General features: G+C 38.1%; 4 protein-coding genes and 1 pseudogene across 9 annotated transcripts in view; 2 read left to right on the top strand and 3 right to left on the bottom strand.

Moving 5' to 3' along the window:
- Positions 1–9,976: 9,976 nt before the first annotated feature.
- On the bottom strand, positions 9,977–11,304 carry LOC114826822 (malonyl-CoA:anthocyanidin 5-O-glucoside-6''-O-malonyltransferase-like; annotated as a pseudogene).
- A 1,357-nt stretch (positions 11,305–12,661) lies between these two features.
- Positions 12,662–14,845, bottom strand: LOC114826914 (probable mitochondrial saccharopine dehydrogenase-like oxidoreductase At5g39410). Its single transcript, XM_029107841.2, has 2 exons — positions 14,091–14,845; positions 12,662–13,509 (listed from the first exon to the last, which is right to left on the bottom strand). Exons 1-2 carry the CDS (start codon positions 14,769–14,771, stop codon positions 12,817–12,819), a joined length of 1,374 nt encoding a protein of 457 aa, XP_028963674.1. The 5' UTR covers positions 14,772–14,845; the 3' UTR covers positions 12,662–12,816.
- A 1,055-nt stretch (positions 14,846–15,900) lies between these two features.
- LOC114826820 (pentatricopeptide repeat-containing protein At3g03580-like) lies at positions 15,901–18,264 on the bottom strand. Its single transcript, XM_029107583.1, has one exon. The coding sequence runs from the start codon at positions 18,262–18,264 to the stop codon at positions 15,901–15,903; it is 2,364 nt and encodes a 787-aa protein (XP_028963416.1).
- An 11,204-nt stretch (positions 18,265–29,468) lies between these two features.
- On the top strand, positions 29,469–31,024 carry LOC114826913 (uncharacterized). The gene is made up of 2 exons (XM_029107840.2): positions 29,469–30,461; positions 30,635–31,024. Exons 1-2 carry the CDS (start codon positions 30,008–30,010, stop codon positions 30,673–30,675), a joined length of 495 nt encoding a protein of 164 aa, XP_028963673.1. The 5' UTR covers positions 29,469–30,007; the 3' UTR covers positions 30,676–31,024.
- A 33,661-nt stretch (positions 31,025–64,685) lies between these two features.
- The window catches only part of LOC108174609 (uncharacterized), a 3,508-nt gene continuing 3,325 nt past the window's right edge, over positions 64,686–64,868 (top strand). For all 6 annotated transcript variants that reach the window (XR_011584099.1, XM_070827418.1, XM_070827417.1 and 3 more), the window contains exon 1: positions 64,686–64,868. This exon is cut by the window's right edge and continues 142 nt beyond it. Coding sequence is in view for 5 of the 6 variants with exons in the window: in XM_070827418.1 (XP_070683519.1) it covers positions 64,716–64,868 (153 nt within the window). In the remaining variant the exon portion in view is untranslated.

Genomic DNA, 64,868 nt, shown 5'->3' with positions numbered 1-64,868 from the left:
AATTTAGTAAATTGATAAAAGAATAAAAAAGCTCACTATATATATATATATCCCAAATTAAAAGTTCGAGAGGCATTGCAAATTTCTCCTAGATTAGTAGGTTGTAGTTACAAGCATGCATGCAAAGAGCAATGCAAGCTGTGCTCACGTCCAGAGTTCAAGTGGCATCCTTTCGTACAACGTAGGTTCTGCGGTTCTCCATTTCGCAAGGAGTTGAAGTGCTTCGATTTCATATGGGCAAGAAAGCTTTTTTATTTTATCTTATAATAGTAGGGTACGTAAATATTTGACAAAAGAAGGTAAATAACAAGGCAAGCCCTAGTTAGGGTTACGTTGTACCCTACGGAAAGGGATCATCTCCAGATCCCTTCCTCCTAATCCACACGTATGGGGATCCGGGCAGCGGCTGCCAACCTCCATTCCCACCCATATCCATTCTCAAGGTCGATGGTTGAAATTAGAACATCAGCAAATTTAACATTTTGGTTCCGATGGGTTTTCCCACCGGATAGAGTGCCACTCAACCGAACTGAACCAAATCCTGCAGTGGTGATCGGTCAAATTGACGGTTTGGCGGTGGAACAAGACCAAACCGACCCGTGCTGAACCCTGTACCAACTGTAAAGTTATCCTTTTACCCTAATACGAACGGTTTTCTGGTGTCTCTCCTTAGCTGTTGTTTTATCCTTTATGTTTTGTGCTCAAGAGATAGCATCAGATTCTTGCCCCGCCGGAAACTTTGTACTGTTTCGCTTTCATACACTCTTCGTTATGGGTCTTTAGACCTACACCTCTATTTTTTCTCCATGACGAATTTTTGTCGCATAACTCCGCCTATGTCTTACATGGCCGGTCCCAAGCCCGGATAAAGGAGGAGGGGGAGGGCGTCAGGTAGTCGACAGCCGGCACTCCATGATCACGTCGAATCCTTATGAAAATGAATCCAGAACAAAATCGCGCTAAAGCTAGGGCGTCACCCGTAAGTGGCGCGCTGTGTGGCCTGAGCACAGTGATAAGTGAGCAAGGGTCGCTGTATCTCCATCGGCACCCGGATGCAGTGTTAAATGAGCAAGGGGGCCATAGAAACTTCTTTTCGAACGACTCCACTCAAAATTGTTTGGGAGCATATGCTCCTATCAACTTTACCCGGGACACACAAAAGAAGTACTTTGATCCTATTAGACGGGGGAGGGTGAAGAAGCTAGGACAGAAGGGTAGAGTTCAAGAGAGCAAAATGCGTTTAGGAACGTGGAATATAGGAACCTTAACGGGAAAATCTATGGAAGTAGTGGAAGTTATGGTGAGGAGAAGGATAAATATTATGTGCCTACAAGAAACTAAGTGGGTTGGTAGTAAGGCAAAGGATCTAGAAAACTCAGGGTTTAAACTTTGGTATTCGGGCACAAATAGAACGAGAAACGGTGTTGGCATCATCGTGGACAAGACCTTGGTACAAGATGTTGTAGATGTCAAGAGGGTAGGAGATAGAATCATGGCAATCAAGATTGTAATAGGACAAGAACTTATCAATGTGATTAGTGCGTACGCACCTCAAGTAGGGTTGGATACGAGTTCGAAGGAGAAATTTTGGGAAGATCTTGGAGACTTGGTGCAAGGAATTGCTCAGACGGAGAAGTTATTTATAGGAGGAGATTTAAATGGACACGTGGGCAGGGAGACAGGCAACTATGGAGGTTTTCATGGTGGCCATGGTTTTGGGGAGAGAAACGAGGATGGGGAAGCTATCTTGGATTTTGCAATGGCATATGATCTCTTCTTAGCCAACACCTTCTTTAAGAAGAGAGAAGAACATGTGATCACCTACAAGAGTGGGTCGTCAAAAACACAAATAGATTTTCTTCTAATGAGGAAAGGGGATCGTATAACTTGTAAGGATTGCAAAGTTATACCAGGAGAGAGCGTGGCTAATCAACATCGCTTGTTGGTGATGGATGTACATATCAAAAGAGTAAGACAAAAGAACAAGACTTGGAAGTGCCCAAGGACTAGATGGTGGAATCTAAAAGAAGAAAAACAAGCCATTTTCAAAGAGAAGGTAATCACCCAATGTGTGTGGGATAGAGAGGGGGAAGCTAGCCAAATGTGGGATTCCATGGCTAGTTGTATCCGAAAAGTAGCAAAAGAGGTATTAGGAGAGTCCAAGGGCTTTGCCCCACACCAAAAGGAATCTTGGTGGTGGAATGAGGAGGTACAAACAAAGGTGAAGGCTAAGAAGGAATGTTGTAAAGCCTTATACAAGGAGAGGACTGATGAAAATGGTGAAAGGTATAGAAAAGCGAAGCAAGAGGCGAAGAAAGCTGTCAGAGAAGCTAAGTTAGCGGCTTACGACGATATGTATAAACGACTAGATACCAAAGAAGGAGAGTTGGATATCTATAAACTATCTAGAGCAAGGGAAAAGAAGACAAGGGACCTAAACCAAGTGAGGTGCATCAAGGATGAGGATGGAAATGTTCTTGCTACAGAGAACGCGGTTAAAGACAGATGGAGAGGTTATTTTCATAATCTTTTCAATGAAGGACATGAAATGAGTGCTTCTTTAGGGGAGTTGAGTAACTCAGAAGAGTGTAGAAACTACTCTTTTTATCGTCGAATCCGGAAGGAAGAAGTGGTTGTAGCTTTGAAGAAGATGAAGCATAAAAAAGCAATAGGCCCAGACGATATACCAATCGAAGTGTGGAAACTTTTGGGAAAGACAGGTATAACATGGCTCACTGACCTTTTCAATAGGATTTTGAAAACGAAGAAGATGCCAAATGAGTGGCGAATGAGCACTTTGGTGCCTATCTACAAGAATAAGGGCGACGTACAAAATTGCATGAACTATAGGGGTATTAAGCTAATGAGTCATACAATAAAGCTCTGGGAGAGAGTCATTGAGCATAGATTGAGGCAAGAGACACGGGTTTCGGACAACCAATTCGGGTTCATGCCAGGGCGCTCAACCATGGAGGCAATCTATCTCTTACGAAGATTGATGGAAAGATATAGAGATGGGAAAAAGGATTTACACATGGTCTTTATAGATTTGGAAAAAGCGTATGATAGGGTCCCAAGAGACATTCTTTGGAGGATTTTAGAGAAGAAAGGAGTACGAGTAGCATATATCCAAGCTATAAAGGATATGTATGAAGGAGCAAAGACTGCCGTAAGAACTCATGAAGGACAAACCGAAAGCTTTCCCATAACTGTAGGATTACATCAAGGCTCATCCTTAAGTCCTTACCTTTTTGCGTTGGTAATGGATGAGTTAACACGACATATTCAAGATGATATTCCTTGGTGTATGCTTTTCGTAGACGATATAGTGTTGATAGATGAAACTCAGGAAGGGGTAAATGCAAAGCTTAACCTTTGGAGAGAAGTGTTGGAATCTAAAGGTCTTCGCCTAAGCCGATCAAAGACAGAATATATGGAGTGCAAGTTCAGTGCAAATGGAGGCCAAAACGAGTTAGGGGTGAGGATCGGAGATCAAGAAATACCAAAGAGCGACCGTTTTCGTTACCTAGGATCTATCTTGCAAAAGAACGGAGAATTAGATGGAGATCTCAACCATAGAATACAAGCTGGATGGATGAAGTGGAAGAGTGCATCCGGCGTGTTGTGTGACCGCCGTATGCCACTGAAGCTCAAGGTAAAATTTTATAGGACGGCAATAAGGCCGGCGATGCTGTATGGCACAGAATGTTGGGCGGTGAAACATCAACACGTACACAAAATGGGTGTAGCGGAGATGAGGATGCTTCGTTGGATGTGTGGGCACACGAGAAAGGATAAGATTAGGAATGAGGATATCCGGGGTAAAGTAGGAGTAGCCGAAATTGAAGGAAAGATGAGAGAAAATCGGTTACGGTGGTTTGGACATGTGCAAAGAAGGCCTACTGACGTTCCGATTAGAAGATGCGACTATGGGACAGAGGTTCAGGGCCGAAGGGGTAGAGGAAGACCTAGGAAAACTTTGGAAGAGACTCTAAGAAAAGACTTAGAGTACTTAGATCTAACGAAGGACATGACACAGGATCGAGCACAATGGCGTTCTAAGATTCATATAGCCGATCCCACTCAGTGACTTGGATTTTCCAAGTCTCCAACCGAGAAGTTTTCCTCACTCGGGAAATTAAGGGAACACTACCCCAACCTACATGCTCCACTCAGAAAGCTTCAACATACAAGCTTTAACAAAAGAAAATTCAAAGAACTTAGCGAAGAAGGCTTTGGTGTATTTAACACAATACGTTGAAATGAATGAAAGCTTATTTATTGATATCCCCGATAAGCTACAAATATGTACATATACATGAGTCAAAATAAGCACACAAGAGGGAGCCTTCACAAAGGTTGCTTAGGAGAAGTCTCAGCAGTCGGTAGAGCCCCAGAAAGAGAAGGCACCGGAGGGGGATCATTTGGAGCCTCAGTACTGGACAGAACCCTAGAAGGAGGAGGCATCAGAGGTTGATCATTTGGAGCTTCATTACGCGGTACATCCCCAGAAGACGAAGGCAATAAATGCCTTTGGAACAAACCCACAAATCTCTGATGATCAAGTAAAACCTGACCATCAGTTTCCTTCATCTGGTCAAGCTTCCTCTTCATGTTTGTAGCATAGTCATGTGCGAGCCGGTGCAACTGTTTATTCTCATGCTTGAGCCCTCTAATCTCCTGTTTGAGACTCATCACTTCAGCCGCCAATGATTCAACTTGGCGGGTTCGAGCAAATAGGCGTTGGGCCATATTAGACACAGAACCTGCACACTGAACACTGAGAGCCAGCGAATCCTTAACAGCTAACTCATCAGACCGTTTGGAAAGTAGTCTGTTATCTTTGGGAGTGAGAAGGTTCCTGGCCACCACCGCAGCGGTCATATCATTCTTCATCACGGAATCCCCAACGGTAAGAGGACCAGTAGGGGAGACGAAGGATGGGCGCCATATGTTGTCTGGAGAAGGCGGGGCTGCCTCTTCAACAAGGTTCAAGTCAAAACGACGGTCGGAGGGGCCAGACATTTTCAAAGGTGTTGAAGAGAGAAGAGGTCGGACAAATCAAGATCTTAGAAGTGCAAGAATGAAGCTTCTACTGGTGGAGATTCAAGTGTGCTTTGGAACTTAATGCCAGCCCCTATAAAAATCTGCACTCGACGAATCTTCAGAAATCGAAGAGGCGCCTGCTCAGAAATCGAAGAGGCGTTTGCTTTCTCAAAAGCTGGGCTGCTTAGAGATCACGAGGGTTGATCTCAGAAATCGAAGAGGCGTTTGCTTTCTCAAAAGTTGGGCTGCTCAAAGACCACGAAGGCCGATCTCAAAAATCGAAGAGGCGCTCGCTTTCTCAAAAGCTGGGCTTCCCAGAGACCACGAGGGCCGATCTCAGAAATCGAAGAGGCACCTACTTTTCCAGCCTTTTCCAGCCTTGTCAGCACCTGTCACACGCACACTCAGTTTTGCGGAAATTATGGGCATTCTGTCAAAGACTTCTGGGGAAGTAGAAAACACATGAATCTTACTGTTCAATCACCCACTTCTCACACCCAACAATAGCTCATGGGTACCACAGATAACTTTGCCAAAGTTCTCTGCCAAAGTTGAGCACGTGAAGCTTGCAGCTCCCACTACATCGCTCTGACCAAGAAGGGTAAAAGAATAGCAAAGAAACAGCACTAACAAAGTTTAGACCCATAAATTTTGAAGGTCTAGCTACCATATTATTACCCACAAGGGTAAAGGAACAGTACCACTGCTGGATAATTGGAAAGTCCCTGTGTGTCAACCTCTGTGCTTCGTGGCAAGGTAGACTAGCAAACATGCCCAACCTTTACTCACATTCGAGAAAACACTCCCAATAAGATTGGGAACAGTACCATTGCTGGATAATTGGAAAGTCCCTGTGTGTCAACCTCTGTGCTTCGTGGCAAGGTAGACTAGCAAACATGCCCAACCTTTACTCACATTCGAGAAAACACTCCCAACAAGATTGCTTGCTCCAAAATCGAAGAGGCACCGCCCTCCGAATCTCGAGAGCCAGACTCCCAACATGATTACGTTCTCAAAAATCGAAGAGACACTGCTCCCCGAATCTCGAGAGCCAGACCCCCAGCATGATTGCTTTCTCAAAAATCGATGAGGCATCGTTCTCCGAATCAATCGAAGAGGCGCTCGCTTTCTCAAAAGCTGGGCTGCTCATAGACCACGAGGGCCGATCTCAGAAATCGAAGAGGCACCTACTTTTCTAGCCTTGTCAGCACCTGTCACACGCACACTCAGCTTTGCAGAAATTATGGGCATTCTGTCGAAGACTTCTGGTGAAGTAGAAAGCACATGAATCTTACTGTTCAATCACCCACTTCCCACACGCAACAATAGCTCATGGGTACCACAAATAACTTTGCCAAAGTTCTCTGCCAAAGTTGAGCACGTGAAGCTTGCAGCTCCCACTACATCGCTCTGACCAAGAAAGGTAAAAGAATAGCAAAGAAACAGCACTAACAAAAGTTTAGACACATAAATTTTGAAGGTCTAGCTACCATATTATTACCCACAACTGTAAAGGAACAGTACCACTGCTGGATAATTGGAAAGTCCCTGTGTGTCAACCTCTGTGCTTCGTGGCAAGGTAGACTAGCAAACATGCCCAACCTTTACTCATATTCGAGAAAACACTCCCAATAAGATTGCTTGCTCCAAAATCGAAGAGGCACCGTCCTCCGAATCTCGAGAGCCAGACTCCCAACATGACTACTTTCTCAAAATCGAAGAGAGGGTAAAGGAACAGTACCATTGCTGGATAATTGGAAAGTCCCTGTGTGTCAACCTTTGTGCTTCGTGGCAAGGTAGACTAGCAAACATGCCCAACCTTTACTCACATTCGAGACAACACTCCCAACAAGATTGCTTGCTCCAAAATCGAAGAGGCACCGCCCTCCGAATCTCGAGAGCCAGACTCCCAACATGATTACTTCCTCAAAAATCGAAGAGACACTGCTCTCCGAATCTCGAGAGTCATACCCCCAGCATGATTGCTTTCTCAAAAATCGAAGAGGCATCGTTCTCCGAATCTCGAGAGCCAGATACCACAGACCACTTTTTCAAAGTGCTCTGACAGAGTTAAAACATGTGAAACTGGCAGCTCCCACTACCGTGCTATGACCAAGCAGGGTAAAGGAATAGCATTACTACTTGTTGTTAGGGAGACTCCTATATATGTCGACCTCCATCTCCAACGGACAGGCAGACCTGCAAAAATGCTCAACCCTTCATCATATCTGAGAGGGCACTCCCAACGAAGCCTTTCGAAATATTCAGCTTTCTTTCCCCCCGATAATACCTCTGCAAACAAGCTATACTAGAGCAAGAATATCTCATATCATCAGGGTTAAAAGCAAGAGTATCCCATATCATGCTTTTTCCCTGTCTTTTCTTTTGGCCTTGTTTTTACCTGCAAGACAAGGAGAAAGAGAGCAATCAGTCAGCACTTGGAATCAAGCTTCCAGCCAGGAACTGACTGCCTGGAACCCCTTACCTGATTACTTACCTGGCATTGCTCTCGAGTACTCATCTTCAACATCTTATGTTTCCAGGGAAGATTCCGCATCTGCTTGAGGAACAGATAGGGCAAGTGCGAAGGATACAAGGAAGCATGTGGAGACAAGCGTAACAGCACACGTGCCGATACATTCATTACTCTGTCAAAAGCAAAAGTATCCCATATCAGCAGGGTGGAACGTACTCTAGATTTGATGGACTTGTTTTGACCCTCAAATTCTTCAGTCGGCCTTATACTCTGGAGGAAACCAGAAAACCCTCCAGCTCAGTTCAAGAATAAGCCTGTGGAAAGTTACTTCTTCAAAAGCAAAAGTATCTCATATCATCTTTTCTCATTTTTCTTCTCTTTATCCTTCATGCTGCTGCAAGATGGGGAGAAGGTGAACAATCAGTCGGAGCTCTGATTGCTTACCTTGTCTGTCACCTCTTTCAGCAGACCCCCTAGCTCGGCGACTTGGGGGACTCCTACTACATGGTTTGTATTGCGCTTGACCAAGTCTGAAACTACAAGTAAGCTTCAAGTGAAATTGATACATTACCTTGTGCATCTCCACCAGTTAAAGATACCACCCCTGGATGGAGGAAGAGTACTTCCAGAGAAGATGCCACATCTACCTATGAGACAGATAAGGCAAGTCAAGACGACACCACACTCCGATACTTAGAAGTTTCGTGATTACGAGATCATTCTCCCACAATATTTCCTAATGTCATTTGTACTAAATCATTCACTTGTACTCACTAAATGAGAGCTTGAACCTATGTACTTGTGTAAACCCTTCACAATTAATGAGAACTCTTCTATTCCGTGGACGTAGCCAATCTGGGTGAACCACGTACATCTTGTGTTTGCTTTCCTATCTCTATCCATTTATATACTTATCCACACTAATGACCGGAGCAATCTAGCGAAGATCACAAAAAGCGATCGTTTTCGCTACCTAGGATCTATCTTGCAAGAGAACGGATAATTAGATGGAGATCTCAACCATAGAATACGAGCTGGATGGAAAGAGTGCATCCGGCGTGTTGTGTGACCGTCGTAGGCCACTGAAGCTCAAGGGAAAATTTTATAGGACGGCAATAAGGCTAGCGATGTTGTATGGCACAGAATGTTGGGTGGTGAAGCATCAACACGTACACAAAATGGGTGTAGCGGAGATGAGGATGCTTCGTGGGATGTGTGGGCACACGAGAAAGGATAAGATTGGGAATGAGGATATCCGAGGTAAAGTAGGAGTAGCCGAAATTGTAGGAAATATGAGAGAAAATCGGCTCCGGTGATTTTGAACATGTGCAAAGAAGGCCGACTGACGCTCCGGTTCGAAGATGTGACTACGGGACAGAGGTTCAGGGCCGAAGGGGTAGAGGAAGACCTAGGACAACTTTGGAAGAGACTCTAAGAAAAGACTTAGAGTACTTGGATCTAACGGAGGACATGACACAAAACCAAGCGCAATGGCGTTCTAGGATTCATATAGCCGACCCCACTTAGTGGGAAAAGGCTTTGTTGTTGTTGTTGTTGTTGTTGTTGTTGTTGTTGACGAATTTTTGTCGCATCAGTTTCAAATTTACAAAATGTGGATTCATATAAAAACTAGAAGCAGTAACTCATTCATCCCAAGAGTGCTATTGTTTAGTTATCTATTGGGTGGTTTCGCTTTCATTTATTAGGTGCTCGGATTGGGAACAAACATATAATCATATATTTTCCCTTGCTGGTTACTTTCAGAGTTGAAGGCATCAACTCTAAAGAATTTATCACTGGCTAGATGTGTAATGTGTTCTAAGGCTACCACCTGGTTTCGACGGATTCAATCAGCTAACAACTCTGTGTGTAAAATTGCAAACGAAATTCTTCTAGCACGTCTGCTTTCAGACCTTTGATTATTGAGAGTCCATCACATCGACTGAATGATTTGAAACTGGTAAACTGCAAGTATCCGCAAACGGTTTGTATTTCTCTAGTAAATCTTGCTTCCTTAGAACTGTTTCTGGTAGTTGGGGACATCAAACCTCCACAGCCTATCCCCTGGACTTATTTCTAATCCAATTTGCACCATTTCCCGGGCTTGAAGACTCTTCAGCCGCAGATTGTGACTTTAAGGTGCAGGAGATGATGCACTGTACACTATTGCAAGATGTGAATTGCCATGATGGATAATGTCTTCTCTCTAACCTCCGATCGTTTGTCCAAGGAAAATAAAAAATAATAATTAGTCTCTCTCCTCACGCACTTATGCGCATGCAAGGTAATTTTACGTATTACACATGACTTACAAATTTTTAACAATGCACACACATTTTAATAATGCACACTAGGTGCATTATTAAAGATCTATGAGTCACAAATATAGCACATCACATGTGTGTAAACGCGTGCGGAGAGGCTAATATAACAATTTAAATTACACATTTCAAATTCATTGATCAAACAACTCATAGAATTATTCAACATGTGCATTGTGAAAAACCTCGTACTGATCCTACAAATTCAATCAACGTTTATATTTACACAGCTTCCTGCTCCAAAAAAATCACAAGATTAAGCACGAAGAAGCATACAATTTTTCAGCTGACCAGATGAAATGAGACTTGAAACTTTAAAGGGTTTCAAGACCTTTAGCAAATAGAGAAGCAAAAGCCTCCATATGACGTTTTTTTCAAAACCAATCCAACGTCAACAGCGCCACTACCATTCTTGCCATCTGCAAAAGTGACTGTTCCAATTCTATTTATCCGAACCACTTCGGTGCTCTTGGCCTTCCCCATCCAAAATCAGTATCATACATGTCATACCGATGCGATCCAGCGGTTGTCAATAGTCTCCGGTGACCAGCACCACTACTAGTCTGTTCATCAGAAGGGTACAAACTGTTAACCAATTTCTCCGCGCCATTCATCCAAATACCGTCTTACAACCCTTTAATGTTTTCGGTGATCGCATTTACCGCTACAACCCATCCGTCTTCTCCCAGAAGTCCTTTTCTTTCTGCAGGTGCTAGACAGCCCGTTACGCAGTTTCCAAAATAGTTTGCAGGTAAAGGAGGAGTTAAGCGCGACCGGCAGTCCACGCTAAATGACATAGATATTATGCCCCCTTTTACTTCTTCCTGCTCTGCTTTTGGTAAGCAAACCCAGGCGCACGTTAGAGAAAACGTTGACAAATGAACAGATCGATCATGTCCCTCTTCTTGTTTCCCGGTGGTCTCTTCCATTCTAGTCATGACCCATTTCCGTAAAGCTTGTATCTTTGCGCTCGTGAATTCGAAGTTGCCTCGAGTTGAATCTGATATCACTAGCGATTTATAGCGAGCTGCAACCATCATACTTCGATTATTTTGACGTCTGTCCATGTTCAGAAACTGGTTCGAGTAAATATCTTCCAGTTGGAGACAGAAGGGGTCTTTGACACCCCTTCGGTCGTAAAACGATTTGAGCTGGTCAGGGAAAAAAATGTCATCGGATTGATGAACGTGTTTGCACATGTGGGTCCAAGATTTCAAAAACATAAAGAGAGTCTTGCCGTCAACAACTGCATGGTGCATGGATATTCCAACGGAAAAGCCCCCGCTGTTGGGAAAGATGGTGATTTGAAACGCCATCACGGCGGCTTTTCATGAGCTTTCGCCAGTTGGGGCACAAGAGGGTAGTATTCTTTGGCATCAATTTTAAAATCATTGCTTGAGAGATGTGGAAATTGGCATCAGATTCGGCTAATGCGAAGGAAACGGTGTCGCCTTTGACATAATTGAGGGTGGGTTTGGGGGAGTTTTCGGGCCAAGTGATGTTTCCGGCTAGGGTAGAAAATGTTGGAGGGCGATAGAGAGGGAGGTTTTGAGTTTTGGAATAATTATTGAATGAAAAAAAAGTAGGGTGTCTGCAGGGGAAGAGCAAGGTAATATGTCATAGAAGAAAAGACGATGGAAGGGTGGATACCTTAGCCATACGAGGTCAAAGAAGGCTAGAGGAAGAGACAAGTACTCTTGAGCTGGCAGTGCGTGATTGACCTGAGATATTGCTTCTGACACAATGGGATCTGCCTCGTAAGTAAGTTTCTCTCCTTGAGCTCAGATGGCTGACGCCGTTGACGAGCCAGGTTGTGGAGCTACCCTGCAAACTTGGAACGACTTTCACTGCCATTGGATTATGGTTTTGGAGTTTGGAAATGAAATGAACAGCTTTTTAAGGAAGTGTTTAATTATATATAGTCTAGCTTGACATTTCACCCACTCCGTCCATCTTCTACCCTTCGCTTGCCGCTTCGTCCCGCCCATCTCAGCGATCACTTTGGTGAACGCATGTGAAAGTATAGGGAGTGAGAGTCTGGCAGCACTAAATGAGGGCAAAGTATTGACAGTAATTTCCATCTGACAACTAGCGCCCTGTTTCTTTGAGACAAGCCAACAGGTGCAATGACTTGATGATCAAGCAACTGGGTCAGTGCTCTATGTCAGCTTTGGAAGCAGGACTGCCATGTCAAGGGAGCAAATTAGAGAGTTGGTGATGGCTTCGTGAGGAGGGGTTGCAGGTTTCTGTGGGCTGTGAAGGATAAGAAAGTTGATGTGGAACATGACGAGAAACTGACGGTGCTTGGAGAGGGATTACTGGAGAGGGTGAAGAAAAGTGGACTGGCAGTGAAGAACTGGGGAAGGAGGAGATCTTGAGCCATCTGGCCATCGGTGTTACTGTGGCTGGAACTCCCTGTCTAAGGCTCTCTGGAACGGTGTGCCCGTGTTAGTATGGCAGTAACATGGAGATCAGAAAATCAATGCAGATTTGATGGAGAGAATTGGACTCGGAATGTGGGATAAGAGTTGGGGTTGGGGTGATAGGGAGATGGTGGTGAAAACAGAGGACATTGCACATACGGTTAGTGAGATGATGGGTAACGAGTTGTTGAAGCTGCAAGCGCACGGCACATTAGAGAAGAGGCTAGAAGGGCGGTTGGAGATGGCGGTAGTTCTACGAAGAGTCTCACTGCTCTCATCGACACATGGAAGAAGTTTCAGGTACTACCATGTTAAACCTTCATTTCTGAGATCAGATCAGAAGAAAAGATGCATCAGTTGAGACAAATCAGATGCATCAGTTGAGACAAATCAGATGCCGATCAAGCCATAATCTCACAATATTTATAACTACTGTTAAAAGGTACATCAAAACATAATGAAAAAGCAAATACAACTTTGGTTTGTCGCATGTTACTGTTTAAAGGGTACTTCCAACTAGAGATTTATTTTGTCAAGACTGCTGTACCAGTTAACCAGAAAGAGCTTTCTTCGAAATGACATCGAAAGAAATCCCGTTCTCTTGGAGCCTTTCCTGAAGACCAGTTGGGCCAAACACAATGCCAGCTGGGAGAACTCCTCCCTTTGGAAGGTTGTCGCGTTGGCTCAGAACAATCAGAGCACACTGAAGTAGAATTATCGGGGTCGTCAAATAACCAATCTCAGGTCCCATCACTCTTGTTATTATTTCCATGTTGGGTTTTCTGCTTCCCTGCGAAACAAGACTGCTGTCGCTGAAACCATGTCCAACAAACCACATCTTAAACGAAGCGCTTCTCACCTCATCCTCGGAGGGACCCTTCTTCCTGAACCATCCAACACTGAAAAAAGAGGGAAATTTCAGAAGAAGCCACCTCCCAAAGGAGAATCTACCCAAAAGCCCAATAAAGACTCCGACTGTCATGATACGCAAAATGCCCAACAGTGACTTGGTTCCTATCTTCACCCCAAAATGAGCTGGCTTCACTGTTGACCAGAAGGCTTCTCTTTTTTCAATGTGCTCAGAACTCTCGTTCCTCCCAGGAAGCCCGCGGGGGTTTTCAGTCAGAAATCCAAGTGTTCTACGTACAACGATAGCATCTGCTGAAGGTAGCTTCACAGCCCAAAGGCCAATATCTTTCTGCTGTTCTATGGTTGGTCCTTTAGGAGGAGGAGGACCAGGAATCTGCAACCAATAAAGAAATTCAAGATCAACCAATTGAGCTGCCCTGCCCCAGTAATGTACACATGCACCATCAACCCAAAAATCGAAGACATAAATTACTCGAACTGAAAATCCTACACTTCTCAATGTCTATTAGCATCCAAACATTTGGAATTCATGAGTAACACTCTAAACCCAGAAAAATAAATCGAATAACAGCGATGCATGAACAACGAATCCCCTGAACTACGAAACCAATGGACCACTAAGGGCTCCAGGATAGCGGAGTAAGGTACAAAACTGTGAATTCGATTCATTGATGTATTTGCTAACTGAGCAAACCGAGATATTGAAAGGAACATGCGATCCAAAACACAAACTTAAAATTCGTATCGGTTTCTACTTTCTGCCAATAGCAGGACCTAAATTAAGACAACATTTGCACCAAGATTCGAAATTTTATTTGTGTTCTTCCCCTGCATTATTCCAGCAATAATATAAACACTAAATTCTAATTATCAAAGCAGTAAATTCAAATAATAAACTTCCAACTACGAACACAAAAGGTTTAAAAATCTGAGATTTATTTGATTAACAATTACCGCAGGCCTAGCTCTTCTGGGTCTGGACCGCCGGAGCTCCTGCAACTTATCGGCATTTGCCACACCCAGCACCGCCGATTCATACGTCCCTAAATTCCCAACAATCCTCTTCTCCGACTCCAAGCTCACATAAGCCTCAACCCGGTTCGGCACAGCCGGGTCGACCCACTGCCTCGAATTGAACATCAACCCAAACTCCGCCGGAACAGAGTCGAACCCACATGCCGAGACCACCAACGAACCGGTCTCCGCCGCCTTGCCATGGTACTGCGCCTCCATCCTCTCCATAAACTCAGGCTCCCCGCATATATCCAAGTAGTCGCAGCCGGTTTCGGCGCAGGCGGCGACGACGGGATCACCGTAGAGGCGGAAGGGGCCGACGCAATTGAGGATGAGGGTGGTTTGGGTGCAGAGGCGGTGGAGAGACGGTGGATCGGTGGTGTCGGCGGTGATGATGGGGATGGACGGTGGTGTGTTCGGGTGGGCTGCCCATTTGAGGGTTTGGGTTAGTTTGGTTGGGTTGCGACCGGCTAAAGCTAGAGACTTGAGAGGGGAGGCGGGCGTGTTCAGAAATTTCAGAGCTTCTCTGACGACGTACTTACCGGTGAAGCCGGAGGCGCCGAGGATTATGAGATCGTAGGAAGGAGGGCTGGCGGTGGTTTGGGGTTGAAATTCCGGCATGATTGGATTTGAATGAGAGTGAAAGTTGACTGGAGCTTTATATACTAATGTCAGATTTGGTTATCTAGTACAGTTCTGTTCGCCGGAAAAATCTAGTGTCTAGCGGCCACGTCATCATTAACCTTTAACCTATACCCCAAATTTACGGTAAATACTCACCGATTCATCGAGTTATAAGCGTTTATTAGACGGGTGATTTATTATTTCAACACATTGCAACTATTCATTGAACATGCGTAACTATTGAGAGTATGTCCTGATAGTATGAGATACTCTTTTTTCGCTTGTAGGTAATTGAAACAGTCATTCTTATATTCATATTAGAAAAAGTTAAATATCTACTCATATCCATCAAAAAATAAATATCTCGAAAGATGAAATTTCACCCGACCTTTAGCCAGTGCATTTGTAACACGAACTAAAAAGCCCTCACTTACTGGTATCTGAGCAATTCTCCAGGTCGTTTTATAAAATTCGCCCATTAAGCTAGCGGTTTGTTGTAACACGCAAATCTGATCACTGAATTGATGCCTTGGCATCCCCAAGGGCTGGCTATTTATTAGAAGTTGACGTGCGCGTAATTTTTTTTATTTTGTGTATCCAATGAGTTACTTACGTATGTATCAGGAATGAAGAAATGCTCATTGAGAAGTAGTCAAGTAGTGTCTATTAAGGTAATGATATTGAGTGATCTGACATATCACGTAATCAGACATAAGTAAGATTCTCTATCCACCAAAAAGTGATTGTGTAGTCGAGAGAAACTGCATGGAAGTATGAAGTATTAGCAATACGAATGATGCAAGTCATAATAGGTTCATATACTTGTTGGTATTAAGTGATCTGACATGTCACTTAATCCGGCAGCCTGACCCATTATTCTTACTGCCTAACATGTCACTGTGGAGCAATGAGAAACTTTGTAAGACAAACCAAATCTTTATTTTCTTTTTCCGTTGTCTCAATCTTCTCTTGGCTACAATTTAGCTCTAGGAGTGGTTAGGTTTAGTAGGTAAAGGAAAACATCTTCCATTACGTAGGGCACAAGAAACATAATCTTCTGTGAAATTGAATGAATCAAAATTGAATTGGAAGGGAGGAGAAATTCACATCTCGAACACCTGTTTATCTATCTAGCCTGTATCAGACTATATCCTGGAGTTCTTTTCAGACCTCTCTGTTTTGCGGTGTTTCTTATTACGGCTACTTCGTTCCACTTTCCACCTTCGGCATACAAATTTGACACCAGGGCGATCGCGCTTGAGTTCTCAGGATCTAAGTCCACGAGCCGCCTTCCCAAAACCTCACCCATCTCCGTATTTCCGTGTACTTTACAAGCAGCAAGAAGGGTTTTCAGTGGAGAAGCAGTAAGATCTGATGGCATGGATTTGATCAGATTATATGCTTCTTCAAGCAATCCTGCTCGGCTTAGTAAATCGACCATACAACCATAGTGTTCTTCACGTGGGATTATGGAATGTTCCTCCACCATGGACTTGAAAACTCGTAGGCCCTCGTTTACCATACCAGAATGGCTGCAAGCGGTGAGAACTGATGTAAAGGTTACTTCATCAGGGACAACCTTCTCACTTTTCATCTGTTCAAAGAGCGTTAGGGCCTCCTTGCATTTCCCGTGCATCCCATATGCAAGGATCATCGTGTTCCATGATGTCAGACACCGTTCAACTGCATGCTCAAATAGATTAGCAGCCATATTTAATTTCCCACACTTGGAATAAGTCGTGATCAAAGAATTGGTGAGAGATATATCGTTGTTCATATCAGCTCGATACAAGTGACAGTGGACTTCTTTTGCAAAACTCAGACTTCCAAGCTGACAAATTGCCTGAAGCAAAGTTATCAGAGTAACTAAATCATGTTGCACCAGCTCAATTTGCATCGATCGAAACAATGTTACGGCTTCATCGGCATGGCCGTGGTAAACATAACCCATCATCATTGAAGTCCATGAGACCAAATCCCGATATCTCACCTTGTTAAAGATTTGCCTCGCATGGTCTAAACAACCACATTTTGCGTACATGTAGATAATTTGATTCATAACTTCAGTATTCAAGTCAAACCCCTGTCTTAATACATGACCGTGGATGGACTTGCCCTTTCTTATGTCTTTCAGCTCAGAAGTAGCAGAAATTATACTCAACAAGGAACCTAGGTTTGGTTTAATACCTTCTCCAACCATTTGGACAAAGGGGTCCACAGCTTTGCTGGCATAGTTATTGTGGAGATAGCCCGTCATCATCACATCATAAGATATAGCATCCTTTTTCTCCATTCTATCAAATAGTTCCCTGGACTGGATCAACTTGTTTGATTTGGAGTATAGATCGACCAGAGCGGTGGCTGCCAATAGATCAAGCTGAATACCAGCTCGAATAATGTAACCGTGGATACTCTTTCCTGGACGCAAATACTTCAAGCAAGCACAAGACAGAATCCCATTGGACAAAGTTATCAAATCCGGGACAAAATTTTCTTCCATCACTTGACAGAAAAGGCGGAAAGCTTCCAAGGGTTGTTCCATTTTAAGATAACCAGCAATCATCACATTCCAAGAACCTATAGTCTTTCTATCCATTTCGCCAAAAATGCAGGCTGCCATTCTAGGGGATCCACATTTATTATACATGTCCATAAGACTCGTTTCGAACACTTCATCCAAACCACCAATTCCTCTTCTAATAGCATAGCCATGGACCGAACGTCCTTCTTTCACTGCCTCTAACTGCGACGCTGCCTGAAGTAAGCTGACAAGAGTGACCCGATTTGGATGCAATCCTTGCCTCTGCATACGGCGAGCAAATCCAAAAGCCTCACAAGCACGTTGGTCGCCACTCTGAGCATAACCAGTAATAATCGAAGTGTAGACAACAATATCTCTCTCAGTAATTTCATCGAACACTTCAGCTGCATCTTCAACAAACCAACTTCTAGAGTACAACCCTATAAGCGACGAACCCACAAATCCATTTGAACTAAACCCAGACTTCAAAGCATCCCCATGAATCCCTCGTCCAAATCCCAAATCCCCCAACTCGATACAACTTTTCACAGCAAATGTAATGGCGCCGCTATCCAACCCAATATTCCACCGCCTCAAATCTACGTACCGCCGAAGAACTTCGTCGAATTGACCGGCTCTGAAATACCCAACAAGGATTGCATTCCAGAGAGACAGATTCCCGTTGACGATTCTGTCGAAAACCCATCTGGAATCTGATAAAAGGTCGAACTTTGCGTAACAATTCAGGAGCTTGCAGCCGAGAAATATATTGTTTCCGAGGCCGTGAGCGAAAATGCGAGCGTGGAGTCTTCTCAGTGAAAAAGCGTCTGAACAACTGTCCAAGAAAGAATTGAGGTTTTCTGACAGAAATGGAGATTGAGGGCGTGGGTCGTCGAGAATTGATGTGCAGAGAAATCTAATCTGGGTTTTGGAGGGCAACGATCCGAACCCGGATTTAATACGATTCATGACTGTAAGCGATTGGTGAGAGAGCAAGCATTTTGATACCTCTCTCTCTCTCTAAACTAAGCAGATCGGTTTGTTTGAACTTTGGTTCTTCTTCTTAGTTTTCAATCATAATTTACTTATAAATTCTGTTAAATATGGCAATTTTATTTAATTTTTTGTCGAATACATTAATTTAAATTTTTTTAGGGTGATAGCAATATAATTTTAAATATGCAATGTGGATTGGGTATTTCAGTAGAAAGTGGCATTATTGAGAATAAGTTCCTAACTTCATGAATTGTTAATAAAAATGGTAACATCATATGCTTTATGATGTGACTAATCATATGTTCATTCAAAAATAAAAACTATACCTTCATACATTTATTTTATAATATTATGTGAATAAATGTCGTACTATATATAAAAGATTTGAATGAATTTCCAAAAGAAAATTTTTCTTTTGATTTTTTAAATTTGGGTAGTCCATATAGGTGATAGAGTGGGCCTCATGATGCCATGTAGGCATATAACAAAGATACTGATCGAAAAATTGACGAATGTATGATACTGCAATGAAATCTTTTTTTTATATATATAAGGTTGCACAATTTTAAGATTTTGAGTGGGAGTTGCAATTAAACACGAAATTTACCCCTTAATTAATATATCCCATTTTGGTTTTGGGATTGGGATTCTTCCATGTCGTTCAATGTCATGTTCAACTCCTTCAGTTTGTGAATGACATAACGAAGTATGTCACTTGCAATTGTTCTACTTGTACAAAGTCTTTTCAAGGTTGGATATGACTTAATCACAGCTGTCACAAAGCGTGTGGCCTAATATGCAAGAGCAAACCACCCAAAAGCTGGAACTAGGATGATCATTAGTAGAATCAAAGCAAATGTTCCACACATAGAGGCTGACTCTGTTCATCAATTCATAGAGATCTGAATTGTGGGAAGTTTGCAGTATCTTGACAATTGCTAATGTCCTTGCATAAGCGAATAAATCAGCAATTTACATCAAAACAATTACGTATTCTGTGTCAAATGTAGACGCTTTCGAGGTTGCACATTTAACTTGTAGGAGCAAGCCTAGCATGGTGAGGAGAAAGAAAATACATTTGTGGAGACCATTATCCTTCCTTGTGCTGCTAGAAAGAAAATTAGATAGTAAGTGGAAGAATTTCATTGAATCCCACTTATAGCGGGGGACGTTGGAGGGAGGAGTAGTATCCGTTTTGGCTTTTCGTTTGGAAACAAAAAGAGAGACTTGCCGCGACTAACAAGGAGTTTACTAAGGCGCTTTGTTTTTCCATGATCGCAGAGAAAGATATTTTAAAAGAAGTACAAAATGGGGTAGCGTTGTATTTGTAATAATATAGAGCACGAGGTTGGATAGGGAATGAATGAATAGCAAATGAAGTTGACGAAAATGACGATAACGAACAATTCTAGTAGTCTGTGTGAACTATAGCTTAGAGCCTTAATGAGAGAGAGAGAGAGAGAGAGAGAGAGAGGTCTTTTATGTATGGGAAGCTCAAAAGGAAGCAAGAGAGTAGATGAGTTGCCTCCGAGTCATTAAGCCAGTTGACAGAAAAATGTAACAATTTCATTCCATGCATACACACACACGTAAGGAGTGTTTACGTACCCGCAATCGAAATCAAAATAAAGAATTGAATTTTGATTACGAAGTATTGAAGCGTTTACTAAAACAAGGGGAATCAAAAGAGTGGTGGGGTCCAAACGAAATAAGGAATCCAACTCCCCAAATTAGAGGAATTGGACTCCTTAGATGAGTGAGGTATTTGGATTCCGGGAGAGTGAGGGAATCAGGAATGTACTTTTTCTACCTATTATGACCCTCTCATTATTTCTAAAATTTCAAGTCTGCCACTCATCTGAACAAGTCCACCGCTCCCTGCACACCCCACCTTCATGCGTATGCGCCTCAATTTCAAGTTTCCACCTCCCCGTGCAACCATGCTTCACTTCCCAACTTACCAGCTCAAGAACCCCATCCATCTTCCCAAAACAGGATTAAAAAATCAACCACCCAACCCTAGAAAATAAACAATTCAAATCCAAATCCCAACCCATGGAATCAATCACTCCAAAAACCCATAAATCATGAAATACTTCATGTAGAAGAGGTGGTGGCTATGGGTAGGGTGCTTGGGGAAGATGTTGGTGAGGGCCATGAGAGAAAAGGTACACACACTTGCCGAGAGGGGAGAAATGTTCAAGTATATGGAAGACATAAAACAAATTGCCGAGAGGAGAGGAGGAATTGGATTCATGTTAAATAAAACAAATTAAAATGTTACTACAAATAAATATACGGAAGACATAAAACATAATAGAACAAGGGCATTTTAGTAATCATATTAATTTTTATTCCGATTCAGGTAAATTAGTAAACAACTTATATGAACTCAGTTTCATTCATACTCCGATTCTAGAACATTTAAGTAAACAACTTCAACATGAATTCGATTATGACTCCCCATCATTCCAACTCCTCCTCAATTCAATTCCTCATCAATCCAATTCTTCCTATTTTGATTATGGTTACGTAAACGAGCCCATAGTGTTGTAATTTTCGTACGCAATGTGACATAGGAATTCCTCCTCACGGTGCAAACCAATGTTAGAAACGAGTACCTTGAATCGATCAAACAGAAAGAAACACTCACGAAAAGGACAGAGGAAAACAAGTTATGTGCAGATTTTAATTCGTTGATAAGTTAACTACCGTTCTTGTAGACCACACTTTTTCTTTACATTTTTATGCTCTGTTTTTTCTTTTTCATTAAAAGAACGGAAGTATGAAACTTCGTATTACAAGGCTTTATACATAAGAACCACAAGAGTCATAGTCCACCTACAAGATTATATCAGGTATTCAAATAAAACAAATTCAAATTTACATCAGATAAAGGTAAGAGCAGCGAATCATCTTAAACTAACCACCCTTATCAACACTTACAACTCGCTCTTTCAGAAAATTAATTAAGCTATAGCTATTCCATTTTGGTTTTGGGATTGAGATTCTTCTGTGCCGTTCAATCTCGTGTTCAGCTCCTTCAGTTTGTGAATGACATAACGGAGTATGTCAGTTACAATTGTTGTACTTGTACAAAGTCTTTTCAAGGTCGAGTAGGACTTAATCACATTTGTCACAAAGTATATGGCCCAGCATGCCAAAGTAAACCACCCAAAAGTCGGTACTAGGATGATCGTTAGTAGAATCAAGGCAAAAGTTCCACACAAAAGACTCAATCTGTTCATCAATTCATAGAGATCTGAATTGTGGGAAGTTTGCCATATCTTGACAATCGCCAATGTCCCGGCATAAGCAAATAAATCGGCAATTAACATCAAAATAATGACGTAGTCTGTGTCAAATGGAGACGTCTGCAAGGTTGCACATTTAACTTGTAGGAGAACACCTAGCATGGCGAGGAGAAAGAAAATACATTCGTGGAGACCAATATCCTCCTTTGTGCTGCTTGAAAGAAAATTAGATTAGTAAGTGGATGAATTTCATTGAATCCCATCCGTTGCTAATCACTTTGTACTTTATTAATTTACGAGTACTAATTAACAAGTGATCATTTATGAAGGGATTAACCTATAACCTCCAACCTTTTATTGTCATTCCAAATTTGTACATTCCAAACAAGTACCAAACCTATTGAAAATGTCACATCCATTATAAATAATTTTTCAAACATAGATTATATTCAAAAGTCACAACTGGGTATATCATGGTCAACATTAATATTAGTTGTCTCAAAATCTAAATTTCAAACATAGATTATACAATATGGAACCCAATGATCAAACGGGTATTGAATTGAATCCAAAATAGGCCCAAATTGAAATTACATTAGGAAGACAATCTTCTAAGAAATGAGAGAGTTAAGAATTCAGATAGAGTTTTAAGGAGCTTGTTTTTGCTCATGTGATTTTCTCATATGCCAATTCTCGGCTCGTAAAGCTTCAGTTCTTCTTTGTGATCGATGAAGATGGTGGTGGCTATATCATGATAGTCCATATCATTTCAGCAACCTCCATATCATTTCAGCAAAATCTATGACCTTCTTCTCGATGTTGGTGACTTCAGTTGTAGGTGGAGTTGGTGTTTGGGTTTGGAGGTGCTAGCATGATGGAGATGGTGATGATTGTTAGTTGGTGGCCGTGACCTTCTATATATGGTTATAGGTTAAGTTCAGTATTATCTTTTTTCACATTTTTTTATTCTCATTATATATATGTTTTTTTAAGATATTAGAGATAAATTCAAATCTTCTAATTTCACGCATCTTTTAATTACAATAAATCTACTTAATATCTACTAACAAAAAAAAAAAATATACTAACATAAATCGATCTACTCAACATACCACCATAACTCAAATAACAAATATATGAATTTATATTATAGGTAAATTAATGAAAAGGGTTTCAAAATTTTGCATTTTAACCAAAAATCATCTAATAACATAAAATATAAACATGTGTGCCCAGCGCACGTTAAGTTTTATAAACAGTGTAGTATCGTTAATTTTATAAACAGTGAAGTACCGTTATATTTCATAAACTGTTTAGTATTATTAAGTTTCATAAATAGTTTAGTACTGTTAAGTTTCATAAAAAGTATGTATGAGGACGAGCTGGTCCCACACGTCAGTCTTGTTTTAATTTTTTTAAATATTAAAATTATGCTTTTCTCATTAAAATTTAAGTTTTTTTGTCCTTTTTATTAAAGTTTAAGGGTTTTCATTAAAATATAAGTATTTTTCATTTAAATAAAATTATAGCATGGTTTTGGTTAAAATAAATTTAGTGCAAACCCTTTTTCATGAAATAATATATCTACAAGAAAGACACATTAATATGAGATATAAAACCTATAAATGAGATATAAAACCTAACTAAAAGGTACAAAAAATAATATATCTACAAGAAAGGCACATTAATATGTGATACAACTTGATCATAAAAAGAATTTGTCGTATGGATAAATAAATAAAATTAACTTGTGAGATAAGTTGATTATAAAAATAAATAAAAAATTCTATAAATGGGGTCTAGAACAGTAAGAAGGACAAGAAATAACAAAAAAAAGAAAAAGAAAAAAGGAATCATTAAAGAGAAAATTAGGAAGAAAATTAATTTGTATAGTGAATATTATCATTAAAGAGATAATTATTGACAATAACAATCTTAAATTTAAAGAATTTGACTTAATTTGAAAAACTAAACTATTCTTAATATTGGCTAAAAAAATTGGACTTATATATCAAATTTACCTAAATCTTAACAACAAAGATTCCATGCCATGCATGCATGATGCATCCCCAGTCTAATTTCTCCTAGCTATTGATGAATTCCTTTGGCGTTCATGTCATCGCATCCTCACTACCCTCACAGTGATAACTAAAGTCGCTGGCTACTTCTTGTTTACCCAATTAAAATTTTTAAAACTTTCAAAAAAATAAAATAAAAATAAACAACTAAAAATATGATACCAATGGAGAGCTCTTTCCATCTTCTCTCCGTCTAAATACCAATAGCAATCATGGCTCAGTACACAAGTGCCCGACGAAGATGCCATCAACGCGGTCGGCTTTGAAGATGCCGAATAAAAATTTGGTCGAGCCCGCCACCGCAGCTATCTCACTTTGTGTGGGGGACGTTGGAGGGAGGAGAGTACACATAGTGTGGGGAAATATACTAAAACCAATTAAGGAAGTAGAGAAAAGAAAAGCAAAAGAAAATGTACTAACCTAGCTGGGATTCGTGGAGAGCTAACTGAATTTTCGCCGTACATAACTTCTTATGTTAATCCGTAACTCTTTTTTTTATTTTTGTTGTGGGGGGTGGGGAGGGGCACTGAAAGCAGAGGCCAGTCCTGTTTTAATTTGATGAGGAATTTGCACAAACTTTAAAGGGTGTGCGTGGGTGGGAAACTGAAAGCAGAGGCCAGTCCTGTTTTAATTTGACGAGGAATTTGCACAAGGAATTCGCACAAACTTTAAAGGGCGTGTGCGCAACTACCACTTCAATAAATGTTTTTATTGACAAATACCCCCCATCACCTTCATCTTCATCAACCTCTTCCTAGAGTCGTTGTTTCAACTAATGGAACTCGGAAGCACGTGCTGACAAAGATTTTGACTGTTCAATTAATGTGTTACGTGCTATACAAGTCTCCTGATACGTATTATGTCCACATTTTATATTGTAAGCTGATTTTATGATAATACTTCGACTACGTAAGATCAGTACCGATCTAAATAATAAGGGTAAATTACATAAAATTACTTTAATTATTGAGACAGTCACAATTGCATACTCTATCTTTAAAAAATGTCAATGTCATACCTTATCTACGATTTTATTACAATTTCATACCTTCCGTAAGTTGTCTGTCAATTCATCCATTAAATGTTGACGTGGTTTGAGGCGGGACCCACTTTCTATTTGAAAATTAATTAAATATTAACTACATATTAAAAAATAAAATAAAAAATAAAAAATAAAAAAAAACCACCCACACCCAGATCCCCTCACCCCCACCCCCCGGAAACTTCCCATCGACTCGTGTCCCCCCTCCACCCACCCACCAAAACTTCCTTCACCACCCCACCAACGCCTCACTTCCTCCATCTTCACCACCCCACTGCTACTTATCTTGAGCCACCGACGCGCCGACCTTGAGCGAACCAGGAAAATCCTTGATGGCGCGCGAAGCCACCTCTCGGATCACTGCCGTCTCCTTTTTCAACCCGGACCCTAACTCCTCGAGATCGCGACGGTAGTTCTGGTTGACAGACTCGGACTTCGTCGCAAATCAGACCTTTGAAGCTCCACGCCCTGGTGCCATAACGCCGTCATTTTGGGCGTCCGGGTGCAAATCGTCGAAAGGAAGGGGGTCGTCGGAGAAGACCGACTTGAAGAAATCCATGGGTGCAAACCGACTTGAAGAAATCCATAGGTGCAGACTGACTTGAAGATTTGGGTGTAGGATCGGAGGAGAGAGGGTTGGGTGAGATGTGGTGGAGAGAAGGTAGGAGGGTGATGGGAAGTTTTCCCGAGGGGGGAGGGGATCTGGGTGTGGGTGGTTTTTTTTTGGTTTTTTGGTTTTTTTTTTATATTTAAATCTTTTAATATTTAATTAATTTTTAAATAGAAAGTGGGTCCCGCCTTAAGCCACGTCAACATTGCATCAGACAACTAACGGAATGTATGAAATTTTAATAAATTCATAGATGAGGTCTGACATTGACATTTTTTAAAGATGAGGTATGAAACTGTAACTGGCCCAATAATTGAAGTAGTTTTGTGTAATTTACCCTAATAATAAACAACAAAATGAGTTTGAAAGCTTAAGCCAATCTCTTCCTCGCAATCCGTTCCTTGCATGGCTGTCTTTTCCTTGCATCCCCCGTCTTTTTCAAGGCCATCTTTGCCTACGCAAAATCCACAAAGAGATGCTCTTTTGGACAAACTATCTTTGGATTTCTATGTGGAATTTGCCAACGAATTAGGTGATGCTCAAACTATAACGTTACAACTTTCCTAGTAAATATGGATGAATGACAATCGATTATTAAAAAAAAGTCAAAACTATCAGAATTCATGGGGACAATTCTATATGATATGAACTGAAATGCTTTATGAATCATAATATGGATTGTGTGTATCTTTATATGGGTTTATCTTAATTTGCTCTAATATTATTTTTATTTAAAGTTGTGTAAGTTCTAAAGAGAGCTGATCACTTGATCATCTTTAGTTTGGAGACTTGAGGATATAAGAGGTTGGAATTAACTAAGGTTGTAAGTTGATAAGGAATTTATATAATAGGGGTTTCAGCTAAAACAGTCATGATAGTTTGGAACACTTATAATGGATGTGAATGCTAGGCTTTCTCCGTGATAAGGTTAGATTGATTAAGCTTGAGTCCTTATCAATCATCGTCGTATGCAGTATAAAACACGGGATCCCTGTGCTCTCTCAATCACGCATACAAACGAATACTCAGATCCCATTCACTGAGTAATTACATCCAGTTGAGGAAAGTTGCAGAAGATCCCTAGTTTCCAAGAGATGTCTTCTTCAGGTTAGTGGTTACTTTTGGTGTTGTAATCAATCTATTCCACCGACTATATTTATTTTGATCTTACAAGTTGTCCCCCTAGTTTCCAAGAGATGTCTTCTTCAGGTTAGTGGTTACTTTTGGTGTTGTAATCAATCTATTCCACCGACTATATTTATTTTGATCTTACAAGTTGTCCCTCAATAAAGATGTCACCTGATACGTAAAAGACCCTTTTACACATCCTCGGTTTTACATCTTTGCACAATAGTTGTCTTTATTGATACTTCGAAAATTTAATTGTGCACTCCAAACTTTACCTATTTTGAAAGAAAAATACTTTTACGAGGAGTGCACGATTAAATTTTTTGAGTGCTAATCATAGTTTCAATACTAAAATTATTTTAAATATTAACTTATTTTTTATTCTTTATATAATTTTTTTTTGTCAAACGATAAATTTTTTAAAATTAGATGTTAGATTAGTCACCGATAAAGTTCGAACTCACATTATGCATTTTTGGTGATTAACTGATCACCAGTCACCTCATTCTTTGACAAAGAAGCAAGACAGGGAAGTACATCTCCTTGAGGACCTTTTCATGGCCGTTTTGACAATGATACCCCGAGAATAGAATATGGAAGAGCGGATAGCAAAGGGCAGTTAAGTATTAATTTATTCTTTACTTTTAATAGCAAAATTAAAGGTAAATAATTGTGGATTCTTGATGATTAAAAAGTGCTGCAACCGCATCCTTGTTAAACCGTAGTAGAACTCACTTGAGGAGGCTCATCAGTTTGTTCTTCGGGTTTTGTTGTGAAGTGTACGATGATTATGTTCGGATAGTTTTTTAATTTGTCAAATGTATGAACAACTGATGTAATTATACTTTTATACAACGTTTTAAGATATTAGCAAGTGTACTCCGATACAACATTCGCAAAGCAAATGACCCAAAATAAGAGGGTGACTAGCCCCCTAAGGCCCTAAACCCGAAACAAGGACCAGTTCTAAAATCAAGACAAGAGTTCAACAAGGAGGCTAATCTTGTTCATGATTGACTCAGCCAAATCCGAATTAGGGGGAGCTTGGACTTATAAATTAATAGGTTTTAAAGTGTGGAGAAATATACTAAAACCTAATACATATATATACATATTGTTGAGGATAAAAAATGTATACCGAAATGAATAAAAAAAAATGGTCCATGGAGAGTGGAGATGATAGAGGCAATAAAGATTAACGGTGAAGATTAAAACAAAAGGAATCTGTTTATTCAAAAAAAAAAAAAGGAATCTGCAACATTAATTTTGAAAAAAAAAATGAATTAAACGAAAAAAAGAGAAGCAGTTGCTCTACGTTAAAAACAAAACTGAAATGAGAGTTTTTTTTTCTGTCGAACGATATATTTTATTATATTAAATGTTATAATTTACTTTTTTATGCAAGAATTCAACATTTTTTTTATGACCTTGTAAAGACCACTTGCAATCAAATAGTGGAGGTGATTCCAATTCCACCACCGACCCCCTCTTTATTTCATCCAAACTGTCGAGAGAAAGTCTATGAAGACTTGTCTCTGTCAAGAAAAATGGGGGGAGAAAGAGACGGACTGGAAATGCAGTGGAAAAAAGGAAAAAGAAAGGATAGAGTCTGACAAAAAAAGCAAGAACAAACAAAGCAAGAAAACGAATGGCACAAGGGGTGCACACGACAAAGAACATCGAAGTACCCAAAGGTATCAAATCTTTGTCTTTAATTTGTTCTTGGTTTTGTGTATTAGGTGCAGCTTTTTGCAGGATGAATAAAGGAGGAACTTGGCTTTTCCTCTTTCACCGAAGCCAGAAAGATGGATGGGAAAAATTCCCCATGGCAGCCAAAAGATAAGAGAAGAAAAAAAAATCTCTTCTCCTTCCTCTACAATCTTGCCGACAACGGGTAAAGCAACCCACCCTTTTTAATAGGGGGCGTCGCTTTGAAAAAACCCAGTCACCACCCTCATTTCAAGTTCCCCGTGACACCTCCTCTCTCTCTCGGCCGAGCAGCGCCGAGTCACTGACTACCATTTTATTCTTCTCCGGTGGTTCCGAACCAGAGTATAAAGCTGTAGGCCTCTGGAGATCTGCGACTACAAAAAAAAGAGAGATCAAATCCAAGTCTCTCAACAGTGGCAACAGGATCAGACCACCGATACCAAACGGAAGACCAAAAGAGGAACGCAGCAGAGCAGTGCTCACTCTCCCTCATCCTCTTCTTCCTTTGGCCAAGCAGCGCCCACCGAAGCAGAAAATAAAGGTGGGGCTTCTTAAAAAGTTCATCGATCCACCGCCGATTCCACTGACAAAAAAGAAGCCCAAAAAATGGTGAGGGTAGGACTTTTTAAAGTCCACCGATTCATCATAGCAGCAACATCAAATGCCTTATTTCTCTTTTTCCTTAAAAGGAAAAACAAAGAAATAAGGAGGGTCTGCAGCCTTCCCTCCGCTGACAGCAACAAACCGCTGCGACACCCGCCGTTCTCCAGCATTGCGGCACCGCCACCAAGGCAAAAATCCCAGAAAAAAAATGAAGCCGAGCAGCGCCGATCTGCCGACTGCGCACCTTCTTCTCTGCCAACAACAGCAAAGGGACCATCGCCTCTGCCACCTGATAAACCAAGTCCGAATTCAAAGGTTCCCGCCACAACACTTACTGAAGATCACAATCAGATTAGTCCAAAGGAAGGCTGAGATAAGCCTTATCTGTTGCAAGTATTTCGAATATAACATAGGTTATTTATCTTTTGTATTATCTGTAAATTTGGTTTGAAGAGTTTGTTCTTCATCCAAATACTTCTCCTTGGTTTGAAGAGTTTGTTCTTCATCCAAATACTTCTTGTAATCCCTATAAAACAACATCAAATGGTATACGCTCAAATCAACAAGCACAATTCTTTTATGGTATCATCCTTTTCCAAGTGTTACGACATATTCCCTTCCCTATACAATGTCTTCTTCCGCTGCCCTCACCAATGTTTCTGCTTTTCTTCCTTTAAAGCTTGATCGCCATAACTATCCCTTGTGGCGTGCCCAGTTTGTTCCACTCCTTCGGAGTCGCAGTTTGATGCCTTATGTTGATGGCACTTCTCAGTGCCCTCCTGCTTTTCTCCTGGATGATGACGGTCAACATACTGACACCATCAATCCTCTCTTTGAACCTTGGATCCAAACTGACCAGATGGTTCTCTCGTGGCTCACTAGTTCCCTCTCTCCTCCTGTTATGCATGTTGTCGTCAAATGCATTAGTGATGCCGAGGCCTGGAAGGCGTTACAGGACCGTTATGCACCTTCCTCACACAATCGTGTTATTCAACTTCGCGGGGAACTTCTCAATCTCCGCCGTGGTGATCTCCGTATTGCCGATTATTTGGATAAACTCAACACCTTGGCTGATCAGTTGGCCTTATCGGGTTCTCCCATTGCTGACGCGGACTTAATTGCCACGATCCTGAATAATGTCGGCCCGTTGTATGAGAACACCGTTGCCTCCATCCAAGCCCAATAAACTCCTATCTCGTATGCTGCTTTGGAAGCACTGCTTCTCAGTGCTGAAACTCGTCATCTTACCTTCAATTTGTCTGGCGACACTTCTGCTCCTGCTTTGACTGCTATGGCTGCTACTCGTGGCCGTCGGTATCCTGCTCCTGCAGGTTTTGCGCGTGGCGGAGGCCGTGGCGCTGTCCCTCATCGTGGTAGACATCAGGCTCGGCCACATGCTGCTGCTGCTCCTAATCCAGGACATCCCAATGACGGTATTCTTGGTGCCGGACCCTCACCGTCTGATTGCCCACCCCTTCGCTGCCAGATTTGTCGTCGTAATGGTCACTCTGCCATTGACTGTTACAACCGTATGAATACGTCTTATGAAGGTCGTGTTCCAAGTGCTCGTCTCACAGCCTTTGCTGCCCAGTCTACCCGTGCACCCCAGTCTGTCTCTCCTGCTCCCACCACATGGCTTCTGGACTCTGGGGCCAACACCCATATTACCAATGATCCTGGTCAACTTACAAATGCACAGCCCTACACAGGCACAGATCAAGTCGGTGGTGTTCATGGTGGTCAAGGTTTGCACATTTCCCAAATAGGCACATCTTTTATTCACTCTCCCACTAGCTCCTATCCTCTTTCTAATACTTTATATTGTCCTGATGCCTCTCAAAATATATTATCTATCAATCAGTTCTCTTCTGACAATGACTGTTTCTTTGTCCTTCATCCTAATTTCTTCCGTGTTCAGGATATCCGCTCGGGGAGGACCCTTTTATCAGGCCGGAGTAACACTGGTGTTTATCCATATGCAAGTTTTAATTTCAATAAAAGACATGGACTATTTTTGTGCATGGGAGTCAAGGTTGATGATCGTATTTGGCACTCCAGACTCGGTCATCCTTCGTCATTTATTTTAAAACATTTAGTTTCTACTAGCAAAGTGCCTCTTACTAGGCACCATTTTAATTATGTCTGTCATTCATGCCCTTTGGGCAAAAGCAAGAAATTGCCATTTTTACCATCAAATTCTATTTCCCATTTTCCTTTACAACTTATTCATTCAGATGTATGGACGTCCCCTACTTTGTCAATTTCTGGTTTTCGTTATTATGTGATTTTCATTGATGATTTTTCGCGATATACATGGCTATATCCTTTAAAACTCAAATCTGATGTGTTCTCCACATTCATTAAATTTAAAACTGAAATGGAGAATAAATTTCAACGAAAAATCCAAACTTTTCAAACGGATGGCGGAGGAGAATATATTAACAACAATTTCAAATCTTATTTAGAAAAACATGGCATTCATCATCAATATACATGCCCTCACCATCCTGAACAAAACGGTATGGCAGAACGTAAACTTCGTCATTTGGTTGAAACTGGTCTAACTCTTCTTGCTCATGAGTCCATGCCACAAACCTATTGGGCTGAAGCTCTACATACTGCTAATTTTTTAATAAATCGCCTGCCAACTAAAGTTTTGAACTTATCTTCTCCATACACAAAATTATTTCATCGAGAACCATCCTATGATTTTTTTAAAGTTTTTGGGTGTGCTTGTTTTCCATACCTACGTCCATACATGTCAACAAAATTGCATTTTCGTTCCAAAAAGTGTGTTTTCTTAGGTTATTCTCAAGATCAATTAGGGTATAGGTGCCTTGACCCATGCACCGGTCGTGTCTTCATGTCTAAACATGTTCTTTTTGATGAAAATTGTTTTCCATTTCATGAAAATCCCAGTGTTACTCCCGTACCATCCTCTCTGCATGATAACCATCCCATTACTCTTGGGAACCCTGAACTCACTTTTCCAGCCCCCCCAAATTCGCCACCTAATCCTACTTTCTCCCATACTTCCATTACCCATTCCAACCCTCTTTCAGACACTCCCATTCCCTCACCCGTCTCTATCACACACCCTTTGACTCCTATTTCCTCTCCTATCCCCTCACCTTTACCCTCTTCCCACCCTACCCTACTATCCCCCCCCCCCATTTCCACACCTCCAGTAACGTCACTTCCACCTACCCCACTTCTCCCTCCCCTTTCGACAACCCCATCCACTCTAGCACCCCCCACTATCCATCCTATGGTTACCCGTGCAAAAGATGGCATTTCTAAACCTAACCCTAAGTATGCCCATACTTCCACCATCACTGCTATGTCTGAACCTACATGCTACAGTCAAGCTAATAAATTTCAGGAATGGAGGACAGCTATGGCTGATGAATTCAATGCCCTACAACGTGCGGGCACATGGTCTTTGGTACCCTATACTCCTACCATGAATGTACTACCAAATAAATGGGTCTTTCGTCTTAAACGCAAGTCTGATGGGTCTATTGATCGGTTTAAAGCTCGTCTTGTGGCAAATGGTTTTCATCAACAACCAGGTCTTGATTATGGTGAAACCTATAGTCCCGTGGTGACCCACTCAACCATTCGGCTTATTATTGCTATGGCTGTTCATTTTTCATGGCCTATACGTCAACTGGATGTTCAGAATGCGTTTTTACATGGTTCCATATCTGATGAAGTTTACATGAAACAACCCACTGGTTTTGTTGATCCTCAATATCCCACACATGTCTGTAAATTGCGCAGATCGTTGTATGGCCTTAAACAGGCTCCTAGGGCATGGTTCCAATGTTTTTCTAATCATCTGGAACATCTTGGTTTTGTGGCCTCCCAAGCAGACTCATCTCTCTTTGTGTATTGTCATGGTTTAATTCGTATTTACTTATTAATCTATGTCGATGACATACTTATCACAGGCAACAACATTCAGTGTATCAACTCCTTGATCAAGGACATGGGCTCGGTTTTTTCAATGAAAGATCTTGGTCCTCTCACGTATTTTTTGGGTATGGAGGTTCATCGCTCCAGTCATGGTCTTCATCTCTCACAGTCTAAATATATTTCTGATTTGCTTCAACGTACCAACATGGTGGACTGTAAACCAGTCTCCACTCCTGCAGTCAGTGGCAAACGCCTCAGCTTATATGATGGCGAACCCTTACAAGACATCACCGAGTTTAGGAGTGTGGTGGGTGCACTCTAATATCTTACTTTCACCCGCCCTAATATTGCCTTCTCTGTCAACCAAGTTTGCCAGTTCATGCATCAACCAACCACCACACACTGGATTGATGTTAAACGCATCCTTCGCTATTTAAAGTCCACTCCCGATCATGGCCTTGTGTACAAACCTGGACCTCGCACCCTCACTGCCTTTGCCGACTCTGATTATGCAGGAGACCCCGATGATCGCAAATCCACTGGCGGGTTTTGTATATTTCTTGGTCCAAACCTTGTGTCCTGGAGTTCTAAGAAACAAAAAGGAGTGTCTCGCTCTAGCACAGAATCAGAATATCGCCAACTTGCCATAACTGCAGCTACTCTTTCATGGTTTCGTCAACTCTTTAAAGACCTGCATCTTCATCTGTCTCCTCCAAAGGTGTGGTGTGATAATATTTCTGCTATCTCCCTTGCCTCTAACCCTGTTTTTCATGCACGGACCCGTCACGTGGAAGTTGACTATCATTATATTCGTGAGAAGGCTACTCGTGGTGAACTTCAGGTGAGCTATGTAGCTACTCAAGATCAGGTTGCTGATTTTTTGACTAAAGGTCTGTCTACTCATCGTTTCAACTATCTTTTATCCAAGCTTCCCGTTCGCCGGCGACCGCTCAGCTTGCGGGGGTGTGATAAACCAAGTCCGAATTCAAAGGTTCCCGCCACAACACTTACTGAAGATCACAATCAGATTAGTCCAAAGGAAGGCTGAGATAAGCCTTATCTGTTGCAAGTATTTCGAATATAACATAGGTTATTTATCTTTTGTATTATCTGTAAATTTGGTTTGAAGAGTTTGTTCTTCATCCAAATACTTCTCCTTGGTTTGAAGAGTTTGTTCTTCATCCAAATACTTCTTGTAATCCCTATAAAACAACATCAAATGGTATACGCTCAAATCAACGAGCACAATTCTTTTACCACCAACAACAGCTATGCAAGGACGCTGCTCGGAGGTATGCAGCAACTATACTTGACTAAATGACAAACGCAGCAAGACTATGGCTTCGAGATCAACCTCACTTGTAGCAGAAAACCAGCAGGCGTTAATCTAATGTTCTTGTGTACAAAATTAACATGGGATACAAGAGTTCCACCCAAAGCCTTTTGTGCCAGGAATTCGAAAGATAAGAAAAAAATGGAGATTGCAAAGTCTGCAGAGGAAAGCTACGGTAGAGAAGAAGAGAAAGAAATTTGTCTTCTAAAGTTGCTAGGGAAAAGATGCCCTTTTTCTCAAATCCATGCACGTGGTCACTTAAAAATATGGTTTTCCTCTCCAAACACCACCACTTGAAGCCCTATTTGGGACTTGGAAAATTCGAAGTCTTCAAATAGAAGAATGAAGAAGCTTGCTGCTAAACAAAAATCTCCCAAGTGGGAATGCGGCCCACATGGAGAACAAAGAAAAGCCACAGCTCCCCATCTAAATTCATATGGGCTTTGTAAATGTAGACCTTATGAATTAGAGCCAAGGACGAGCAATAAATGACAGGAGCGTAATAGCGTGATGGAGACATATTGAGTCCAACCAATCCAAAATAAAGGATTATGGAGATAACATCGACGACACCAAATTTGTGGATGTAAATCACTTCAAATGTTGCAGACTCAAACCATCTCAAAGCACAAAGCTCAATGGATTTACCACCTCAAATTAGTGGACTCATGCTACATGAAATCCCCAAGGCACGAAGCCGGATAGTTGAGGGGTTTTTACTTCAATTGAGCTTTGAAGTATTTTTTTTTCCTTTTACATGGTCCAATTTTATAAGAAGGAAACGAAACAATTATTTTGAACTTGTGTTTCTGAATGGAGAGGGTTAACATTAAGGTCTGCATCCACTGTCAAAAAGCACTGCCTTGTACTACAAAGACATATAAATTGATGAGATGAAATCTTATTAATACATGCATTTTCGTAATACAATCACCATGTATTGCCGCTTAATTATCTGATCCATAACTTGGATCTCCAAATTAACAACATTATTTGAGCGATACTCTGTTTCTAACTCAAAACAGATCACTCTGTCTTTAATAGAAACCGTAGCATAATAGCTGACCGAGTAATACAAAGGCAATAACAAGTAGTTCATTAATTAAAGTTTAAGGGGTAGACATGAGTATTAAAGCATCCCTTCCTGGTTCTCGGGTTCTTCGGTGCCCTTCAATCTCAACATCAGCTCCTTCATTTTGTCACGGACATAACCAACAGGGTCTTCTTGGGGTTTGGTAGGACTTGGTCACAATTATCGCAATAGATACCACCCAACATGCAAGAGTAAACCTCCCGAAATCTGGATCGAGGAGGAGCGCCAGGAGAATCGCTGCAAGAGTTCCACACAAGAGGTTGATGTTGTTCATCCGTTCATATATATTTGTATGGTTGGAAGTTTGGAGAATCTTGGCAGTAGCCAATGCCCCCGCATAAGCGAATAAATCAACAATAAACATCACAACAGTTTTGTGGTCTGTGACAAATGGAGACCGCAAATCTCCGGTCGCATGCTTCACCCCCAACAGGCCTCCTAGAATGCCGAGGAGAAAGAATATATAGCAATTTGATTAGAAATATACAGTCTGTGTGTATTGGGTATTTCTGGAGCAAGTGGCATTATTGAGAATAAGTTCCTAACTTCATGAATTGTTAAAAAAAAAAAAATGTTAACTTCATATGCTGTGTGACTAATTATATATATTCATTCCAAAATAAAAACTCTACAATCATACATTCATTTTGTAGTAATGTCAATGAATATCGTACTTTATATATATGTATAAAAAGGGGATTTGAATGAATTTCCAAAAGCAAAATTTTCTTTTGATTTTTTAATTTGGGTAGTCCATATAGGTGATAGAGTGGGTCTCGTGATGCCACGTAACATATAACAAAGATACTGACCAAAAAGTTGATGAATCTATGGTATTACACTGAAATCTTAATTTTTTTGTACGAAGTTGTACAGTTTTAAGATTTTGTGTGGAGTTACAATTAAACACAAACTTGAGGGGGCAAACTGAAATATATCCATTAATTAAACTATCCCATTTTGGTTTTGAGATTGAGATTCTTCTGTGCCATTCAATCTCATGTTTAGCTCCTTCAATTTGCGAATTACATAATGGAGCATGTCAGCTGCATTTGTTGTACTTATACAAAGTCTTTTCAAGGTTGCATAAGACTTAACCATAGTTATCACAAAGCATATAGCCCAACATGCGAGAGCAAACCACCCAAAATCTGGGATTAGGAGGAACGTTAGTAGAATCAAGGCAAAAGTTCCACACAAAAGGCTGATTTTGTTCATCAATTCATACAGATTTGAATTGTGGGAAGCTTGCAGTATCTTAACAACGGCCAATGTCTCGGCGTAAGCAAATAAATCGGCAATTAACATCAAAACAATGACGTAGTTTGTGTCAAATGGAGACACTTGCAAGGCTGCACATTTAACTTGAAGCAGCAAGCCTAGCATGGTGAGGAGAAAGAAAATACATTTGTGGGGACCACTATCCTCCCTCGTGCTGCTGGAAAGAAAATTAGATGAGTAAGTGGATGAATTTCCCTAGCTATGACCTTGTACGTACTTTATTAGGAGTAGTAAAACCAATTAATTAGAAAGTCGAGAAAACAAAAGCAAAAGAAAATGTACTAACCCAGCTGAGATTCGTGGAGAATTAGCCGATGTTCCGACGTCCATAAATTCTTATGTTAATGCAATTAACGATTGTCTAATTTGAGTTCTTCAGAGCTTTTGGGGAGATAGGGTTTTGGGGGGGGGGGGGGGGGGGGTGATCGAGGAAGTGGTGGTGGAAGTACGAAGAAAAGGCTCGTCCTCCATTTACTTAAATCGGTATTTCTACCACTTTATAACCATGTCTTATTGACAAATTTCCCTCCGGCTTCGTGTTACTTTTGAGGCCTCATTAATTTCCGGCCGTGGATTTCATTAGTATTTTTGTCTAAACGACACGTGTCATCATCACCTAATAAAAAACAGATTTGGAGTTTCAATTGTTTCGGCTGCATGTCAATTGAGCTTGACTAAGATTTGGAGTTTCAATTCTTTCGGCGACTTGTAAATCGGCTGTTGGGGAAAGACTTGTATGGATCAGATCCTCTCCTGATCCTTAAAAACTGAGCATGATGAGCAAGCAATCGTAGTCGTTGAAATTTGATCTAACGACTACAAGCAGGGGATTATCTAAAAGTTATAATAATTATAACTGTTAGATCAAATTTCAACAGTCACAATTGCCTGCTTAGTAGGCTTAGCTTTTAAGGATCATGAGAGGATCCTGATCCGACTTGTATGGGCTTTGCTTGGCAATGAAAATTTGGAATTTGCCGAGTATCATTATAATTCAATCAAAACTCGCCACGTGACAAATGTTAATTATAATCTTTTATTATTTTATAATACTCTCATAATTATTTTTCATACTGATTAATATACATCATGAGATTAATCTAATGGTTTTTTCTTTAGGGAAACTAATTAAAAGAACTTGAAAACTTTGAGTTTTAACGATAAGGACAAAATAAAGGGTAAAGTGAATAGTAATATGATTGACTTTTTAGTGTAAAAATATAGTTTTTCGTTAAAATGAACAGTACCGAAAGTTTTTTCGTTAAAGTTCCCTTCTTCTTTTTCCTCTTCTCTCTCTCTCGTTTTCTCCTAAATTTTCTCTACTGTCTTCTTCCCCTTTCTCCGTCTTTCTCTTTCTTCATAAGAATGCGCGAAAAAAACAACTAAGCCATTTTCTCCAACTATCATAAAATGTAAAAAAAATCCAACACATATTTCACTTTTACAAAAGTTGTTTGTTCAATTTTTTTCATTTTCGAGCAACATTTCATTGCCCAGCACGCCACTTGCATATATACTCAAATAAATTTGTTGATATATTTTCTAGAGATCCTTTGCTGAGAAAATTTGGGAAGAAAATATTTAGGGCATGTTTGATATCTTATTTGAAATTATTTATCATTTCTCAAAACATTTCTTGAAATCAATTTTCTTTAAGATTCAAAAACTTGATTGGTTTGCAATTTAAATTTTTTAAATCTTACGACTAGATAAAGAGATCTAAAAAGAGGGGGTCGCAGAAGAAGGAGAAAAAGGATAGAGAAGGAAAGAAAGTAAAAGATGATTGAAGAAAAGAGAAAGAAGAGATAGGATTAGATGAAGAAAAAGAGAAAGAAGAGATAGGATTGGACGAGACAAAGAGGAAGAAGAGTCGGAGAAAGAACCGAGAGAATGAAGAGAGCGGATTGAAGCAGAGACGAAAATGGTAAAAAAAAAATAGAGGAGAGAGAAAGAAGAAAAGAGAGAAAGATAGATTTGGACTGAGAGGGGATGAGGGAGAGAAAAGAAATGAGTAAGTTTAAGTTTAAAAACTCACTTTTTATGTTTTTAGTTAATAGACTATATTTTTTTAGTTAGTCTTGAGTTCAGTTTTAAAAAAATTTGATTCAAATAAAGTACAAAACAAGTCCTTAATAGCTTAATTTGTTTTCCCCATTAACCTTATGAAGGCGGAAAGATACAGAGTGAGGTCCAGTCCATTGGTCGGGACTTGGGATAATCACATGTAGAATCTATTGTGCGGAAGATAAACGTGGGGAAGTGGGGCCATATAAGAATCTCCTTAATTGTGCCGACTAAATTTGGAGTTTCAATTGTTCCGGCTACATGTCATCGACTATGCAAAGAATATAGCTGGGCTATTGGTAGTCTTTGTTTGTATGCCACAAAATGAAAACATAAAATAATAATTATCTGTTATGTATTTCACTTCAATTAAAAGAACATACAATCAACTCGCGTAGAAAAAATAAGTTTAGGATGTAAACTACATAATATGTAGGTTGAAATGTGATTATAAAGAATCAACGACAGGCTTAGAACCTGGAAGAAAACTAAATCTTTCTAAAATGATTGGTAAGTTGGAGCCGTCTTCGTCAAATAAAATAATTTGTCATATCAGACGCCTTGACCATGTCCATAGCACCTCACCTTGTATTGTGTAACTTGTAAGTTAAGGTAGCCCATGCAATATGAGCTCTTTCAATTTGTTATAGGCATGGAAAAGTGCTGGGACTGCACTTTCACAAAATCCTTTCAAGTACGTAGTGGTACAACTAAGTTGCAACTCTCACAAAACAAACCGTCTACAGGACGAGAGCGAACCACCCAAAAAACGGAATCATGACGAACATAATCAACCGGACAAGAGGCTAACATTGTTCATGAGTTCAGCCAAACTTGAGTTGTGAGCTTGGAGTATCTTCACAGCTAATGTGGAGTGACCCTAGTGTGGGGGAGAGAGAAAATGCATTTGTGGAGTGACCCTATAGAACTGTGTTTTTTTTTTATTAGTAACACATTATTTGTTTTACAAATTTGATTTAAAATTTTAGTCTCTCTACACATTATCCTTTGTTTTATATTGTTAATAAACTATTACCAACCTAAAAGTTAAACAAATTAAATAAGTTTGAAAGTTCAAACTCCTCCAATACCATTATCCCCTTTCGCTTGCAAGGGTATCTTATCCTTGCCTGCAACAAAGTCCACAAGCAAATAGTCATTTTGATTTATGTGTGGATTTGCCAACGAATGAGGTGATGTCCAGACTCTAACTTTGCAACCTTCCTTAGAGTAAAAACGGATGAATGACACTTGGTTATATATAGTGAGTGAGTAAGGTAATATTTGTAATAATGTGATCATAAATTCTTTTAAGCTATGAGAACTCATTGAGGAATTCCATATGTATTAAAATGCTTTATGGATCATACTATGGATTATGTGTATCTTTAGATTAGTTTATCTTAATTTGCTTTTATATCTTTATTAATTAATGAAATCCTCTTTGTCAACCAAAAGAATGGTGAAAAGACTACTTAGTCTTCTATCACACAAAAAAAATGATGGGCAATAATGTAATTTCACGGGTCCAAATTTTACTATTTTTTATTGAAGCCTCACCTATAAGTGATGTTAAAATACCTCCAATATTAAAATTTTTAAAAATAAAAAACCAGAAACCTCCCACTCCACCCCCCCCCCCCCACGTTCTCTCTCTCTCTCCCTCCCTCCTCATTTTCTAAAAAAATGTGTTCATACACACAAAGTGTGTAGGCAAATGCTAGTTATATTTAATTAAAGATGCCACCGGAGATGTAAAAGACCCATTTACACATCTTTGCTTTACATATTTGCACTAGAGTTGCCCTTATTGGCGCTTCAAAAATTTAATTGTACGTTTCAAATTTTTTATATTTTAAAAGAAAAATACTAGGTCTTTACTCTTAATGTCAAGTTTTTTTTTTAGTACTTTTAATATCAAGTTTAAAGGTGAGTGACTATGCATTCTTGGGGATTAAATGAGCAGTTTTTAAAAGTAAAACCACTCGATATAAGTTATATTGATTCTTGGCAATATGTTGACGAGGGAGTATTATTTTCTTCAAGCGAAATAATGTGAGAGAATTTGAAGGTTATGCCGTTGTGTTAGTTTGAACATAGTTCTTTTTTTCATTTTTTATTTCTTAGGCTCAAAACCGAGAACTAAAATTTGGAAAGGCATGCCAGAGCCTGAATTACTAGAGCTTGGCAACCACAATTTTTTTTTTTTTTTGTTTTTGTACAAGATATTTAAACAAGGGACTAAGGGATGGAGGAATAAATTGGTTACAAACTACTAAGTGGCATTCAGGTATTGTTCAACTGTGATATAACCTATAAGTTAAGGTAGCCCTTGCAATATGAGCTCTTTCAATTTATCCCAGGCCTCAAAAGGTGCTGCAGCTGCAGCTGCACTTTCACAAAATCCTTTCCAAGTATTGGTACGACTAAGTTGCAACTCTCACAAAACAAACCGTTCACAAGACGAAAGCCAGTACCAGGATGAACAATAACATAATGAAGGCAAGAGTTCCGGACAAGAGGCTAACATTGTCCAGAAGACCTTTAAGTTCCTTGTACCACAAGCAAACAGATTGAATAATTTCCTTTAATTTTTACGATTGCTGTATGTAGATGACCAAAGCGAAATATCTTTGAGCTCTTTACAAATTCAGATTGCAGATTTATTTTCATTTTTTTTCAATTTGAATGCAACTTGGTCCAATCTACTTAACTAAGGGAAAGGACCTAGCCTTTTCAATAATAAATTCAATGTCACACTAATTGAAGTTTTGAATTCCAGCTCAAGGCAATAGACCACAGCCCAAGTATATAGTTCTCAGGTTGCCAAAAAGGAAAGAAAAAGAGTGCACCATTGTGAAACCATAAGCTCCTGAAAACTGCAAAATTAGAATCCCAAATCCATAACAAACACAGCCTTACTAAAAAAACTAAAAGCTACCCCCAAAAATACAACCTTTGGAGTTTCCAAAACAAATTCCAACTCCAATCAAACCACTGCCCAACAACCAATATGCAATACAAACAAAACCCAAAGCACCAAAACGCAATTCAACGAGCTTAAAGCGAATGAGTCGTAAACCTCAAAAGTGAAGAGAAACAGGAACAGAAATCTTGATCGAGCCGCTCAAGTTGCTATCTGGGCACCAAGCATGATGTATGAATAAAGAGGCAGAGCTGAGAGAGAAAACAGAGAGCTAAGAAGCGCTTATTTGGTTGTGTGTTTGAATGTTGTGAGTATGATCAGTGGGAGTATTCAACCTCCCTCGCTTCATAAACTGCTTCTCATCAAATAATGTGAGCCATCAGCAGTATTCAGGCTCTCTTTTAAGAGGAGATGGTGTGATGCGGACGAAATCATTGAACAATGGAAGTAATCAAATACTGTAATTTTCTTTGAGTAGAAAGAAAATTTAGAATTTTGAGATTGTCGTACATCTCTCCTCAATTCCAGGACAAGAAGTTTTAAATACCAGCTCGAATAATGTAACCATGGATACTCTTTCCTGGACGCAAATAATTCAAGCAAGCACAAGACAGAATCCCATAGGACAAAGTTATCAAATCCGGCACAAAATTTTCTTCCATCACTCTACAGAAAAGGCGGAAAGCCTCCCCTCCAAGAGTTGCTCCATTTTAAGATAACCGGCAACATCACATTCCAAGAACCAATAGTCTTTCTATCCATTTCGCCAAAAATGCAGGTTGCCATTATAGGGGATCCACATTTGTTATACCTCTCTCAGTAATTTCATCGAACACTTTTGATGCATCATCAATAAACCCACATCTAGTATGCAACCCGATAAGCGACGAACCCACAAATCCATTTGAACTAAACCAGGACTTCAAAGCATCCCTATGAATCCCTCGTCCAAATCCCAAATCCCCCAACTCGATACAACTTTTCAAACCAAACATAATGGCGCCGCTATCCAACCCAATATTCCACCGCCGCAAATCTACGTACCGCCGAAGAACTTCGTCGATTTGACCGGCTCTGAAATACCCAACAAGGATTGCATTCCAGAGAGACAGATTCCCGTTGACGATTCTGTCGAAAACCCATCTGGAATCTGATAAAAGGTCGAACTTTGCGTTGCAATTCAGGAGCTTGCAGCCGAGAAATATATTGTTTCCGAGGCCGTGAGCGAAAAATGCGAGCGTGGAGTTTTCTCAGTGAAAAAGCGTCTGAACAATTGTCCAAGAAAGAAGCGAGGTTTTCTGACAGAAATGGAGATTGAGGGCGTGGGTCGTCGAGAACGGATGTGCAGAGAAATCTAATCTGGGTTTTGGAAGCCAATGATCCGAACCCGGATTGAATACGATTCATGACTGTAAGCGATTGGTGAGAAAGCAAGCATTTTGATACCTCTCCCTAAACGAAGCAGATCGGTTTGTTTGAACTTTGAGTCGTCTTCTTAGTTTTCATTCATAATTTATTTATAAATTCTGTTAAATATAGCAATTTTATTTAATTTTTTTGTCGAATACATTAATTTATTTTTATTAGTGTGATAGCAATATGATTTGAAATAGATGTGTGATATCCACACACCCAATTTTACTTCTTACACATTTTTTTAATTTTCAACCGTCAGATCGAATGAATTGAAGAAGATCAACGGACAGAAATTATCCACACATGCCTTTGAAATATACAATCTATGTGTATTGGGTATTTCTGTAGCAAGTGGCATTATTGAGAATAAGTTCCTAACTTCATGAATTGTTAAAAAAAATGTTAACTTCATATGCTTTATGATGTGACTAATTATATATTCATTCAAAAATAAAAACTATACCTTCATACATTCATTTTGCAGTAATAGGTTAATGAATATCGTATTTTTTATATAAAAAAAGATTTGAATGAATTTCCAAAAGAAAATTTTTCTTTTGATTTTTTAATTTGGGTAGTCTATATAGGTGATAGAGTGGGCCTCGCACATAGAAACTGATCGAAAATTTGACTAATGTATGATATTGCAATGAAATCTTAATTTTTTGTACGAGGTTGTACAATTTTAAGATTTTGTATAGATCTGCAATTAAACACAAACTTGAGGGGCAAATTGATATTTACCCATTAACTAAACTATCCCATTTTGGTTTTGGGATTGGGATTCTTTTGTTCCATTCAATTTCATGTTCAGCTCCTTTAGTTCACTGACAAAAACGGAGTATGTCAATTGCATTTGTTCTACTTGTACAAAGTCTTTTCAAGGTTGGGTAAGATTTAATCACAGTTGTCACAAAGCATATGACCCAACATAATGTACGATGAACATATGTAATTATTGGAGGATCTTTGGGATCCTCACAAAGAAGATCTAGAGAGGATTCTTAATTATAATCTACTTTGAAGTGTTTTGTTTTGTTATTGACTTTTCCTTCAATTGAGCTTTGAAATATAACACGTAATACAAAGGCCATAACAAGTAGTTTATAATTGAGGCAATAACAAGGAATACAAAGGCAATAACAAGTAACTAAGGCATCCCGTTCTGGTTCTGGGGTTCTTCGGTACCCTTCAATCTCATCATTAGCTCATCCATTTTGTCGCAGACATAACCAACAGCTGCAGTACAGTCTTATAAGGTTTGGTATTTTTCACTGACATAACCAACAGCGGCAGTACAGAGTCCTCTGAGGATTTGGAAGTACTTGGTCACGATTATCACAAAATATAAGGCCTAACATGTAAGAGTAAACCACCCGAAAGCTAGAACGAGGAGGAGCACTGGTAGAACCAATGCAAGAGTTCAACACAAGAGGCTGATTTGTTTTCTGTGGTGTTACTTTTCTTATTCTTTTTCATTTTCTGTGGTGTTACTTTTTTTCTGTGGTGTTACTTTTTACGGGGTGGTGTTACTTTATGAATTTGTAGTTAGGAATGAAGATTTAACAATGCCTGTTTTTGTTTGCTTTACTTTGTTACGTCTTGATAAACATAGGTTCAGTAACAGGTTGCTGAAATGATCGCTTATATAGCCTCTATTGCAAAACAATTTTCTAAGAAATGTGTATTACTTTGTCTTCTGTGTGAGCTTTCTCTAATTTAGATTAGACAACAAGACTTGAAGCTTGGTTTGTTTTCTGTGTCTCCTTCACTGTATCTGTTCTGTGAATGAACAGGTAGATGTCAACTCTAGCATTTAATGGTGTTGTGCACCTTGACAATTATATGTATATGTGAACGGCTCACAGGGTTTTTCTGAATCTGTAGGTCCAGGATTTATTTTTGAGAGGGTAAGTCTGGTGTGATTCTTTTAATTCTCATCTTCAGTGCAAAAGTTTGTGTGCAAAGTTTTTTGTTGCAGTTTTATTCTTCTGTATGCATTATGTTTGTCTTGAAGTAAAGGTTGCTAATCTTTTATTTATGAGTGTGTGTTGCTCGGTCTCCAATGATTGTTTATATTTTTTGAGGGTATAAATGGGGAGGCAAAATGCATTCCAATAACTTAGAATTCAACCTCCACCAAATTGTAAGGAATCCAATTCCTCCAAATTGGAGTTGGATTCCAAAATTTGCATGGTCTCCCAAATTTTTGATTCCCCAATATTGGGTAAACACCGGAGTAGTCCGTAATTGACTTTCAATTCCATTTTTTTGTTCCGATTACCCTTACATAAATGTATTTATGATCTTTTAGTTTCAAGAGCCCAACTGTTGTTGCAAAATGTGTTATAGATGGAGCAACTAATGTATTTCTTACTTATTGTTGGGATCTTCTATCTTTATGTGAGGCATTTTGTACTACTGCTTTTGTAACGTTGGGATTTATGACTCTGTGCGTTCTCTCTCTCTACACACTTTTTCTTCCCTCGCTCCCTCTCTCATGTAGAGCCATTTTATGGTACAATGTGTTTATCGGTTCTCATGTCCAAGTTTTTCTTTATGCTTTCAATTAAGTTTTGTTTGTATGTTATGCTTTCATGGAATCTCTTGCACAGATTTCAATTACGTTGTACTTAAATGTCCTGTACTCAAGTCAATCAGAATTATTTTTTTGGTTGAAACCATTGAATTTCATTGTACTTGAATGATATAGATGTGGGGAATACATTTACATAAGGATTAATTTTAACCATTGAATTTTATTTCATTTTTCCTTGGAGCTTGAGTAACAACATCATCAAATTCTTATATTCGTTATCTGTGAGAATAAATCTACATGCATAACAATATTGTTACACTTATACATTTATTGGGTTTTTATACAGTTTGTGTTTGCTTAGTCTTGCCTTGGAGCTGGATCCACTTTGTGTTATGGATTGTGATTTGTTTGAAAATATCTTTATTGATGATTTTGAGTATAATGTGTTTTTCTAATACTGTTTTTCTCTCCCTTTGTAATCCAGTCGTGCATAAGACATCTCCATTAACCGGTAACAAATGAAATTGTTTGCTGTCGAGGTTCACGTGCAGTAGAGCAAAAATGCTGCAAGTGGAGGATAGATAACAACTCAAGACACATGGTATGAGGGTGCCGGTAAACTGTACATATGCATCCGGAAAAAGTTAAGGCGGGTTGGCTATAGCTTCCCCTTCTCGCCACAACAGGAAATACTTTTGAACTGCATTAAGCTGTTAATAAATTAAGCTTAACTATATTTTACTTATCAAGAATGGGTAAACTGTTTTAAATAGAAAAATTAAGTGCTTATATCAGGTAATGTCCATTCAATTTGAAGAAGAAATAGGACTTTTGTCCAATAGGGATTTGAAATAGGGATTGAGACTCTCACATATGAGTAAGATGTCCTAATTGTTCATTGATTCTTAGGTGCTACATCTTTTTGGTTGCTTTGTGTAGAAACTATTCATACATGTTGCGACTAATACATTCAAGTCCTCGCAGCAATGTGCGTGCATATTTTCTTGTAGAATTTAAGTAAATGTTATGCAGGGAAACAAAATTTATCCGATCCCTAACTTGGACAGGGAAATTGAAAAGGAAAAAAAGTTACGTAGTGAATTACTGACAGGTTAACAAGATTGTGCATGTTTATTCATATGCTTTATGATGTACTTGAACCGAAATGAAAAGGTGAATAGATGTAATTGTGTACTTTGTATGAGTTTAAACTTTCACCCAACTGAGGTTCCGGAAAAAATCACCAAAATTTCCACCTACATAGAAACATAAATCAGATAGACTCGTTATAGGCATACTCTCTCTCACAAATACACACGCAAGAACTTTGTTTTCTGGTTTTTTTTTAACAAGAAGTCTGTTTTTTGTTTCTCGGCAAAAGAGAACTCCAAAACAGAGTTTGGTGGCGAGGAATATGACCAATTTGTGGCCGTGAAGGTTAAAGCACTACGGAAGATGGCACGGTGGTGAATGAGAGCAAAAGAAATGATGTACTTTTAAGCTACACTTACAACAAAATCAAAGCAGCAAACGCACTTTTGCAACTAACGTCGATATTGCCGCTTACTTATCTAATTCATAACTTGGATCTACAAATTGTGTTCCAACAGTTACTAAAAATAAAGGGTTTGCAAGCACTATTTTACATCGTATTTAATTCAATAGAAAAGGCAATGACACATAATACAAAGGCAATAACAAGTAGTTTATAACTAAGCCAATAACAAGTAATAAAACGGCAATAACGAGTAATACAAAGACAATAATGAGTAATACAAAGGCAATAACGAGTAATTAAGGCATCCCATTCTGGTTCGGGGGTTCTTCGGTGCCCTTCATTTTATCACAAGCATAACCAACAGCTGCAGTACACAGTCTTATTAAGGTTTGGTATTTGTGACGGACATAACCAACGGTTGTAGTGCAAAGTGTCCTTAGGGTTTGGTAGGACTTGGTCACAATTATCACAAAATATACGGCCCAACATGCAAGAGTAAACCATCCGAAAGCTGGATCGAGGAGGAGCACTATTAGAACCAACGCAAGAGTTCCACACAAGAGGCTGATGTTGTTCATCAATTCATATATATCTGTATTGTTGGAAGCTTGGAGAATCTTGGCAATCACCAATGTCCCCGCGTAAGTGAGTAAATCAGCAATCAACATCACAACAGTCTTGTGGTCTGTGACAAATGGAGACGGCAAATTTCCGGTCGCCTGCTTCACCTGGAGGAGGACTCCTAGCATGTTGAGGAGTTGGAATATACAATTGTGTGCTGTCAGGAGAGATTTGTTCCCACCACCCTCCTCCCTAGTGCTGTTGTATTATAGACAACATATAGGATTAAATGTGAAAATTACATGGAAATAAGTGGCATTGTACTATTAAAGAATAGGAAAATATTAGGGAGAACATCTTTTGTAGACCACAATACTAATTAAGAATATGAGCTCATCCACAACCCCGTTTGACATGAATATTGTTTCTTCACTCTTTTTTATTTGTCATTTCTTTCATATATCTACATATTTCTCCTCTATTTACTGCACACAAATATTAAAACGAAACATAATAAAAAGGCCATTAATTCAATTCCACAAAAGCCTATCTAATCAAGTTAAAATGTCAAAACACCCTCCAATCTAATATTTTAGATTTACATGTGGTTCAATATATTAGTGAATAGGGGGTTGGGTTTTCCATCCAAGCATACCGGATTCGAAAATCTCTCATCTCTTAAATTATTGTAATAGTTTGAATTCTACCCTCTCCTTAACAGGGCCGGCTTGAAGGTGTGCCAATTTTACGAGACATAGGTCCTCCATTCTAAATTTAATAATAGGGTAAATTACATAGTAGCCCCTCAGGTTTGAGCTCTATTGCAATCTCATACAACATCTTTAAAACATTTCACTTTCATACCTCAAGTACTATTTTATTTCAATTTCATACAACCGTTAGATTTTCCATCCATGGATCTGTTAAATGCTGACGTGGCTGCCACATATATGACACGTGGCTGCCAAATGTCTGCCACGTGGCAAAGAAAATATTTTTTTAATTTTTTTTAAAAAAAAAAACATATTTGCCACTTTTTTTTTTTTTTTTCTTCTTCTTCTTCTTCTTCTTCTTCTCCCTCCTCCTCCTCTTTCTTCTTCTCTTCTTCTCTTCTTCTTCTTCCTCCTTCTTCTTCTGGGTTCGGTCCTTTTTTTTTTTTTTTTTTCTCTTTCTTCTTCTTCTCTTTCTCTTTCTTCTTCTTCTTCTCTTTCTTCTCCTTCTTCTCTTTCTTTTTCTTCTTCTTCTGGGTTCGGACCTTATTTTTTTTATTTTTTTTTTTTTTTTTTTCTTCTTCTTCTTCTTCCTCCTCCTCCTCCTCTTTCTTCTTCTTCCTCCTTCTTCTGGGTTCGGACCCCTTTCTTTTTTTCTTTTTTTTTTCTTCTTCTTCTTCTTCTTTCTCCTCCCTCCTCTTTCTTCTTCTTCTTCTCTTTCTCTTTCTTCTTCTTCTGGGTTCGGACCTTTTTTTTTTCTTCCAATTTCAGGTTTTTTTAAAAAAAATTAAAAAATTATTTTTATTTGTCACGTGGCAGACATTTGGCAGCCACGTGTCATATATGTGGCAGCCACGTCAGCATTTAACAGATCCATGGATGGAAAATCTAACGGTTGTATGAAATTGAAATAAAATAGTACTTGAGGTATGAAAGTGAAATGTTTTAAAGATGTTGTATGAGATTGCAATAAAGCTCAAACCTGAGGGGCTACTATGTAATTTACCCTTAATAATATGTAATAAACAAAGCCGCCATAGCTGGGTGGGCATTCGCTGGTTCTTCCAGTTACATAGCAGGGGTTCGACTCCAATCTTGATCATATTTTTTTAATTATGAATTTTTTTTTCTTGTTTTAAAGATAAAAATAAAATTTAAAAAAGCATAAAATATGGAAGTCAATTAAAAATAAAATTAAAAAGAAAGAAAACCCTAGTCTCTAATCTTTCGAATGGTCTCTGCACTATCTACTCTCATCCTCCTCCTCCTCATTCTGCCAACAGACTCAACACGTCGGCCGTCGAGTCATCAACCACCACACCTCTATGACTCCTCCATATTCCATATCCAGGCTTCCACGGTTTCACCATGACCTCCAAATCGAAGCTTCTCTGATATGAAGGTACCAAGATTCATGAAATTATTGAAGATTAGGGTTTTGAACTTTCATTTTGGGGATTTAGAATTAAAATTAGGATTTATGTTTTGAAAATCCCTTAATTTCATTACCCCTCGATTTCGCAAAAGAAAATTACTTACCCAGCTGGAATTCGTGGAGGATTAACCAAAGTTCCACTGGACATAACTGCTGATGTTAATGGGGAATGACAATTCCCCAACTTTTTCAGGAAGGAGGTTTTGGGGGGAATCCCAATTCCCCGCTCTTTTGTAGATGAAATGAGAGCGAGGATGAGATCGAGACCCCAAATTTTCACTCTTTGAAAATTGTCGACGATGAGGTCGCTTCTTTGAAAATTGTCGACGATGAGGTTATTGTTTGCTCTCCTGCTACTGCTGCTGAAATTGAGAGCGAGAGCGAGGATCGATATCATTTATTTGATTTGCAAACAAATTTTATTGTTTGCTCTCCTGCTGAAAATTGTCGACGATGAGGTCGAGCTGCTGCTGAAACAGCAGCAGAGAAACTCTGCTGCTGCTGCTGCTGCTGAAATTGAGAGCTGTTAGTTGCTCCCTGCTGCTGAAATTGAGAGCTGTTAGTTGCTCTCCAGCAGCAGAAAAACTCTGCTGCTGCTGTTGAAATTGAGAGCTATTAGTTGCTCTCCTGCTGCTGAAATTGAGAGCTGTTAGTTGCTCTCCAGCAGCAGAAAAACTCTGCTGCTGCTGCTGAAATTGAGAGCTGTTAGTGGAGCTGTTAGTTGCTCCCTGCTGCTGAAATTGAGAGCTGTTAGTTGCTCTCCAGCAGCAGAAAAACTCTGCTGCTACTGCTGAAATTGAGAGCTGTTAGTGGAGCTGTTAGTTGCTCCCTGCTGCTGAAATTGAGAGCTGTTTACTCTCCAGTAGACTCTGATGCTTGCCTGCTGTTGCTGCTGGGGGCAGGGCCATTTATAGGATTCGCTCTCCTAACGCCGTTAGAGAAACCGTAAGGAATCCTAACGCCGTTAGAGAAACTCGTGAATTGGTGAGTGGCACTGAAGTAGGCCCCTTGTTATGATTTACTATGGTTTATGGATTCATGTTTGGGACTCGGATCTTCTCCTGAATTTTATCACCGCGGACTAATTGATTTTGGCCCTTAGATTAACATCCTACAGTTAGTATTTTTCTTTTTTGATCCTACCGTTAGTAATTAATTTTGTTTTTTGGGTTAAAGCTGAAAATTTTTTATTCAAAAAAATTATTTTTTAGCCCGATATTATTAAATAATGAATTTATGATAACTTAAAAAAAGTATGTAGATTATCCTAATTTGATTTTATCAACATTTTAACATAAAAATATTTAGATTCCGATAAATATTGAAGAATCATCAAACTGAAACCATGAAACTCATAAAACATTATGAAATAATATGAAACACATGAAAGAATTTCTTTTCTTTTAATTATTTTGGTCGTTGAATTTAATTTGGATCGTTAGGTTTTTTTTTTTCGTTAGACTTGAACATATAAAATCTTAGCTGTTAGATTCAATGAATTTAGAAATATAAAACTTAAAATGAAATATACATATATGATGGCCTAGCATGTATGAATACAATTAACTTGTGATATAGGTAGATAAATACAATTAACCTGTGATATAGGTTGATTAAAAAAAATATAAATGGGTTTTGGAACATTGTTGACCCTAGAAACTACCAAGCCTACGTGGCGCGCAGGCCGAGTAATTAATAAGCTAACTACGTCCTTCGGTGAATGCGGGGCGTGCCAACTCGTTGGCCGAGCTCGGCCGAGGAGTAAATTTGTTGGTGTTGCGTTGGGTGCGCGGCTGACTTCTGCGTCTTGCGATTGCGGCCGAGAAAGGAACACGTCTCGGCCTCTTGGGCTCTCGAACCTGAAGACAAGGTTACTATTCTTACGAAGTTCAATATCAAATTCGGCTTTCAATGTGCCGAATGTAATAACTGTAACACCTCACTTTGTCGAGAAGGCTGATGAGATGACCTCGACCAATAAGGATTCAGAAATCCTTCTCGACCGGGACTTGGATAGGTAATCAACCGTCCTCGCCGCAGTGCTGTTGATGCCAACGGAAGATGCTGCGAGACCGACTGATTCTACGGTGACAGAGCTATCTATGCCAACTTAAGATATCACCGGTTGCTTCCACAGTGCTGTTGATGCCAACGGAAGATGTGTCAGCGAAAAAGAAAGAAAAAATCTCAAGTTGTTGAGTTTGCGCAGGGCAGTTTTGTATTGATTTGCAGGGGGCTGAATGATGCGCAGTCTCTTCTATTTATAGCAACGGCTCCCCCCAAGGTCGAGTTAAAAACCTACTCGGACTAGGTCTTCTTCTCCTGATCAGCACCAACTCGACCAGTCCTACTTTCACCAGGATTGTGAACCTAGTCCTTAACCGAGCCGGATTCGCTTCCGGGTCTTGCCGAGACTCCTCATTGCATTAGGACTCGACTTCTTGCGTTATGACCTAGCCGACCTAGGTTTGGAGGCCCACGTACTAAACGATCCATGGAATTCTTGTCGCAAGGCCTTCCGGGCCGAGAATGATTCTATACTCGGCCCAAACTATTATTTTGGGCCCAAACAAACATAAGAACAAAAAATAAAGCAATAATTAAAGAAATTATTTTTTATAATAAACCTTATCAACAAATTATACTTATTGATAATTAAATAATCCTAAATTTAAGGGACTGAACTATTTTAATAAGCTGGACTATTCTTAATAGGTTAAAAAAAATTGAACTTATATCAAGTTTCTCCTTTATACATTTTTTCCATTCTAATCTCTAAATTCTTGGCACTGAGGTAGGTCCCTGTTCGAATTTTTTTATTTATTTTTTGTTTTTTTATCAAACGATAGATTTTGTCAAATTAAATATTAGTTTAACCATTGATAAAATTAAAACCCACACTATTATTTAAGAGTTCAACATATTTTCACTATTATGATAAATAACCACTTGCTCGAGCTGCTTTAGTTTTGTTTAAGATTGCATGGATGACTTGGTGTACAGAAAAAGATACACCTTTGCGGAAATTCCCAACTCGTTCGTCGAATGCCGAACCGCGTGGAACTGTTTCAATGGACGATACTACCCACCGTCCGCGTACGGACATACACATCACAAATTTAAATTGTTACGCCGTAAACGAACGACTTTATTATTTATTTGTTTTATATTGTTAATAAATTGAATTTTTCATAAAACTACTACCAACCTAAAAAAATTTAAAAATTTAAAAAATAAAAAGAAAAAAAAAACTACTACCAACCTAAAAGTTAAACAACAAAATAAGTTAGAAATTTCAAATTCTTCCGATTCCATTATCCCCTATCTTGCAAGGATATCTTATCATTGACTACAACAAAGTCCACAAACAAATACTCATTTGGATTTCTGTGTGAAATTTGGAACTTTCCTTAGAGTAAATATGGATGAATGACACTTGGTTATATATATATTTTAATGAACAGTACATGATCATATTTATCTCTATCTTTAATCGAAGGCTAAAGGGTCATATGACTCGTTTTAGCCATGTCACAAAAAAAGGGTCTCCAACCGAGGGCCAAAGGGCCAAACATAATTTATTATTTATATTTAATGTTATTTAATGTTGTTTCATGTTATTTAATTTAATTTAATGTTGTATAATGGCTTAGGAAGTTATAGAAAAAAAATAGAATTTAAAAAAAAAATTAAAATTTTTGTATTAAAAAAAAAGGCCTATCATTCATGTAGGATAATAACCGACAAGAATAAACACAATACTATCAGATATAACTGACAAGAATAATGAAAATTCTGGTCAGACTGGCTGGCTGGCTGAGTTGGGCTAGCCGGTTGGCCCTTTGGCCCTTTTTTTGTCCAGTGGGGCTCACGAGTCCTTTAGCCTAGCCCTCGGTTGGAGACGGTTTTCGGGCTATTTTCTGCCCTTTGACCCTCTGGACCGTTCGGTTGGAGATGGTCTAAGGGCTCAACACTTGATTGAATAATATTTAATAAGAATTTACATTAAGAATAGAGAAAATAATATTTAATAAATAACTTATTGAATTACATTATTACTAGCCCATTGTGAGGTTAAGCCAACCTTCCTCCTCCTTAATATATATAATATCGTTTGTTATAAAAAAAAAATCTTTAGATAGTTAATTTAATCACATTATTATCTGCGTGCAAAAGACCTTTTTTATAACCAGCATTACACCTCTCTTAAGATGTTTTGAACGTGTTTAAAAATAGAGAAAATAATATTTAATGAACATCTGATTGAATCACATTATTGCTAGCCTATTGTGAGATACTAATTTTAAAAAAACAGTACAAAAAAATTAATTATTAAAAAACACTATTAAAATGATGAAAATACTCTTGCATTATTTGATGCATTATTTTGGGATGCCTTTGAAGTTTTTTTGTTTTGGATGCATTTTTGTCCACGTATTTTTGTTGAAGTTTGGGTGATTCAATAAGTTGTTCATTAAATAGCAATAATATGATTCAATCAATTGTTTATTAAATATTATTTTTTTCTATTTTTAAATAGGTTCAAAACATCTTAAGAGACATGTAATGCCAGTTATAAAAAAAGTATTTCACATGCGAATAATAAATGTGACTAAATTAGTTGTCCAATGATTTTTTTTTTAACAAATGATATTATAAACACTAAGAGAGAGGAATGTGAATTTAGCCTCACAATAAACTAGTAATAATGTAATTTAAAAATGCATTTCGCTCAACCTGAGAATAATATTATTATATATATTAAATTAGTTGTCAAATGATTTTTTTAACAAACGATATTATAAATACTAAAAAAATAATATAAATTTAACCTCACAATAAACTAGTAATAATGTGATTTCAAAACGTATTTCGCTCAGCCTGAGAATAATATTATTGTATATATATTTCTTTCTGGTGTGTGTAATTCGATTCGATAGGCATCAAACGTAGTGCAACTTCTAAGGATGACAGCTGTGAACCTTAAGATGGGATTTGTCATAATATAATTTGGACTCAGAGATGACTAACTTTTCCAGGAAGTCGGGCGCAAAAGTCTAACTCAGTCACCTCTCATCCCCACAAATCTATTTTTGTTTGTTTGGGTATGCGAAACACAAACACTCTAATTAAAAATTAGGGAACTTTAACGAAAAGTTTCTGATACTGTTTATTTTAACGAAAAATCATATTTTTACACTAAAATATCAATCTTGATACTATTCACTTTACCCTTTATTTTGTCCTTATCATTAAAACTCAAAGTTTTCAAACCCTTTTCATTAGTTTTCCTTAAAAAATATGATTACTAGATATATGTTCAAAATTAAGAGGTAGAGGAAAATCCCGAAAGATTTGGATAAAGAATAAAAAAAAAGATTTGGACAACTTGGATCTAATGAAAAACATGACCCAAAATCAAGCGCAATGACGTTATAAGATTCATATAACAGATCTTATTTAGTGGGATAAAGTTTTGTTGTTGTTATTTTTCTTATATTTTTGTACTACCACATGATCTCTGTACTACACACACGCATATATCTATACTATTAAGAAAACCCTTCTTGTCAACTTTTTCCCTTTTTTTCCTATTTTGCCTTCACTTTTGATACACATTATTGACAAAATGAGGGTAAAATAGTAATTTTGTACATTTTGACAGAATGGCAATCATATCTCTATTTTTCCTATTTTATCCTATTTTTTCATAAAATGACAATCATGTACTTATTTTTTCAATTTTACCCTCTGTTTTAATACACAATATTTACATGAAGACAAAACAGTAATAATGTAATATTAAAAAAAATATGCACTTATTAAGATAAATTTTTCACATACACAAAGTATGTGCTATCTGCTAGTTCTTTAATAAAAAAAACAATATGGGTGAATAAAGTAAGTTGGATGTAAAAAGAGATTAGATGGATTCAAATAAAATTTCCCATGAAATTTTTGAAGTGTCAATAACTATACAAACGATACTATCAACTTCTTTTCATAAATTCTAATTATGTTCCACTTTTTCAATTTCTCCCTATTTTACTAAATGACAATTTTAAGCATTAAAGATATATAGGCTAAACTACAAAATAATTAACTCTCCTCAAAACTGTTCAACAACCATGGCATGCGGATGGTTGCTAATATATATATATATATATATATATATATATATATATATAAGGAAGGTACATAAAACATGAAGAATTGGATTTGGTTAGACGTATTAGAAATTAGAAAGGAGCTAATGAGTAAGTTACGTTTCAAATGGGGAAACTTAACGTCCATATATATGTGTGTGTAAACCCAAGACGTCAGTAATTTTGTCCAAAGGGATTAATTCTGTAATAGGATATGTTTCCTTAAAGATATACTAGCATATGAGCACATACTTTGTGTGTGTGAACAATTTCATTTTAGTTTATATTATTGATTAAGGAGTGTGATTAGTTTTTAAAATTTAAAAAAGAGTATGAAATAATGATGATGAGACAATTTCTCTTAATAAGTTCATATTTTTTCTTAATATTACATAATTACTGTTTTGTCATAGGAAAAATAGGTATATGATTGCCATTTTCTCAAAAAATGAGGGTAAAATAGGAAAAATAGGGATATGATTGTCATTTTTTCAAAAGGTACAAAATTAAAGTCTCTTCAACAGCCCACCTCCTCCCACGTTCTCCTCAAGCGCAACTGCTTCAGTTCATTCAAACTATCCAAAAAACATCATAATTTCACTTACACTATGTTTGGATGAAGAAATTTAAGATTACTAAGGAATTTTAAAATGACGGAAATTAAAATGAAGGGATTTTATTTTCTAGAATTTGTGAATTTTGTTGTTTGGTTAACTTAAAAGAACAATGGAATTGAAAACGAAATTTGTTAATTTTAAACTCCCAATCATAGAAATTGGGAAATGACACCTATTTACATGAAATTTAAACTTGGAAATTGGAGGCCCCAAATTCCAAGTTTTTTGTCCACGCGGAAATTCTAAATTTGTATGTTATAAATCCAAACAAGGGAATTGATGTATGTCAATTTATAAATTCTGACTTTTATCCAAATTCCAAGTTTATTTCCCTCGTCCAAACATAGTGTTACATGTACGAAAAAATGATGGTGAGACAATTTCTCTTAATAAGTGCATTTTTTTTATCTTATGTAAATATTATTATAGAAAATTACTATTTTGCTCTCCTTATGTAAATATTGTGTATCAAAAGTAAGGGCAAAATAGGAAAAAAGGAAAAAGTTCAAAAGATACAAAATTACTATTTTACCCTCTCATGTCAACATTGTGTATCAAAAATGAAGGTAAAATAGAAAAAAAAAGGAAGTAAAAAGTTGACAAGAATGATTCTCTTAATATAAATAGATATACCTTCTATTCTGGTAGACGGGCCACTCTTCATGATGCGTGGAAGTTGGATAGTCAATTTCTTTTTTTATTTGTCCAACAAAATAAATAAATGACGTAGGATGACAGACAAAAAGAGATCAAGCGACAGCCTTTAGCATAAGAACATGAAATTTATTAGAGAATATTAAAAATAAAAATGAAAAACTTAAAGATGTTTGTAAATAATATGACAGATAATAAACGGAAAAATTAGGTTCTCATCCTTCCTTTTACTACTCTATTGATTAAAACCTTATTCATTTTTAATTTTTGATCAAGGTCCTTGGTATTATTAAATCATTAATTATTTCAATAATTAAATATTTTTTATTTCTAAATATATTCATTTAATGTTAAAAATGTTACAATTAGTATATTTATATTTATGACTAAATTTTTTATCATATATTTTTAGTTTTAGTTTGTATCCATTTTTTATATGTAATTTTTTTTAATTTGTACCAATTTTCTTTTCAATTTTAATTTTTACCCATATATTAATTTCTTTTTGTGCCCATATTTTTTAAAGTTTATTTGTATTTGTACCCATATTTTTTTTTATTTGTACTTTTTATTTTGCTAAATGTACCCATGCTAATTATATGTACCCATTCATGTAAAACTTTTTAATCTTAAAATGTACTCGTTCTTAAATATACAAAATTGTTATATGTAAAATGTACCATTTTTTTAATATAAAATCTATTCAATTTTTTTCTAATCCATTTTTAAACTTATATGGGTACATTCTTTTTTCTTTGATTTTAAAATGTATCTATGTCAAGTTTAACCGAAGAAATTTACTAATGTTATTAAGCCTAATATCTTTTTTTTTTTGTGATTTTGAAGAATGTACCCATGTTTTGATTTTTTTGGTTAATTTTGATGAATGTACCCATGTTTACACACACACACACACAATAGTATATTATATTTTAATATTTTTAATCCCATAAATTATGGTTTTTTATTTAAAATCTCATTTATATAAACAACTAAAATTTCTAATTTTTAATTTAAAAAAAATAGTAACGTACATAGAAATAAATGATCACATTAATTTCAGGGATCTCAATCAAAAATTAAAAACTAACAAGGTTTCAATCAAAGAATATTCATGACTAAGGACCGCATCCAAAGTCTCCCGATAATAAACCTAGCCCACAAAAAAAAAAGTATTTTTAGAAATACTTTTAAAATGACTGAAAGTGTTTTTAGAGAAAATGTTTTTGAGCTCAAAAGCACTTGAAGTACTTCTTATAAGAAACATCAGTTATGTGTTTTCGATAGAAAAAACTTCAAGTGTTTTTCTAGGATATTCACTTGTACTTTTACTAAAAATTAGTTCTAAAAATGTTTTTACCAAAAACGATTTAAAAATACTTTCAAAAGAGTTCATGGTCTTCCACAACTCTAGGCTTGCTAGAAATCATAATAGGAATCAAAATACAAAATTAACAAAATATACACCAAAATTAGCTGCCTCCGGTCATATAAAACCATATTTGGAAATTACTTCTCAACACAATATGACCAATTGTGGGCGTGAGATTTTTATTTGCTTTTTCTCCTGGAAAATAAAAATCATAATAATATTTGAATGGTGGAGAATAAAGGGTTGGATTTTACTCGATGCAGGTTATCAAGTTTTGCTTGGTTTTTGGTCGGCTGGAAAATGTAAAAGGTGATGAGAAACGAAAGCTCTCTCTCTCTCAAGTTTTGCTTGGCTTTTAGCAGGTCATTCACTCGCTAAAAACCTTAAATCCAAATAAAAAGAACTACGAGTGACTTGATTCCTCAAGAGGGTACGTAGGCAAACTAGGGCTCGACCTAGACACAGTCACAAAATCAAATAAACACACCAATCCTCAAAATTTCATATTTTTCATGTTAGAATCGAAGGGTATTCATTTCCCAGAAGAAGAGCTGTAATTAATAGGCGCGTAGCCTAATGGGTCGAATTCAAAATAATAAAACCCTCTTCGTAAAAATGAATGAGGGTGAAATTGTGTCAAGTAAATTATTTGCCCTCGCGACAATTTTCGCTCAACACATACATACATGCATACATAATTATCTATATATAGTCAATTATACAAAGAAATTCATAAGAGAAACAGATTTACACATAACTAAATTATAACTCAACCTGCGAACAAAATCCAAAATTAAAGACATAAAATTGAGAATTGAAGAACCCCATATGGTTGCTACAAATTCACTCAAAATTTCCACCGGCCCAGGAACACATAAACATAAATAAAACAAATCGAAGACTCGCTACACATTCTCTCTCTCACAGACACATGCATGAACTCTGTTTTCTGTTTTTTTCTTCTTCAACGAGAGCTCTGTTTTCTTTCCCAGCTAAAGAGAATTTCCAAAACAAAGTTTGGTGCGGAGGAATATGACCAGTTGTGGCCACGAAGCTTAAAGAACAACGGGAGATGGCACTGCAGTGAGTGAGTGCAAAAGAAACGTGGTCGTATTGAGCTACACTTGCAACAAAATGAAAGCAACAAACGCACTTGTTCAGTAAACAATTTCAGAAAACTTAGAACAAAGAAAATTTTGCAACTAAGAATAAATAAGTGGATAGTTGAGGGGTTTTTCCTTCAATTGAGCTTTGAAGTGTTTTTTTTCCTTCTACATGGTCCAATTTTATAAGAAGGAAGCGAAACAATTATTTTGAACTTGTGTTTCTGAATGGAGAGGGTTAACATTAAGTTCTGCATCCATTGTCAAAAAGCACATGCCTTGTACTCCCAAGACAGAGAAATTGATGAGACAAAATCTTATTAATACATGCATTTTCGCAATACAATCACCATGTATTGCCGCTTAAATATCTGATCCATAACTTGGATCTCCAAATTAACAACATTATTTGAGCGATACACCGTTTCTAACTCAAAACAGACCACTCTGTCTTTAATAGAAATGGTAGTATAATAGCTAACCAAGTAATACAAAGGCAATAACAAGTAGTTCATTAATTAAAGCTTTGTTAGAACCAAGAAGAGCGACAACGAACTTGCAAAACAACAGCTTGATAAAACTCAAATACATGGAGAACTCTCTTATTGAAATCAAAGAGTTGCAGTCGCTATATAATAGCTTTACAAAATACACTGAAGGAGAAATAACAGCCCACGATTTACAACCCTAGGATCGTGGTATATGACCAAGTCTTAAACAGATAATGCAACAAATGTGTCCCAATAGGGATTATTCACCATTACTTAAAACAAATCCTAAAAACCAGGAGACCTAACAACTTTAACAAGTTTCAGGGTTAGTCATCCTGTCCTGGTTCTCGGGTTCTTCGGTGCCCTTCAATCTCCTCATCAGCTCCTTCATTTTCTCACGGACATAATCAACAGCTCCAGTACAGAGTCTTCTTGGGGTTTCGTAGGACATGGTCACAATTATCCCAATAGATGCCACCCAACATGCAAAAGCAAACCAGCCCAAATCTCGATCGAGGAGGAGCACCAGCAGAATCACCGCAAAAGTTCCACACAGTAGGCTAATGTTGTTGATCCATTTATATCCATTTGTATTGCTGGAATCTTGGAGAATCTTAGCAGTCTCCAATGTCCCCGCGTAAGTGAGTAAATCAGCAATCAACATCATAATTGTGTTGTGGTCTGTGACGAATGGAGACGGTAAATCTCCGGTTGCATGCTTCACCTGAAGGAGGACTCCTAGGATGTTGATGAACTGGAATATAAGTTGGTGTGCTGCCAGTGGAGATGTGTACTGACCACCCTCCTCCCTAGTGCTGTACTGACCACCCTCCTCCCCAGTGCTGCTGTATTATAAACAACATATAGGATTAGATGTGAAAATTACATGGAAATAAGTGGCATTGAATAATTAACGAATAGGAAAACATTAGGGAGACCATCTTTTTTAGACCACAATACTAATTAAGAACATGAGCTTATCCATGATCCCTGTTTGACATAAATATTATTTCTTCATGCTTTTTTATTTGTCATTTCTTTCATATATCTACATATTTTTTCTCCTCTATTTACTACACACAAATATTAAAACGAAACATAATAAAAATGCCATTAATTCAATTCCACGAAAGTTTATCTAATCAAGTTAAAATGTCAAAACGCCCTCCAATCCATTAATTTATTTTAGGCTTGTATGTGATTCAATATTCTAGTAGATAGGCGGTCGGGTTTTCCAACCATGCATACTGGGTTCGAAACTCTTTAATTCTCTAAATTATTGTAATAGTTCGAATTCTATCATCTCCTTAAGAGGGCCCGCCCTGAAGATGTGCCAAGTTTACGAGGCATGGATCCTTCGTTCTAAATTTTAATAACCTATGTATTGTTTATATATGAACAAAGGAAATATAATTAACAAAGCCTTATATATAGCACGGGTTCGACTTGATCATACTTTTCAATTATGAAATTTTTTTCTCTTGTTTTAAAGATAAAAATAAAATTTTAAAAGATTTTTTTTCTTGTTTTAAAGATAAAAATAAATTTTAAAAAGCATAAAATATGGAAGCCAATTAAAAATAAAATTAAAAAGGAAGAAAACCCTTAGTCGTAAGCGTGCAAGCAAGAAAGCAGGTCTTTTCGCCGATGATACCAGGCAATGCCGATGAACCCTACCACTTCTGTATTTTTAATTCATTCATTTTTTTTGTTATTTATTAGGGTACAAGACTCTCTAATCTTTCGAATCGTCTCGGCACTCTCTACTCTCCTCCTTCTCCTTCCTCTGCCAACAGACTCAACACGTCGGCCGTCGAGTCATCGACCACCACACCTCTATGACTCCTCCATGTTCCAGATCCATACTTCCACAGTTTCACCTCCATCTCCTACCACGACCTCCAAATCGAAGCTTCTCTGATCTGAAGGTACCAAGATTCATGAAATTATTGTACCTTGATTTCGATTTGGATTCTGAAATTGAGTATTAGGGTTTTGAAATTTCAATTTGGGGATTTAGAATTAAAATTAGGATTTCTGTTTTGAAAATCCCCTAATTCCAATTACCGCTCGATTTCTTTGTACTTGGTTTCAATTTTTCTGCTTTTGAATTTTGATCGTGGGACTTCTTCGAGCTTTGTATTCTGATTTTTTAGGGGATGTCTGCAAATTTGGGATTTGCTTTCTTATTTTTTGCAGAAGGTGTTTTTTTTTGGGTACTATTACCATATCAGGAGAAAGGAGGTTACGCAGAGTATCGTCGATAGATTAACAAGCTGATTGCAAAGCATAAAGGAAACGATCAGCTTGTGACGAAATGCAGAAGCGGAGTTGATGCAAAAAAACAAAAGAAAAACACGAATAAACAACTAAAAAGATGTACTCACCCAGTTGGGACCATAACTTTTGATTTAATTGCAAATTTGTGTTTTTCTGGACTGGACTTTTGTAGGAATGGGACTTGAGCTCCGTGGGGTGTGGAGAACTAGGCGGTATCGCACTAGGCTCCTATCCCGGAGCTTGAGCTCCCAGAGGGTGTGGAGAACTAGGCGGTATCGCAGTAGGCTCCTATCTCGGAGCTTGAGCTCCCAGAGGGCGAGCTCCCAGAGGACGTGGAGAACTAGGCGGTATCGCAGTAGGCTCCTATCTCGGAGCTTGAGCTCGCAAACAGCGAGCTCCCAGAGGACGTGGAGAACTAGGCGGTATCGCAGTAGGCTCCTATCTCGGAGCTTGAGCTCGCAAACAGCGAGCTCCCAGAGGACGTGGAGAACTAGGCGGTATCGCAGTAGGCTCCTATATCCCTACTGTATAGGGAGTGGAAGGAGAAAAGTTTAGGAAATGAAGGGGTTGGATTTCTTATTTATAGGCTGAGCGGCGCTGATGAATATAATTTAATAAAGAGATATTCATCAATTCTTCCCCTGAACTTGTGACATTGGTAAATTTCTCATCTCAACTTTAATTTTGGCCAATTTCCCCCCTCAACTTTCATAATTAGTTAATTTCCCCTATCAACTTTAATTTTGGCCAATTTCCCCCCTCAACTCTCATAATTAGTCAATTTCCCCCCTCAACTTTAATTTGGCCAATTTCCCCCCTCAACTATCATAATTAGTTAATTTTCCCCCTCAACTTTAATTTGGCCAATTTCTCCCTTCAACTCTCATAATTAGTCAATTTGCACCCTACTGTTAATTTTTTTTTTTAATTTTCCATCTATTTTTTTTTCTTTCAATCTTTCTAATAACTTCTAACAAAGTACTAAAATTAACATAAACTCACATGCATAATATAGGGTAAAATGTACAAAAACATAATACAATTAGTATGTGATATGAGTTGATTATAAGAAGAAGTTATGAATCGGGTTTAAAGCATGTAGAAGAAGAAATAATAATCCTAAACTCATGGATCAGACATATTTCAATAAAATAGGTTATTCTTAATAAGGAGTCGAAAATTATGAATTGACTAGCCATTTTTGCACTAAAACTCGATTCTCTCCAGTTTACTTGAACTTAGCTTTCACTTTTATAAAGAAAATTGTATTCACATACAAAATGTACACATCAATCCTTTTCGTTATCAATTTTGTATAGTAAAAAATCAAATAAAATTACTCCATACTAATTTATTATGACTAATAATACTATCTATGATAAATTGTAAAATTCTAAATTTTAATATATTTGTAATAGGATAAAGACATAGGAAAATGATTAACATACATCATATTTAGTTTCTTACACACACTTGTTTAATTATGATCAAATTAACAGTAGGGTGCAAATTGATTAATTATGAGAGTTGAGGGGGGAAATTGGTCAATAGTCACAAGTTTAGGAGGGAAATTGATGAATTGTTAGGTTAAATTACCGATTTCTCCTTTGAATCTTTACTTAATTTTCAATTTACTCCCTAAATTTGTTAAAGATTTAAACTTTTGTTTTTTTGATCGATTTCTCCCAACCGTCAGGTTCACATATATTTCATGCAAATTAACGTTACCACAAGTTAGTGGATTTTGTTTCACCAATTTTCTGTTATTTCAAGTATGCCATGTTTACCAAATATACATATAGAATTTCCTTTTTCTTTTAATCCCCATCTCTCTTTGCTTTCGCTCCTTACATCTCGCTCTTTGTTTTCGCTCTTCAATCTTCTCAACACAATTACTATCTATCTCTGTTGTTTTTTTTATTAGGGTAATGCTAAAAAGACAAAAAATTTAGCGAAAATTTTGTAAACTTAATTACATAAAAGTTGGTAATTGAATTATTACTTAAGCGTTGGTAAATATGCTTATTTTTTTATTGATAACACATCATTTAGTTTGCAAACTTTGTCTATCAAATTTAATTTTCCTAGTAATAGCTTCTTAATATTGGTATATATATACAGAGTACAGACTTTAGAACTTAAGGAGAGAGAGTGAGCAAATGTTGTGGGCTGGTCAGCCAGCATTCATTTGCAAATCTTATAGTGAAATTAAGACTGAATTTTGCAAGTTTACTAGTTTACCCTTACAAATTCTTGAAACTAATAATTTTTTTTTCTAATTTATATAAAAATTATAAGACATTAAACACTTAAAATTACTTGAACCGTCGTAGAGGGAATGAAAGAGAGGGCAAAGTTGTGATGTGAAGGCATTATGTCTGCAAGATCGTCTGCTCCAGCCGATATGCTCTGTCTGCGGTGAGCAGCTCCTCTTGTAACACCCGCCCTCTAAATATAAAAGTATATGTTTGTAATTACCCCTAAATATTTTAAATATATCAATTTCATCCTTTTTGTCTACCAAATCAGGATCCAAAACATTGGATCCCTTTCTTTCTAAATATGCCACGTGGCAGCACCCCAAACAATTTCTCCTTCTTCTCTCTCTGTCCCCCTGTGAACCTCTCATTTCTTCCTTCTTCTTTTTCGTTTTCTGTCTTCCTGTCTCTCCTTCTCGGCTCTCACTTCTCTCCCTTCTCTGCACCGCAAGCACAC

The sequence above is a fragment of the Malus domestica genome, chromosome 09 (genome assembly GCF_042453785.1).
Source record: "Malus domestica chromosome 09, GDT2T_hap1".
In the NCBI taxonomy this organism is placed as follows: Eukaryota; Viridiplantae; Streptophyta; class Magnoliopsida; order Rosales; family Rosaceae; genus Malus; species Malus domestica.
The sequence above is the reverse complement of the archived record's forward strand: the minus strand, read 5'-3'. Positions and strand labels throughout refer to the sequence as shown.

What these genes read in the sequence shown, in the direction of transcription:
- LOC114826913 (XM_029107840.2), top strand. Translation starts at nt 30,008, where the DNA reads ATGGCTGCTACTCGTGGCCGTCGGTATCCTGCTCCTGCAGGTTTTGCG. An exon ending in TGGTGTTCATGGTGGTCAAG is followed by an intron (nt 30,462 to 30,634) that starts GTTTGCACATTT and finishes TTCCGTGTTCAG; the next exon opens with GATATCCGCTCGGGGAGGAC.
- LOC114826820 (XM_029107583.1), bottom strand. Translation starts at nt 18,264, where the DNA reads ATGAATCGTATTAAATCCGGGTTCGGATCGTTGCCCTCCAAAACCCAG.
- LOC114826914 (XM_029107841.2), bottom strand. Translation starts at nt 14,771, where the DNA reads ATGCCGGAATTTCAACCCCAAACCACCGCCAGCCCTCCTTCCTACGAT. An exon ending in CCAGAAGAGCTAGGCCTGCG is followed by an intron (nt 13,510 to 14,090) that starts GTAATTGTTAAT and finishes TATTGGTTGCAG; the next exon opens with ATTCCTGGTCCTCCTCCTCC.